Source organism: Mustela putorius, unplaced genomic scaffold (assembly GCF_011764305.1).
Source record: "Mustela putorius furo isolate JIRA1106 unplaced genomic scaffold, ASM1176430v1.1 tig00003869_pilon_pilon_pilon, whole genome shotgun sequence".
Classification (NCBI taxonomy): domain Eukaryota; kingdom Metazoa; phylum Chordata; class Mammalia; order Carnivora; family Mustelidae; genus Mustela; species Mustela putorius.
In genome coordinates this window covers 1,530,533-1,602,621 of record NW_025422021.1, presented here as the reverse complement: position 1 = coordinate 1,602,621, position 72,089 = coordinate 1,530,533, and the positions used below count along the sequence as shown (strand labels likewise).

General features: G+C 37.4%; 1 long non-coding RNA gene across 2 annotated transcripts; it reads left to right on the top strand.

The window, feature by feature from the left end:
• Positions 1-15,341: 15,341 nt before the first annotated feature.
• LOC101683227 lies at positions 15,342-63,167 on the top strand. Of its 2 annotated transcripts, XR_006602513.1 has the most exons (4): positions 15,342-15,639; positions 18,594-18,755; positions 61,361-61,491; positions 63,110-63,167. It is a non-coding gene; the product is annotated as an uncharacterized LOC101683227 (long non-coding RNA). The 2 variants fall into 2 exon arrangements; XR_200672.3 differs by lacking the exon at positions 18,594-18,755 and having other exon boundaries at positions 15,419-15,639.
• The last annotated feature ends 8,922 nt before the right edge of the window (positions 63,168-72,089 follow it).

The window sequence follows — 72,089 nt, the reverse complement described above, 5'->3', positions numbered from 1 at the left end:
TCTTTTCTTTTCTTTCTTTCTTTCTTTTTTTTTTTCCTGTTTCTTTTATTTTTTAGTCACTGGCTTCCAGTGAAGTGGTTGGTCTTTCCTTCAAGGAAAGACCATATCATCTGGATACAAGCCATTTGTCCCTTATAAACCTTACCTTTGAGTCCATGATGGAAAATGATAAGCCATTTTTTCAAGTTCTTTCGAACAACTTTGAACTCTGTGAAACTCAGCAGTTTCATACTCGTAAGGGGAGAGGTAACGTTATTACTGGGCCTTTAACTCTTGCTTAGTGGAAAACTCCCAACAGTGTCAGAAGCCTCTTTATGAATGAGTCAGTTTCAGGTTCTGAGTAAGTTGGAGAAACCATTCCTCGGGGTTAAAGTTAGGGCAAGGCTGGGCCCAGAGCATAAGATAGGCTTTAGCTGCTATTAAGAGCCATAAGGAAACTACGAAAGTTTTCTGTTTACCGCAGAGAAGGAACAGTTCAGGAGAAGTATGGTTGATCGGTTTCATGCATAAATGTTGTCAAACAAATGACCAGGGACAAACAAGGACTAACACAAGACCAACAAGTCTTGTATTAGGGAGATTTTTGGGCCTGGTCTCAGCAGGAGGGTCGGATTTCCCTGGAATGGTCCTGCTCAGGATCTGGTTGAGGCTCTTTGAAGAACTTAGCAGAGGAGTTAAGTATGATGTCATATGCAAAATAATTGTGATATGTGAAATGCCTTTTTAAAATCCACTTCTAAATTTCCTCTCACTTTTATGGGTTCTTGACTATACCTCTGATACTAGATCTTAGAAAAAAATCACTCTGAAATTTCCAGGGGGTGGCAGTCATTTCTGTGGACTTTGTACCATGTTGTGGAAGCTGCCTTAGTTGGAGCTTTCCAGGTAGGCTGCTTTTGATAAAAGCAGTAGGCATATGTGAGAATGAGGTTAAGTAAGTGTTTATTTGAGGATTTAATATCGCATACACTCTAGGAGTAAAGCAATTATCATGCTGTTAATTTCATATTCATGTATGGCTTATTTATTTGTTGTTTACCTCTCTGCATAATGAAAATGCCATAGAAATCTGCTTCTTCTGGCGCTCTAATTTTAAATGAAGCTAAATGTCATGTATAATTTTAAGTTACAGATTTCTAATTCCATTCTATTTTAAATACTCTATGAGAAGCTCCTTTGTTCTTCCAGAATCCTTTTTAAGAAGAATTAAAGCATAATTATCTAAGTAATTATAGAATAGGTAATTAATAGATTAAAGGATGAATCTGAGGCAGTATAGGCAAATTGTGAGTCATATAGCTGTCTGCGCCTTTAAGTGCATGCGTGCATGTATGTGTATTTCCAAGATTCAAGACCTTAATTACTTTTCTGACAAATATAATGTAGTCAGAAAATAATAATACACTGCCTCAACTGAGAAGCTCTTTGTGTCTGGCCTACTTGTAATCTGGTGGCAGTCAATGTTTGGTGAAATGCTTTGGAAACCTCCAGGGTAAGGCTGTTGTCATCTGTTTACCTGACATGATATTTTTAAGATCCAGTCACTGGAAGAATTCTAAGTTCATCTTCTGGGAATGTAAATAAAAAAGGAAAGGGAAGGGGAAGGAAGGGGAAAGGAAAGGGGGAAGGAAAGAAAGCAAAGAAATCCACGTCAAGTGCATTTGAAGTCCCTCTTGAGTCTGTGAATCCACTGAAGTTACATGCCTCAGATTCAGCTCCCTGAGCTGTCCTGCTCTTCTCCGCCTTATACGAGATGCATATGGGGAAACAGAGTGGTGTGCCATCCAAGTTCTTCTAAGTATTTTATTAATTGGGCAAGCATCATCATGGGCCACCATATGCATAGATAAGGTCCCTCCCTACCCCTGGGTGGCTGTAGCTGTAGGCTGATTGAGAAGAGAACGTACAGATGTGAAATATTGAATAAATAATACTGCAAGTCAGTATACATTTAAATACTCCAAAGGCAGAAATTGTTGAGGAGATTCATTTCTGAAAACCCTTAACACAGTCTGCAAAGCTTGGTATGTGCCAGTTGTTCAATTTCCATTGTTATTTACAAAAGTGAAGCTTTGAATTAAGAAAAAAAATGCACCATCTGCCTACCCATGTAATAATGCTTGGTTTTATTCCCAAGCATATCAACCACTGGCTTGGCATTTTAACTAACTGAAGCACTTTTCTCATTAGAGTGTGTCTGTGTCTACAAAGGGCCTTTTCTCCTGGTTGCTCATTTCTGTATTTTTGCCCCCTTACTCTGCGTTTTGCTGGACTCGAAGCCTTCTCTGTATTATATAGCAAGCTTGTCAAATGACCTCTGCATTCCAGGGTCCTCATGTGCAGGCTACACCTGATGCCTCTCTTTGGCCAGTTACTTATTCCATCAATTTCTTTTTATCAACTGACTGTATAATCTGTATTATACTGAGTGCCTGTTTTCTGTGGACACACAGGGCATATACAGCCCTTGAAGGACACAAAGAAGTACCCTGTGATACCACCCCTTGACTAAATTTCAGCTGAAGGAAAAATATATATAAAAATATTCCATTTTAAGCAGAATTTTCTGAGTGCCAGAGTGAATGTTACACACTTATTCATTTAGTCAATCATTGACTCAACAAATATTTATTGAGTGTTGTGATGTGTCAAGTACAGTGTGATTCACTGGAGAAATAAACATGAATAAATCATACATGGTGCCTGTCTGCTCTTCTTAGAGGAAGTAGATACCCTCGTAGGAAAGAATTTTTTTACTCAAAGCATAGCCACAGATCCTCAGCTCAGGCATCCCCCAGCGGCTGGTGAGAAATGCAAGATCTCAGGCCCAGTCCAGATCTATTGAATCCAGATCTGCATTTTAACCAGATGCCCAAGTGGCTTGAAATTAAGTTTTAAAAGCACTGGCTACAAGGAGTGTAGAATGCTCTGTACAGGAGTTGAAATAAAAAGGCATCACCAAGTCTTACTAAAAGAGGAAGGAAGGCAAATTGAGGCAGGTTAGGTCCTTTTCTCACTCTTGTATCAGAATATCAGACCGGTGACTTTGTAATATAATATATATTAAATACATAATAAACAACAGAAGTTTATTTTACACAGTTCTGGAAGCTGGGATTCCAAGATCAAGACACCGGGAGGTATGGTGACTGATGTGGGCTTGATCCTGGTTCATAGACCTCTGTTGTCTCTGTAACCTCACAGGGCAAAAGGAGCAATGGGACTCTCTGGGGTCTCTTTATAAGGGCACTAATCCCATTCATGAGGGGTCTTCTTGCATGACCTCATCACCTCTCGAAGACCCTCTCTTCTAATACCATCACACTAGGGAATAGGTTTCAATATCAATTTTGAGGGGACATAAACATTCTGTGATGCCAGAGGGGAATAGATATAATCTGAATACGATTAAAGAAGTGAAGTTTTGGAAGCTAGCTCTTTCATGATCCTGCAATTTGTGATGATCCACAGAGAATAGAGATTGATTACATGATAATAGGAAATTCAAAACTGGGAGGGAGGAGAATGGTTTAGATTCTAGACACCAGAAGTAGGGATGGGTTGCCAATGGTGATGCAGTCCCTGGTAGTAGGAGTTTCTTATCCAGATCCTGTGGCGGTAACTGTTAATACTCTAAAAGGTGACTTTTAAATTAATTTTTTTGGCCTGATGTTTTTGAATCCCATAATTATAGTGTTAGTTAATAAGTGGATACAAATCAAGGTATAGCATTTTATTTTTTTATTTTTTTAAAGATTTTATTTATTTATTTGACAGACAGGATCACAAGTAGGCAGAGAGGCAGGAAGAGAGAGAGAAGGGAAGCAGGCTTCCCACTGAGCAGAGAGACTGATGTGGGGCTCCATCCCAGGACCCTGGGATCATGACCTGAGCCGAAGGCAGAGACTGAACCCACTGAGCCACTGAGGCGCCCCGGTATAGTATTTTATATATACCAATTTTTCTAAAACACATCTAATTTAGTTGACCTTAGGTATGGGAGAAAAAGGAGGTATTGGGATCAGTAGTCTTTCTTCTAAATTAATGGAAGGTGTTATTCAGGGGGAAAAGACTGTTTACATTTTTACATAGAGGTCTATCTTTATAATCAAGCGAGGTCTTCCACAAGAGAATGAGAAAATGAATTTTATCTGTAATGCCTTTATCTACTTCAGTCATCCTTCCTTTTACGTGCCCCACCCACCCACCCAAACTCTCTCGTCTTTAACACATGAGAAAATGAAGATAGCATTATGGCAAAGGCCAATAAGGGTAATACAGGGAGGGACTGATGACCAAACCAAGTACACCTTTTTGAACTACACTGTGCCACATGGTTTCTGCCCTCATGTACGGTCTGTCCTCTACACAGGGACCCTTCCATTATCAGTTTTGTAAGAATTTGAGGGGCTGACTCCAGTCAACCCTGTGACAGTCAAAAAACTTTACATTTGCTTATCGGATTCTTAAGACCACCTCAGCAGATCATTTTGTTTCTGAGATGTTTGAAAATGACATCCATATCTCATGTTTTATGGACATCTGTTAGTGTGGCATTCCATGTGCTTTACACACATGACTTTTCTGCACACAAACCTGATCTGACAGGGAGAAGCCTGCAGCTCTCCAATAAATGGCTGACTCAATCAGTGAGACGTAGAGCCTAGAGCAGCATGCCGGACAGAGTTGACCTTACAAAAAGCTCAGAGAACGCTGTCTGAGAATTTTCAGGGCTGTTGTTTGAAATGTATCAGCAGAATGGTGAGAAGATATTCTTTACTCTGAGTAGAATGTCTCAAAACAACTTTAGCCACAAACACAGGAAGCTGGAGAAGTAAATGTGACTATGTAGGGGTTTGGAAGAAGAGTTTTTAAATGGAGGTAAGGTCCATAGGTGACAGTTTTGTAGCAAATTGCAAGATTAATTGATCTAATAATTTGTAATAGTATCTTCAAAGTGGAATTATTTTATTGTAATTTATAAAGATTTATTTATTTATTTATTTATCAGAGAGAGAGGGGGGCAGAGAGCAAGCACAGGCAGACAGAGAGGCAGGCAGAGGCAGAGGGAGAAGCCGGTTCCCTGCCGAGCAAGGAGCCCGATGTGGGACTCGATCCCAGGACGCTGGGATCATGACCTGAGCCGAAGGCAGCCGCTCAACCAACTGAGCCACCCAGGCGTCCCATATTTTATTGTAATTTAGATAGACTCTGTTTTGGGGTGAACACTCTCTACATAGCCATAGAAATGTCCCCTCATCAAATGAATTAGTAGCTATATTGAACATTAGTAAATAGTTAGTGTTTAAAGGCCAATAATACGTGTCATAATCTTGAGTTCCATAGAAGGCATGTTGCACTACAAATATGAGCTATGTGGTGGGTGAGTATTTTGCTGGTGGCTGTTCTTTGATATTTAAGGTAGATTAAGATGGTTATTTTACTTACGAAGATCATCTGGAGCCATATATGAAAATTACTTAGGTTGTCAATTTCTAACAAACTGTCTTAAGTCAAAAGAAAGATAGAAGGAAGGGTGAATGAAAGGAAGGAAAGAGAAGGGAAGGAAAAAAGATAATGTAACTATGAAGAACAATTTTATACTTATGTATGAAAATTCTCGCTCATTTCCAAATGGTAGTGGCATTGGCCTCACAATTCATTCCAAAGAGACTGTGATGGCAGCAAACAGTTGAATATACCTCTTTCAGTGCATTTGTCGAAAATAGGTTTCATTGTTTATCAGTCAGATTTAATGAATATGAATTACTTAATTTTAGCAAGCATTCAATTATAATTTTTATAATGACAGCCAACTAAATATACACGTGAACTATATCTATCATTACTGATAACAGAAGTTCTAAGGTAGATTTTTTTATGTATGAGAACAAGAATTTACAACACTTTGTGTAATTGGAAAGTACAGAGCAAGTGAGAATATTTTTTTTAATTCCTCAAAGAATCACTGCATTTTATGAAGTAATTCATTTAAATCAACAAATATAATATCATCTCTGAAAATATGAAGGTAGGGTCCATTCTTTGCTAACAGAAACTCTGAGGCCATATTTTTTCCCTGTCTATACTGGACATCCTTTGGCTGAGTCTGTCAGCTCTGTATTTTATCTGTCTTAATGCTAATATTTGGTGTCAAGCTTCTTTCCCACCATGTCAAAGTCCCACCAGTGAGAATGACTCAAAATAGCTTTCCCAGTCAAGGAGAATCAAAACACAACAGAACAAAAAACTGGGTGCTGATAGAAAGGCTGCATTGCGACTGGCTGTTGGAGTTCAGCCAGTGAAAGAGAAAAATGTGGTAGCAAAAGTGGCACCATGTGAATGATTATTGGTGGAAAAAATGTCACACATCATGTGGCCTCTGTCTGTTAATTTAATGTGATGCACTTGAGTGTAAAAATAATGGGCTCTGTCAGCCTTATTAATTATCTATGCTTGTTCTGGAAGTCGGGATTGTGAAATGCCTCCGAACCACCTGATGTAATGGGCCATTTTTGACCTTTCCATGCAAGCCTCTGCATCATGAGCAGTTGCAATCCCAATGGCTACCTCATCTGCAGTTAGGGATGTGGTACTGAGCGGGACTCACATAATAGCAATATTGGTCACAAGGTGATGGAATAATCAATCTTTCTATAGTGGATTTCTTTAGCCTGGTGTGACAAATTTCCTACTTAATGATACCATTCTGATGCTGGGGGCACTTCTTGAGCTCAGGCCGCCTCTGTTTGTCCATTATAGTTTAAATATACGGCATTTATTTTAATGGTAGAAGCAAATTAGTCTGTTATAATTCCTCGTGCACTTCTTTGGTGTATTCTTTAATATGGCCCTCAGAAAGCTGGGAGACAAGCTAGCCAGACAGCGCTCTCACCCTGGGAACTACTAATACTTTCATGTCTGAGAATTTACTAATGGGACATTTTAGGAGGGAAATGTGTGTGGATGAGAAGCTGTGAAGAAAGAGCTGGCCGCAGAGGGCCATTGTTTCTTTCATTCTTCAAGCAAGCTGATCTATTTTGGTGTGTGTGTGTGTGTGTGTGTGTGTGTGTGTGTATATATATATATATATATATATATATATACACATTTACACTATGAACTGCTGAAGGATAAAGAACATGTCTCTTCTTTTCTGTCCTGGATCTTGATACCATGTTAAGTACCCAATGGCTTTGTAATATGTGTTTGTGAGGGGATCGGTGTTCTAGTGAAAATATGTGAAGTTTGAGATGATGATGATGTTGATGATTTATTAAATAGACTTTAGGATCTGATCTAGCCCTATAGATTTTAATGTTATGTTGACCTTTCTTACAAAGTTTAGGGGAACATTTTATTGCTAATCTTTTCTGCAGCTATCATGTATCTTGTACTTAAGCAATAGAGTCTTAGATCATTCAGGAAGGAAAAGATCATTATGAAGGGATAAATTTGGAAACTTGATATCAAATATTCAGGTCTGCATGCTATATAAGAATTGTGAAACATTCTAATTAGTGAAAACAATTATTTATATGGTTTCTTCTCATAACTAGATTGATAAACAGATTTGGTTATGCCACCTAAATGTATGTCTCACTAACATGGAATAATTAGACAATGTACACCAACAAAACTTTTCCCTTTACTCTTTAACTGTGAAAGCTAATTGTTCAGCTTAAGTCATGGGATATTGAGGGAGTCATTTAACACACCTGAATTTTGATTTTTATTGTATAGAATAAGGGAGTTATGTTTTATGATCTCTAAGGCCATTTTTAGCTCTGAAAGGATTTGGCTCTGTGATTTTGTGTGTTTCTGAGTATGCCGTAAGTGAATGATACTACACTATTTACACCAGGGAAAGAATCATCTTCAGCTATCTGAAATGGCTCTTTTTAGTCAGTTATTCTAGATTATATAACCTATTCATTTTCTTTATAGCTTTTACCACAGCCTATAATTATCTTGTTTATTTGTTTATTCTCCTGTTTGGGGTTTGCCTCTCCATGAGGCTGGAAACTCTCTTGTTCACATATTGATACCCATTGCTTAGAAAAACTAGTGCCTGCCACATGAGGAGTTCAAGAAATATTTGCTGAATGAATGAATGAGTACATGAATTCAGCCCTGTCCCCATAGTACAGCCTCTTTACCCTTTAAAACAACTTTGCTTGAAGTTCAGTGGAATAAAGATGTGGTTGAAACTACCATTTATGTAAAATAATTACTTGAGGATATGATTGAATGTTTTGCTATACACACACACACACACATACATACCATCTACATTTTATTTATTTATGGCTTATCACTTTAGCTATTCAAAAGTGGGATTTTCATCGGTAAGTTGTTTGTGTGTTTTGTGTTTTTAGCAAATAACTTTAATTAGTCATTTTGTTCCTAAAATTTATGATTAATTAGCTGTCATACCTGAATACATGATAATGTCTAGGTACATTTTTGGATGATGTAAATAAATTTGCCTGTTGGGGGCATGCATTTTCATGTGCAAGAGGAATTTTTAGCACCACGAAATGTGAATGGTAGATTTTAGAATTCATCGTGGAAAGTAGTACATCTTGTAATCTACTAACAAGCTATTAGAACATCACCTGTTCTTCCATACTTCAATTATGTAATCTCTCATAACGTGAAAACGTTGGAAAACCTTACCATTTATCCTCATGAACTGGCTGAATTACTCCTTGCTTCAACATATGTTCAAGTTAAGGTCAATGTGGGTGCTGTTTTCTGAGCTGTGAATTTGTGGCAAAGGTAGACCTTTCTTTGTGATACATTATGGGCCTTACCTCCTAGGGCAGTGAATCCTTTCAAATGAGAAAAAAAAATGTCAATTATGTTAGGATACAGGATTCTAACAACAATGACAATAGAGTTTATTACTACCCTTATAGGACTCTATAATCACTCTCTTTTGAACAGTTAAATGGAGCATTATCTTTCATTGTCCTTGTTTATACACAACATGAAATAGTTTTTCTCACAATGTTCATTTAATCTATGAACTAACATTTTTTCCTTATGGAAGATCTGTCAGATTTTGATAAAAATGTATTTATGACAGTTTATTGGAGACAAACATTTGCAGCCTCTGATTATGATTCGCCCCCTCAGTAGATCTGGGAACCATTCCCCACAAGTAGAGCTAAACCCATGTGGGTTTCATAAGCACACTTGAGATTAGAAATTCTTCAGGAGGTAAGAACAAACCCAGCTGACATTCTAAGGAACACAGATTTTGGTGGTATGGTCGGGAAAAAAGAGGGAAAATTATTTGCACTTTTTTTTGCCTGTAAGACCTTTGCTGTGCCTCAGCCACTGTGGGCAAACATGCTCATCAGTACATCCTTGCTGTGTAGCAGGAGTCAAACAAGAGACTTTCATCACAAACTTCAGCCAGTATCACACATGAGTGTATATGTATTCCCATGGACTTGGATTTTGACAATTCTGGAACGGCAACTCATTGCATATTAATTAAGTACAACTGGTTCTGAATTGTCTTTAGAAAGGTGCAAATTATGGCTTCAAAGTGACCCGATAGAGTGCAAATGAACGTTAGCACAACATTTCTAAAATAGAATCGTTTTAAATATACATATATAGATGTGAATTCCGAGTCCGTCTACTTCATTTTTTGGTCGGGAGTTTACTGCCTTAAAATGGGAAATAAATGTGTGAATGCTATCAAGGGTGTGAAATCCTCCATTTGTATAGACTGGAAACTTGGTAATAATTATGAATCTAGAAATAGCAGAAATTATACAAAAGTTTAGCAACATTTTAATTTTAAATGCAAGTATTTCAGAGGAAGAGTTTAAATCTGCTTGGAGAGCTTTTCTTGCAGTCTTTGATACTAAAAAGTTAGGGATTTCCAACCAGCTTTTATAAATGCTAATTTTCTTGTAATTTTTAAACAGAAAATTGCCTTGACTAATCTCTTTTCTTTCAAAAGCTGCTTATTCTAAGTGTGTCTGAATCTGATAAACTCAGGAGCCCCGACTTAACCTAACCTAAATGAAACTTAACCTTTTCTCCCTTCTCACATGAGTGGACAATGGGTCTCAGCTGCACAGAGCATTAGAGAAGCTTGCCCAGTCTCTAGGCCAGCTGGAAGGCCAGGCTTCCCTGCTTTTCAGCCAAATAGATGCTGGCGCTGAGTTACCCTAGGGCAGAGGTTTAACACAGTTTGAATGAAGCTTGGATTTCGAAGTATCCATCCCTTTAGGTTGATGTCACTGGGAGTCCAAGACTCCTCTTTCATTAACTGGCCTCTCACATCGATGGCAATAGTGACACAAAACAGCCAACCACTAAAACAGTTGGTTCTCTTTTATTATTTGTAATTTTGTCTATTTGCATGAGAGCCTGGCAGCATATGGCCTGATGAATTAAAAAAAACAAAACCCTGTAAAGTCTCATCTACGGGCCAGAGCCTCCAGCTCATGGCACTAGCAGGGGCCAGTGGTGCTCCACCTGCCACTTGTCTGGAGGGTGAGGGCATAAACTGATGACCTACTAGGTTTCCGCCGCCAAATAGCACTCGGCTGATGCCATGATTTAATTCCTAACAGTACTGTCACAAATGGCTAGAAGTGGCAACACCCACTGTTTCCGTGGTAAATCCGATTGGCAAGCTACCTGCTCTTTGCCCTACCTAGTATTCTATGCTAATTATGTCCTATCAGGTTAACAGCAATAGAGGAGCAGAAATGTTTCTAACCCAATGCACACAAGTCAGTTTTGAGGAAGAGAACGTAGGGATGTAGGGATGCATGTTTACATTTTCATACCCTGCTAAAGGGATGAGCAGCAAACCAGGGGAAAAGAAATCTTTGCAATGCATCTGTTTACTCTTTTTTACACACTTGGTCATTTCAAAGTCAAAAATTTATATAGATCTTACATGTTGGTTTTTCTGAATTAGCCATTTTCTTCAGCTGTCAAGTTGCATCAAAGGAATATATTTTATGGTTTCTTCTGAGAACTGAACATTTCTTTGTCTGAAACAAGGAAATTAAAATTATTTGGATTCCTACTTCAGAGTTAAAACAAATTGCAAACCTTATTGTTTCCTTAATATTGTATGTATGTGATCCTATAATGTCAAACAAACCATATACACATAGAAACAATGTACAGACTTTCACTAATTTGTTATGAAGGTCAAAAAAAGTCATCTTGAAAGCCAAAGTCCATTTGCTAACCCATTTTGATGTAGTTTAGAAATCCTTTATTTCTCCTGCATTTTAAGATTACTAAATACATGCGTACTAAAGATGTGTGAGTCAGAATTGCCAGCGATCAAAGAAAGGAAGAGGTAATTTGGGGGGAAAAGCTTCTATGATCTTTCGGGTCAGGTCATAATCCCAGGGTCCTGGGATGGAGCCCTGCGTCGGGCTCTCTGCTTGGTGGGGAGACTGCTTCTTCCTCTCTCTCTGCCTGCCTCTCTGCCTACTTGTGATTTCTGTCTGTCGAATACATAAATAAAATCTTTAAAAGAAAAATTGGAAAGAGATGAGATATTAAGCTTGGTCCCTTCTTTATGGACCCAATTAAGGAAAGACTAGAGATACACTCAAATGTTCAGCCATATTCTATTTAGAAAAACAAGTTCAAGAACATTGATTTTACTGGATAAAATATAGCTGGGAACATTCTCTAATATATGAACAGACTGTTCCAAATGTTTATTTGTAATTTGGTATTCAAATTTCCATATATAAAATTCAAATGGTAGTAGTTTTGTCCTCAGTCTAAATAGTAAAATTTATTTTACCTATAATTTACCTATTTCTTATTTTACCTACAATGTTTTAGGCTCTACTTTCTATATATTGTTAATTAGAGAGGAAAAACATCCCGAGTACCAAGGTAATTTCCTGGAGCATACTTGCACCTGGACCTCCAATCTTGACATAAAGCAAGCAAACAAACCAAAACCCGAAATAGTTTAGACCACATCCTCCCATATTTTCTAAGGAGTAAGACAGAGGTTCAGCAAGGAAAGGGCTGAAGGATGAGGTTATTTGCTTAGATTTGCAGTGGAGCATGGCAGTGGGAGATGGGGATGTCTGAGTGGTAGAGTGTATTAAGCCCACACTCTTAGTTTCAGCTCAGGTTGTGACCTCAGGCTCTTGAGATTGAGTGCTGGTTGGGCTCAGGGAGGAATCTGCTTGGGACTCTTTCTCCCTCTCCTTTTGTCTCTTCCCCTACATACATACCTACCACACCACTCCTCCTATACCACTCCTCAGCCCCGAGTGCATGCAAGCTCTCTGTCTCTAAAAGAAATCTTTTTTTTTTTTTTGTTAAAGATTTGCAGTGTAATTCTGGGAAAACACTTTGAAGACTGCTATAAATGTAAGCATTCCAAATTCCAGCGATTGGGATAGATTGGAGTACTTAAGAGTTTAAGAGCTGGGTAGGATTTCCAAGATCACCAAGTTAGGCATATCCTTCTAATTTGAATAAACTGAACGAAGCTCTTTTTCCTCCCTCTTTCTTTAATTCACAAACACAGGTTAGGTCTAAAGAATCTTTACAGCTTTGCCTGGCCCATTTATCTTCTTGGTATGATCCAAGCTAGTTATATAGCAAGATTTACAGAATATTTGAAGCCTACATGCTAAGAAATATTTATTTTTTGTTGCAACCTTCTTTCATTAAAGCATCCATTCTGTGAGTGGAGTCTACTCATTGTGCAAATATTTCTCAGGTTTCTGTCCTGTGCACTGTATAGTCTTAGCTAATGGGTAAATACAGAAGTAAATAAAATGGGGCTTCTTCTTTCAAGACAATTATTTTCTGGGGGTGCATGGGTGGCTCAGTTGGTTAAGCATCTGCCTCTTGATTTTGGCTCAGGTCGTGATCTCAGGGTTATGAGATCAAGCCCCATGTCAGCTCCCCACTGGGTATAGAACCTGCTTGGTATTCTCCCTCTTCCCTCCCTCTGCCTCTTTCCTCCCTAAAAAAAGATTATTTTCTAGGTTAGAACAAAAGATAAGAGTAAGTCAAATAGCAATTCAAGAGCTTAGTCAGGAAAGTAAATGAATGCTTCCAAAATGAATTTTAGATGAGCAGGGCTGGAGTTCAGAGGAGGGAAGGAGTGCTGTAGCAGCATTGAGATAGACTGACCCATGACAGGGCAGGGTAACTGAGGCTGGCATGTAAAGTATTTGAGTGAGGAAAGTAGAACAGAAGCACAGAGCATGGGCAATAAAAGGACTCAGTACCAATGGATGATTTATTGGAAAGAGCAGGTTTAGTGTATGATACCTACATTAAAGCCATAGTCATCCACTAATAAGCTGATAGGAGCAGTAATAACCTCTAATGGTGGAATGGCCCTGAATTTGTTGGGGGGAGGAGGGGAGGTAGTCAGGGTTCATCTCTCCTACACTTCAGAAATAACGGTTTTGGAGGAGAAGTTAGACTTTTCCTGTCTTCATATGTCTTTTCCATTCTTCAGATGTGAAATAAGGGATTTGCGTTGGGTGGTTTCCAAAATCCCATCCATCTCATTGTTTCTAAGGGATCAATTTTGATGAAAGGAGGATAGTGGGGTAGTTGCCGAACAAAGGGATGGGAGGAGTCTAAGGAAAGGGGGTTCTAAAGAGGATAGGAAGGGAGGGGGAGTGATTGGCAGCACACCAAGAAGTGGTGAACTAAGGAGAGGCAGGTGTGTCTAGAGAGGCATTTCTGGAGTTTGAAATGGCATCTGGGTCTGGCCTCAGCATTGGCACCACTCTGTCAGACTGCCTTCTGTTACAGTACCCTGTTCCCTAACACTTCTTCTCTCTCCCACACTTCCTTCAGGGTCCTTTCTCTGCCCTCTCCTTTCCCTCCCCAACAATGTAGTACCAGACAGTAAAGATCAGAGCACAGAAGAAATGGTTTATCTGCTTCCCGAGACCGTGCTTTTCCCTTTTAGATTTGCATAGTTTGAATTGCTGTTGGTGGTGGTAACTGCAACTCTGCTCCTTCGGTTTGCATGTCCAAGGCCCATAGCTTGAGCACTGTTTCCTTCAAAGCTTCCCAGTCGAACCTAGCAACTACATTTTCAAGTATCTCCAGCTCTGTGTGGGACAGAGGGAACGTTAGTTAGGAGCAGTGACCAAAAAGAGACCTAGTGAAGGTGCCTCTAGGGATCCCAGGGGAAAAAGACTGCTTATCAAAGGAGCAGTAGTAGCTATGGCCTGGGAGCTGGCCTCAGTACGCAAAGCAAAGCGTTTCTTTGTTTGCTAATTGCAGCCATATGTGGTAGTTCCATTAACATCTATTTGTTGAGATCTACCATGTGCCAGATACTATTAAAGCTGCTGTAATTCTCTCTTAGGTCTAAGTCATTATGTTAAATGAAAATGGAGTGGATATACTTTCTTCAAAAGGGATTAGTATTTTAAAATCTCTTTCTATTTCATGAGTTAGCATTTAGAAAATTCACCATTGTGAAACTGTTAATATCTTTTTTTTCTCCTTGGGCATGAGCTATATATGTTATAGAAAGCACCTTGATAGATTTTGTTAACACTTCTCTTTTAAGTGATCAATCTTTAAAATATTTCTGAAGAAGTATTACATGGATATGCTTGCCATTTATTTTTATTGTGAAAGAAATGGCTCCTGAAGTTAAAAATCATCTTGTTAATGTCTCAATCTCATCCCTGGTCAGGATCCTCTGTATTCCATCAATATGAACTAGCTGCTGTTCTCAGAACATACTATATGATATTGTGCCTCTGGATCTTTGCATATGCTGGACTTCTAGTGGGGAATGCATTTCCTTGCATGGAAAATGCCCATGTGATGTTCTTACAGTTCAAAAATCTCCTTTGACCAATTCTTTCACCCCCAGTTAGATTGCCCATCTCCCCACTGGGGCCCAATATAGTCTATATTAACTTTTATTATCCTCTCACATGCTGGACACAGTTACTGGCTCAGTTTTCTTAACCCAGCCAGATTTTACAACCTCCAGGGCAGGGACTGTGTCTTATTTGTGGTTGTATTCTCAGGGCATGAAGAAGAGAAGCTTAATATACAGACATCTAATAATTTAGATGAGTGAATAAATGGATGAGTGGATGATCAAATAAACGACATAGGCGTGCATATCTTCACCCCCTAGGAACACACTGTGCTAGTATTGGGAGGAATGCAAAGAAATATGAGATGGATCCTGTCCTGAAGGTGCTTACAAGACACAGTAGTGATGTAGTCTAAGACATGCATGGAGTGGTTCCTGGATAATAGGTCTTAAAGGAAGAAGCCTTCTTTTCTCAAAAATACAGTCTATTACAAAAAGTTTTGGTAAGGTGGAAGAAATATTTTAAAAAAGCATAACTCTGAGGTTAAAATTATGGTCAGAATGCTTCACTACTCCATGTGTGAAGGTAGTGGGAACACTAAGCCGACTAGTGTTAAACACTACCGTTGACTTCTCAGTTTTACTAATTGGTGGCTGACCTGAACTTAGCACATTCTGTGTTAGATTGCTCAACCTGTCTGCTCCGCAGAAAGCCGCCGCCTTAACCACTACTTGCTTTCTTTTTTCGAGTTAGTCTACACCCAAAGCCACTGTCAGATGTCACAGGGATGAGACTTCACAAGGTAAGTTAAAACAAAACAAAACAAAACAGGAACAAATGCTTTTCAAAACAGAATCTGGTGAAAGCACTGGCTCAAGAATGATAAGCACCACTTTGCAGGGGTCCCTAGTTTTGGGGTGTGGAAGGGACATATAGCTACCTGGGTTTGGTGGAATTAAAGATGGTGTGAGTGAAGTGAGACAGAGCCTGGGGTCCCAAGTGGCGTGTCTGAGAAGGAAGCAGGTTATGTTGTCTAGACAAGAGGAAATGCATTATTTTTTTTGATGGAAGATGATTGGAATTTTAAAAGTCAAATGATAGGACTAGAAAATATAACTGATGTTTTATTTCTTCTTTTTGTTTCATTCTGAAAGTCTGTCTTTAAGTCCAAAGTGGAAATTTAAACTTATAAAGTGATCCACAGAGATAAAGGCCTGTTGCTCAGCAGGGATCCTCTTTTTCTTCCCACATCAAGAGTTGTAAATTTGGGATGGATTCAAGACCATGTCTAAGAGTATGTAGCTATTTTAAATGGGGTTTGATACTCATTTAAAATGCTGTGTATGTTTCAATGTTTGAAATCATTTCTTTTTTCCATATCGTCGGTATTAGATTACTAAGGCATCCTTAAACCTTCTTTTTCATGAAAAAGGAACACAGACTTGGCAGGTTATTTGCGGTTTGTGTTCTTCAAGACCCTGTCTCCCATTGAGCTTCAGGGCTTTTGTGCTTTTTCCAGGCTGCTTCCACTTTTCCCCTTTCATCCCTCATACAATGTAAGGTAGATCAAGTGAGAAAGAAATCCTGAGGTTCTGTGTAAAGACTGGACAATGATAATTACAAAGGGTCCTTTCAGTGTTGATATTTACACATCTTACACATTTTTATTGCTATAAACTAGTTTATTATCATTACACTTGAAAGTCCGCATTTTGGCATATTTCAAAGACTATTTCCTACCAACCTAGACAATTATATCTTGTGTTGATACGTGTTGGGCCTTGTAGCAAGCTCTCCTGGCCAGGAGCTGTGTTATATTTGTGCTAATTTAAAGTCTCCAGTTCTGGCTCTGGTATCTATTACTACAGAGGCCAATGGATCTGAGATGGCACCAGAATTTCATTTTTATTCTCAACCTGAGATGATACTGTTGTTCACATAGTGAAACTATCCTATTTCTCACCAGTGGCTCTAATATCCGCACCTCTCTTTGGATTTGACGGACATGATAAGCTAAGGAGAAAAGTCTGCATGTGTATAGCTTTTCTGTACATATTTTCTCTTCTTCTAATACTCTTTCAGGTTATCAGCAGATTTTATAGAATAGCAAACTCAAATGCCTGGCAAAAGCTGTGTGGACTCTCTAGAGCCAGGCTGCCTGCATTTTAAATTCCTAACCCACTACTACCCAGTTATGAGATCTTACGCAAGTTACTTAATGGCCTTCTGCCTTAGTTTCCTCATCTGTAAACTAATGGTTTCTATTACACTGGGTTGTTAAGTGAGAAAATTTATGTGAAGTGTTAACAACAGCGTATGTCACATAGTAAGGACTCTTTACCTTCTTATCAAACAGAGATAAATAAGTGTTTAATTCAAACAGAAATTAGCAAGTGTTCAACTTCCCTAACAGATGGGGAAATGAAAATTAAAGTAACAAAAGATACCACTTTACACACATCAAATTATTAAAAGAAAATTGCACTTGGTATCAGGGAACCATTATACTTATAAACAGCTTGTAGAAATGTCAATTGTGACAACCTGTTCGGAAACCAATCTAGCAAGATCTGTGATGTTTATTGTGGCATTTTCTAAAGTGCCTACCATAGCCTACCACGCCCTACAGCATCCGGGCCCTGGGCGTGATATCTTGCTGATGCCTTTGCCTCTGTCCTAGTGCTCATTGCGCAGCAGTCACAAGGGCATTGCCGCGTTGCCCTTTGTCTTCAGTCACTCTGCACACGCTCTCCTTTCAGACCCTCCGTGCTGTTCTACTCTCAGTCACTCACTCTGTGCTTGTGCTCTCCTTTCAGAGACCTGGTGCTGTTCAGTCTACTTGATCGCTCTTCTCCTAACACTCCTTCTTGTTTACGCTCTCAAACCTTTCAGGTTGTCTGAGAGCAGTTCTCCCTACCTCTGCATTTAAAGTAATAAGTAATTTCCTGTAACCTTCTATTTCCCTATTTAGCTTTAGAAAAATATCACATTATGTTACATAATAAAGCGTTGTCCATCCCCTCTTCTAGAATGGATGTTCTGTGAGGGCAGGGACTTTGGTCACTGCTGTTCCTGGAGTCAAACCAGATGGTACTAGAGGGCCATCTGATAAAGACATGTTGCCTGAATGAATTTTTTGTAGTAGCAAATGAACATATAAACAAAAGGTAAGAGAATGGTGATGAATTGTGACATATCAATAACATGAAGTATTACCAACTCCTGAGAAGAATGAATTAGAGCTATATCGCGGAGGGGTTTCTAAAATGTATTACGGAAGAAGTACAGGAACAGGAATGTGTATATAATACGGCCCCAAGCAGTGATCAAACCTTACACCTATACATGATTTCATGGGAATGGGTATAGAAACACACTCACCAGGTTGTAAATGTTGATTATCTAGGGAAGAGTGTACAGGATGATTGTTGAGCAGGATGTAGAAAGGGAGCCAGAAGGCTACAAGTTGGAGGAAAGGCAAATAAAATGATTGCCAATATGGGATCCAGCTTCACACCAGCTTCAGTCACATCCTTCTCCACTGCCACTCCCACCGAGGCTTAGTGTCAGGCTCTGACACCAGGCGGCTGATTCACCCCAGTTCAGTAGTCTCCTTTGGGAGTCAGTGTTGATGTTCTGGTAGAGGTTCCAGGAAGTGTACACAAGTCTTGCCCTTGCCTATCACTTGAAATCTTGCATTCTCTGAGAAAGCTATTTGTCTTTTACTGAGTACTTTACTTTTGTTTTTTATGCAAGGAGTCCTTGATGCTCTGTGGTTGTTACTTCTCACCTTTCGGGGGTTCTGAAGAAACACTGTGAAGTTGATTCCTGACTGCTTGGGCCTTTTCTGTTCACTAGGGCCCATAAGGCTCCTGAGCCAGGGAAGTGTACCTGGGAGGATGACAGCATTGATTAATGGTAATGTGCTTTGCATACCTTTGCATACATGTAGGGAACTCTGTGGAGCTCTCAGAAATTTTGGGAAAAAATAACAAATAGAAATGATAAACATTATTTATTTATTTATTTAAATATTTTATTTATTTGACAGAGAGAAATCACAACTAGGCAGAGAGGCAGGCAGAGAGAGAGGAGGAAGCAGGCTTCGCGCTGAGCAGAGAGCCGGATGTGGGGCTTGATTCCAGGACCCTGGGATCAAGACCCGAGCTGAAGGCAGAGGCTTTAACCCACTGAGCCACCCAGGCACCCCAGAAATGATAAACATTTTGAAAATAAAGCAGCATTACCTTAGAAATACAAGAAAGCAGAGGTAAAATATATGGTTAAAATCACTAACAGTACAATTGATGACCAGGAAAAAAACCCCATATTTTCAGGTAAGAATATATCCCCTTTATCATACAGCTCAGTTCTCTGAGCTTTATATTTATTAGTCTGATTGTATTTTCTACCAGCTCTAAGGATGGGATTGTGTCCCGTTTTTACTGACATTGGATGGCAGTTTACATTCATCCATTTGTCTTCACTTTAAATATAATAATTTAGGGATGCTAATTCTAAACTTAGACTCCCTGAAGGCAAGATAACATTTCATAGTGACTGATTTTAGAAGACAAAATTGTTTTGCTACAATATAAGTGTACCATTACTTCTATCTTTACAGAGTTTCTAGCTTATTACTGTCTTAAAGATGAACATCAATAGTATAACTTGAAAAAGACATAAAAAATTGTCCTAGTGCAAAAAGAAACCGGGCCAAAACGTGCCACAAGCCATTTTGGACATTTTTAAGCTAGTTCAAAAATTATTTTCCTGAGAGGAGAAAAAGATGTTTAAATTCTGAATTTGAGAAAAATCCTAAGAATATTTATCTGAAACTTAGGTTTTCTTGAGCAGTTTCTTCCATCAACATATTTATAAAACACAATTCTTTCTTTTTCTAAAAAAAAAAAAATACATAATATGAAGAAGAGACATGGGGGTGATAGACTAACATCATGTAAAAATTCTGAATTTCAAACATGCATGCTTAATAATCATCAACCAACAACAAATTGCAGTTATTAGTAATTGTTTTCTTTTACTACAAATGCTGGGACTTGATAGTACCTTGCTTAGGACAGAAGTCTCTTGATTGTGTGAACTAGCATAACTCAAAAGAAATATATTAATAAATCAAAAAATGGAAATACCCTTTTCACTTTTTTTTTTTTAAGTTATGTTGGAGGAAATCAGTAGTATATAAAGGGCAGTAGGTCGAACTGCTGCTCTTTCTGTGGTCTCATGATTGATCTTTCACCTTTTGTTGCTTTAAGTAAACTCCTCTGAAAAGCTCTTTGTATAGGGGCAAGGAAGAAAGGGTTGGGGGGTTTTGTAGTGTCCTTTTCAAGATTCATGAGCTAGACTTGAATAAGAAAGCCATGCTGAAAACCCATGCTATTAGAATTATGGGGGAAGTTTACATGTGTTGATTAGCTGAGAAGCTCACTTTCAGTATTATCATGCTACAGTCATTCCACTTGTGTTCTGATAAAAGTTAGTATAGATATTAGACATCAGCTCGATGACTCCTGACAAGACCTGTTTCTATAGAGCGAACCCTCTAGCACCCTAGGGTTTTGTTTCATTGTAAAGTCTAACATCTTTACCCTTTTTAAGATCTTGGAACCTAAAACAATTAAATAATGTACTTCAATCTTATTAGTAGAGAAAATAGAAGAGAAAATTAGTAGCAGAAAATGTATTGACTAACTACAATGGCCTTTCATCCTGAACACCTAGCGTCACCCTGGAGAATCTTCACAGTAATTGAAATAAAAGCCTTAGCGAGCTCTTCCCTGTATTATAAATGTGTCTGCCAAGCACATATGCCAGGCAATATGCTCAGAAGCATATTAATGGACAGCTGTTTAAGATAATATTCTTTATAAATGTCATTGACCTATCTACTCCATATTTCTAGTCTCTTCTAAGAGTTATAATTTTATGTTCTCATGTTAAAACTACATGAATATAATTCATTTTCAATAAAATGTCACCAAAGAATAATAAACAGAATGTCTTTCTTTTAACTATACAAATGTACTGATGTTATCTGCTACTCTAGAAACAATAGGAAGTGCTAAAAAATAAGTTGAGAAATAATTTCACTTGGAGAGCTCGTTAAATGTTTTAACATGATTCAGATATGAAAATCATGAAACTAAAAAAATAAAAATAGGCAGGTTACCAGGAACATAATGAGCAATATGTAAGTATTTTCACCTGTGAATATGGAGATCTTGAAAATAAGCATTTAAAAAATTTATAACTGGGGCGCCTGGGTGGCTCAGTGGTTTAAGCCGCTGCCTTCGGCTCAGGTCATGATCTCAGGGTGCTGGGATCGAGTCTCGCATCGGGCTCTCTGCTCAGCAGGGAGCCTGCTTCCCTCTGTCTCTCTCTGCCTGCCTCTCCATCTACTTGTGATTTCTCTCTGTCAAATAAATAAATAAATAAATAATCTTAAAAAAAATTCATAACTAAAATTTACTGAGTGGAGTAAACTTTTAATATTTTATTTTATGATCCACACATTATTTTTTTATAAAATTAATTTGCATAAATGCTTAATTTCTGTACCATCTCTTAATTCCATTCTCTTATATTTTCTTTCTGTATACCGACACATACACATACACACTTTTCTCTTTACTAAATACAAACATGGAATATTCTGGTGAAAATTGAAAGATTGAGGTCAGTATATAATTTCAGATAATGGCAGCTATAAACACTAGAATTTTATTTAGAAAATACAAAGGAAGTATTCCTAAGAAGTGAAAAAATAATTACTTTGTGCAGGCTAATTTTACATGATTATGGAACATATGGATAAAATTATATACACCAAAATTATTCATAAACTGTGACTTTGATGACGAATTTCTTCAGTGAATAACTTTATATAAAAATGAAGAGCAATTTGCTTTTGTGACAGTGAGACACATTCTTCCATTAGTGGCATCTATGTGAATAAAGACTTTGCAGATCCTCTGGGTTCCCTAACCAATAAAGTGGATCTCATTGTAGATCTATCTGAGCCTTGTCCCGGGCAGATGATGCTGCAAGAGTCAGCATGTTAAGTAGGCTTCATCTAGGACAGTGACGAGTCCCTAATGTGAGGAATAGAGCTTCTCTGGGCTTCAGCATAATGCTCTAACTTCTGGTTGCAGATTATACCTTCATTTACTTTTGTTTACTTTCAACTAGACAGGATGTCTGTAAGATTCATGAAGAATGAGCCCTGGCTCTTGGCCACGAGAAAGTTCAAATCCTTTCTTGTATGTTACTTTCTAGAGCTTTCCCCCACAATTTTTATGTATTGCTCTGTAACCAACAACCACAAGTTTATATTTGCTTTTTTTTTTCTTTTTCTGAAACCCCCCCAAGTAAATGTGTTAGAAATTGGAACAGATTGTCTGATTGTCACTTGCCCTGTGATTATTAGATAGTTTATTATATTTATTATTTTGAACGGTCTGTTTGTGCTGCTTTCCTTTTACTTAAGATATACATTGGTATCACTTTCCACTGAGAGAAATCCAAAAGGAATTTTTGCTTTTACAAAAAAAAGAAAAAAGGCAAGAAACAAAAATAGCATTCAGCATTTTTTTTTTTTTTTTTTTTTTTTTTTTTTGCAGTGAGTGAGGCAGGATAGATAGAGGCGGTGTTTACCCCAGCTGCGAGAGAGACCCCACCAGCTTCTTCAGGAACCACACCCAACATCTCGGTGTCTGCCATAGCTTTGAACTGTGTCTGAGAGTATCTGGCTTTATCTAGATTTGTTTTGTGGTTCCATCAGTAAGATGTGCCCTAAGAGAGGTTTTTGGGGGGGGTCTTGGAATGCTCAAAATCTGTTACCTATAAATTAGTAGTAATTGCATCTTTGCCTTTTCTCCATTCTGGCTTATAAAATTTCATGGGCACACTCTACTTTCAGGTAGTGGGGGAAGCTGTACTTAGTGAAGTTTATCCTTTGCTAACAGACTTATTATTGAGTGGACATGACTTCTAAGCCATTAAAAATAATATACTGTCTTGATCTGCATCTTCCAGATCCAATATGAATTAGCCAAGCAGCTGGGCTGGGCAAGGGTGTTTCTGGCTCCAAGAGAGAGAACAGTCTTTCTTTCGTGGAAATGCACATAACTTATGAAGTTGGAGGCAGAAACATGGACGGGGATAAGATTGTCCAGGAAGAGGGAAGATAAAGAAAAGAGTACAAAATAGCAGCCTGCTGATTCAAAATTTAAGCTGAGAAGGAAAGACTCAGAAACTGAAAAGGAATAGCCTGCACAGAGAGGACGAAGGGAGTCGTGAGAAGATTGGAGCCATCTGTAGTGTCAAGTGTTGCAACAAGCTTAGGAACGGGAGAGCAGGGAGAACAGACAAGCAAGCTCAGGGAAGCTGGTGCCTGAGACTTCACGGGGGCTTCCAGAGAGCAGTTTCAGAAGAGCTGAGAGGACTGGGAAGTGAAGCCACGGGCCACAAGCAACACCTGCAGAAATATCTGGTGATGGGGAGGAAGAAGTAGCGTGGATACGCTGAGATAGAAGCCTGAGGGAAGAGGTGCATTGGATTTTTTTGTTCCTGGCAATAAAATTCCAATTCTGATAAAAATATGAGGATTTCATCTAGAAGGTCTCAGGGCTTTTGCTTTAATATAACAAAATAGAAGTGAACAAAATAGAAAAAGTTAATTTAAGTCTCTTGACATAAATTATATTAAGCTTAAACACAAAATTTATTTATTTATGAACTCTAATGAGCTTAATTTAGGATACACTGACACATGAATATTAGTTAAAATGACAATGTTCACACTTTCTGTTTCTGTGAATACTTTGTATCAGTACTCTGTTGATGATACATGACAAATACAACGCTCTTAGTTCAACATTACATTAAAATGCATTTTGTCTTCAAAATATGCTAGCATGTTTCAGGGGCGCCTGGATGGCACAGTTGGTTACAGCACTGACTCATGTTTGCAGCTCAGGTCATGATCTCAGGGTCATGATTATAGAGCCCCAAGCTGAACTCTGTGCTCAGTGTGGAGTCTGCTTAATATTCTCTCTCCTTCTCCCTCTGCCACTCCACCCTTGTGTGCGTGCACTCTCTCTTTCTCTCTCTCTCAAAATAAAGAAATAATTCCTTTAAAAAATATGCTAGCATGTGTCCTAGAAATATAAGAAAATATTTTCTCTATAATGGAGAGTTTCGAGTGCAACTTCTGAAAATAACATTGGCGGGGAGGGGGGGACAAAAAAGGCAGCTTCTGTAAATTAAGATAAAAAATAGTCGTGTTAAATAAATATTAGGGACTAACAAAAAGGAACACATGTAAAAAGACACAAGAATGGTTAAGTTTTACATTCCCTTAAATAAATCTGTATTCCTACTGGTTCAGCCTGTATGGTGATGAGATGCTTCAAACTTGATATTGGCTGGATTTAAGCAACTTAAAAAAACAAAGTGTTTGTTGGGAGCTTCTTCCTCTTAAACATCAACTTTTGGTTTTTCTTAAGGCAGTATCCTAGGTCCCCATCTCTCTTGGGAGTACTCCTTCCCTGTGTGGCTTCATTTGTTCCCAAGGTTTGGAGTATTGTCTGCACACTAATGACTACCACGTCTGTATCTGCAGCAAACACTGCTGTGCCAAACTCATTGTCTGCTTTTTTTCCTCCTTGTCCTCCTGCATCTCCTCCTTTTTCTTCTCACAGCTTAATCAAGGAATAATAATTGGCAAGCAATAAATGGCTCATATTTAAAATGTATAATTTGGTAAGTTTTGACATATGTATTTGCCCATGAAACCAGCACCACAAATAAAATGGTGGCTATAATGATCCCTCCCAAAACTTCCTCATGCCTTTCCCCCACCCCCTCACTAGTCCTCAGGTGACCAAATACCTGTTTTGTCACTGTGTATTGGTTTATGTATTCTAGAATCTTACACAAATGCAGTGATTTGGTATAAACAGTAGAATGATCCTTTAGCATTTAAAAGGTTTCAGGGCTATAGCTTTAAAATGACAAAGCACAAATAAGCAAGGTTACTTTAAAGAGCTATTTGAAATAAATTTTTCAATATTTTTTTTAATCTGGCATTTTTTTTTCACTCATATTGATTACTCTGATTCATCCATGTTGCTGCATTTACCAGTAGTTCATTGCTTTTTATTGCTCAACGGTAGTATTCCATTGTACTGGTTTTCCATTGTATGAATATCCATTTACCTACTGATGGGTATTTGAGTTGTTCTAAATTTTGCCTGTTACAAATAAAACTGCTATACATATTTGCATACGTTTTAACTGATCTTGGGTAAATACTGAGGGTTGGAATAGCTGGATCACATGGTAGATGTATGTTAAAAATTGGGGGAAGCGGCTGAACTGATTTCTAATGCAGTCATACCATTTTTTTTTTTTAAAGATTTTACTTATTTATTTGACAGACAGAGATCACAAGTAGGCAGAGGCAGGCAGAGAGAGAGGAAGGGAAGCAGGCTCCCTGCTGAGCAGAGATGCTGAGAGAGATGGCGCAGGGCTCAACCCCAGGACCCTGGGATCATGGCCTGAGCTGAAGGCAGAGGCTTTAATCCACTGAGCCACCCAGGTGCCCTGCAGTTGTGCCATTTTTAATCCCACCACCAGGGTATGAGAGCTCTAGTTATTCCTTATACTTGTCAACACTTGGTATGGTCAGTATTTTTATTTTAAATCTAATATGTGTGTACTGTTACCTCATTGTAGTTTTAATTTGTATATTCCTAGTAACATGATGTTGAGTGTCTTTTCTGTGTTTATTTCCTACATGTATATCACTTTTGGTGAAGTATCTGTTTACATCTTTTGCCTATTTTTTAATTGGGTTGTATCTTACTGAGATACAAGTCCGTTACTAGATATTTGATTTGCAAATACTTTTTCCCAGTCTGTGGCTTGTGTTTTCATTCTCAACGGGGTCTTTCAAAGAGCCGTTGCCTTTTATTTTGATACTTTTGGTGTCATATTTTTAAAATATTTGCCTAAACCAGAGTCACAACAATTTTCTCCTATATTTGCTTCCAGAAGTTTTATAATGGTATGTTCTACATTTAAGTGTAGGGTCTGTTTTGATTTTTTTTTTTCCTTTTTGGTATAAGGTATTGATCAAAGTTCATTTTTCTGCATATGGATATCTAGTTTCTAGATATGCATGGGACCACTTTTTGAAAGACCATCCTTTCTCAATGAAGATACCTTTTCACCTTTGTATAAACAAAACAAAACAAAAAAACAAAACAAAACCCCAAAAACACTGTCTGTCCATGTGTAGTTCTATTTCTGTACTCTATTCTGTTTCATTGACCTATTTATTTTCATGCCAATATGACACTACTTTCATTAAGTAGTTTATACCCATATTGAAATCAGGTAGTGTTACTTGTATAACATTTTACCCCCAAAGTTGTTTTGGCTCTTCTAGGTCTTTTCATTTCCATATGAATTTTAGAATGACCTCAGTGAAACTCTGTTTATTTTGTGATTCTCTTTTTTTCTCATTCCTTCATTTTGATAATTCTTATTAGTTGCCGTATCTTTCAGTCCACTGTGCCTTTTCTTTTGCAAAGACTAACTTCCTTTTCATACAATTCAGTGTATTTTTCATCACAGACATTGCAGTTTTCATCTCCAGAAGTTTTGTCTTTTATTATATCTTCCATATCTCTCCTTGAGTTTTTGAAAATATGGGGAAAAAATTCTATAATAATCATTTTAATATTCTTGACTGCTAATTCTATCATCTGTGTCATTTTTAGGTTAGTTTCATTGATTGGTTTCATTGATTGGTTTATTTATTTATTTATTTTCCTTATGATGGATGAGACTTTCCTGATGCTTTGCATGCCTGGTAATTTTTGAATTGATGCCAGGCAGTGTAAATTTTATCTTGTTTATGTGAGATATTTTTTTATTCCTATAAATAATTTTGAGCTTTATTTGGAAAATATTTGATTCCTTTAAATCTTTAAAGATTTATTAGATGGGATCAGAGCACTGTTGAGGGCAATGACCATTACTATAGCAAGATACTTCTGAGTGCTTACCTAATGCCCCATAAATCATTATTTTCCAGTCTGGCTGTTGTGTACAGGACTATTCCCAGCCCATGTAAACTGTAAGTTAAATTACCTCTCAACCTTTAGGTGGTTCTTTCTCAGTGCTCAGGTAGTTTCTTCAAACGCATGTGATGGTCAGTGCTCTACTGAATAAAGGAATTCTCTGTAGATTTCCAGGATTCTCTCTCAGTGCTGCTGTCTTCAGTTTTTTGTCCTGTGAACTCTAGCCTTCTTGATTTTTCGGGACTCTTAACTTCATTTGCTCTACTCAGGGCATCTACCAGAGTTCCCTTCCCTGTGCCACCTTGTGGGAACTCTCTTGGGGATTTAAGTAAAATCATCTTAAGACTTACCTCATATATTTCCTGTATCCTAGGGATTACTCTCCTGTTGCCTGATATCAAGGGTCTTGACAACAGTTCTTTTATGTATTTGTTAGGTTATTTTATTCTATTTTGGTTGTATGTGGAGGCCTTCTCTAGCTAGCTTTTGGATCTCTCTCTTTGGTTGATTCACATTAAGTTTCATATTACACTTAATATATCCAAATGAGAACTCTACCTTCTATGAAAACTCTTCTTTTCCCATCTCAGTATATATCACCAACCACAAATTGCTCAAACTTAATACCTAGAAGTCATTTCTGATTTCTCCTTCTTCATGACCAACACCCAGTCCTTCAGCAAGACATAGATTACACCTCCATATTATACCTTCAATCCATTCATTTCTCATCATTTCTACTCTGTGATCTCATTGCGGGTACAGTCATCTTTCATTGAGATTCTTGTAATAGTCTTCTAACTGATCTCCATGTTTCCTCTTTGCTTCTTCCTTTATCCCACCATAATTATTCATTATATGGCATTGTTGTGAACTTTAAAAACTGTAAACTAAGTCAAATCACACTTTTAAAAATTCTTAAGTCCTCATTATACATAAAATAAAAATCCAAGCTCCTTATAATGTCTTACATGATACAAAAGATTGACCAACTTTACCTTGAACTATTCACATCCTTCTTAACTATGATCCAGCTACACTAACATTTTTACTTTCTAGAAAACTCCAAACTCTTTTCCTACCTTAGAGCCTTGTCACCACGTGGAATGTTTTTTCCTTAGTTCTGTGGTATGACGGATGCTGTCTCATTTTTCATGTCTCAACTTAACTAATAATAACTCTGCAGACAAGCTTCCACTAACTTTTCTATTTAAGTACTTTGTTTTCTATCATACCCCACCTGTTATCTTCATGGAACTCGATCACCTTGCACTTATATTCTGTAATTATATAGCTATTAATATATTTATGTCTGTTTCTACTAGATTGTAAACTTTGGGAGGTCTGAACCATGTCTCTTTGCTCACTGCTGTATACCCACTACTTAACACTGCCTGTCACATAGCAGGTATTCAATATATTGCTGATCAATTAAAGGAAATGATTGAGTTGAAATAACATTTGTTGTGGTTTCCTGATGCTAGAAAAATTATTGTTGCTACTTTTTACAAATTGCTAAATTCCCCCAATTAGAGAATAATCTCTTTAAGAGTTAGTACTTTGGGAAAAAATTATACTTTTTAGATTTTCATTTAGGAGATCATTTCCTTAGGATTGAAATCAGATGGTAGAGTAAATATGTGAATACTGTAAATATGTGAAAATGAGGAGGATATTCAGGGGAGAAAGAATGGGAGAGTGGAAGAAAGAGGAAAAAAGATTTTGGGACATAATACAAACATAAATTTTGTTATATTTACTCACTTAGGTGAATCCTAATCATTGTATTATTTTTTAAAAGATTTTATTGATTTGTTTTAGAGGGAGAGCAAGCATGAGTAGTGGAAGGGACACAGGAAGCAAGAGAGAGAGAGAATCTCAAGCAGACTCTGCTGAGCATGGAGCCCATCACGGAGCTTGCTTTCATGATCCTGAAATCATGACCTGAGCTGAAATAAGAGTTGGGTGCTTAACCTCCTGAGACATCCAGGTGCCCCATTCTATTATTTCTATATATTTATATGTTCCAATGGCTGTAGTATAGTTAATGTTTATATAATAGCTACTATATCTCATTTAATTTTCATAACCCAGTGAAAAAGTTAGCTTTATTATTTCCATATTATAGATGGGAAATGAAGTTCAGAAGATTATACTCTTCCCTCAAAGTCATGAAACTAATACTTGCCTTCATAGTATGAGCTTTTCCTTGCTCAGTCCTAGTGCCAGACAGCCTGGAGTTCTTGAAGTCTTTTTCCAGATGTCTACAAAGAATCTTCAAAATATAGGTACTATGACAGACAAGAGACACAGCTTAGAGATCAGGCTGTTGTTTGTGTATGTTCAAGAGCACTGCTCTCGTTCCAAGACAGCTCTCATATTATAAGTGCTATTCTTATGTGTAAAAATTGTCAAGATTCTGTTACTTGCCAAATCTTCAGTAGCTAACATTAGCTAATTACAAGTCCCACACTCCTGTGATATTTAGAATTGCTAAAAGCACAATTATTAAGCTAACATCAGCCTTTGTGCTGAGTATTATTAACTTTTAATATCTGAAATTCTGTGTGGACCTTGGTTTGTCAAAGTTTTTTATCTAAGTTTTTGGCCCTTTTTTCCTTTTCGTACACAATAGATCATACTGACTAGATTAGAAGTAACCAGGGTTTAATCTTTATTCACTCTGAGATACTTTGATGCCCAAGAAGCTTTCAAACAGCTACAGTTGGGTGGGCTGATCTTATTGCCAAGTTGAGGTTGGTATCTCTGTTGCATAAAATTGTAATTTCTATTTTCTCTCTTTCCTACCTTACTACATTGTCCATCAAGTTCTAGCTGCAGGGTGACCTACTTTATTTTCTTGTTTTCCCATGAAGTTTGATCCATTCATAAATATCTATGGAGTGAGTACCATGTACCAGGTTTTTAGTGCTAGATACATGGGTAGTAAGCTAAAAGATAAAAATATGTGTTTGTGGTTTATATTCTAGCAGAGAGATAAACATGAAACAAGACAAATAAGGAAGTGATGTAGCATGTTAGAGAGTGTTAATGTTAGAAAATATAGGAGGAAGTGGGAATTCAAGAGCCTGGAGTCGTTTGAGATGGGAAGAGCTGCAATTCTAAATAGGATAATCAGGGAAGGCATCACAGAAAAGATGACGAGAGGTAAGGGAAGGCGCCATGTAGGTGTCTGGGCAAGAGCTTTCCTGTTAGAGGAAACAGCATGTGCTCTGAGGTCAGTGCATGCCAGGAATATGCCAGATGCAGCAAGGAGGTCAGAGGGGAGAGTAGAGTGAGCAAGTAGAAGGAACTGTAAGGTGAAGTTAAGAAAACACACACACACACACACACACACAGAATAATAGATGGTGTAGGCTTTATGCAGCATTGTAAGTACTTTAGCTTTTACTCTTGAAATAAGAGGCCATTGGGTTTTCACCAGAGCAGTGATATAATGTGAATTTTAAAGGATTACTTTGGCCTCTGTGTTGAAAATAGACTCTAGGGGCCAAGGTTGAAGTAGTGAGACCACTTAAGAGGCTATTTTAGTGTTACAGACAAGATGAAGATGGCTGGAGCCTGGAAGGTGACAGAGAAAGTCATCAAACGCAGTGAGCTTCTGGGTATATTTTGAAGGTAGAGCTGACAGGATTTGCACTAGATTTGATATGGATATGAAAGAAAGGGCAAGGCAAGAATGACTCCAAGATTTTTTGTTTTGATCCACTAGCAAGGTGGATTTGCCATTAACAGAGGTGGGAAGACAGAAGAGCAGCTCTCAGAGGGGAGGCTCAGGAGTCCAGACATGTCAATGTGGAAATAACCCACCTGGATTTTTTTGTTGTTGTTGTCTTATTGTTTTGTTTTGTTTTTAAGGTTTTATTTATTTATTTGACACAGAGAGAGAGTGAGAGAGGGAGCACAAACAGGGAGTGGGAGACGGAGAAACAGGCTTCCTAATGAGCAGGGAGCCTGATGTGGGGCTCGATCTCTGGACCCTGAGATCAGTGTCTCAGCCAAAGGCAGATGCTTAAAGACTGACTCACCCAGGTGCACCTCACCTGGTTGTTTAATAGGTCTTAAGTCAGCAGTTTCTCAGTTAGAATTTGGAACCAAGCGAGGGGTCCAGCCTGAATAGATTGTATTGAGAGCTGTGAGACTGAATGAGATCACATAAAAAAAAAAAATACATACATAGATAAGGTGTCTAAGGTCTGAGCTCTGGGGTGTTCCAAGTTTGCAAAGTCATCTAAATAGATGAAGGGGAAGATTAGTGTTGACTTGAAAGCAAGGTGAAGAAAGGAAGAAGAGGTGATCACCCTTGTAAAATTTTGCTCATAGAGTCAATGAGAAGAAGCTGAACACTAACCAGTGCATGAGGCAATATGGGGGTCCTTCGTGGTCTTGGAAATAGTGGTTTGGGTAAAATGGTCAAGGCCAAAGCTTGAGTGAAGTCAGATGAAGAGAAAATGACAAGAATATGCATATGGGCCCTTTGACTTTTATTTTGATTTTTTAAAGATTTTATTTATTTATTTGAGAGAGAGAGGAAGAGAGAGAGTAAGCCAGTGCAAGTGCATGAGTAGGGGGAGGAGCGTCAGGGAGAGGGAGAAGCAGGCTCCTGACTTGGGGCTCAATCCCGGAATTCTGGAATCAAGACCTGATGTTTAACCTACCAAGCTACCCAGGTGTCTCTGGGTCCTTTGATTTTTAAGCATTAGGGTCATTTAGAAGATTCTTATTCCTGACAACAATAGAATCCACACAGATAGCTCTTTTCTGGAGTATTTTAGCTTATCCATCACTGCAAAGCAAATTTTGGGCTCTCTTTCTGTCTGATCATTGTGCATGACCTCTGCGCTGAATTAGCTGTTTTTCCCTTGAGGAAATTCCTCTTTCCCCCAAACTGTGGAGCTTTCTCTCAGTTTTCAGTGGCCACTCTTCCTTGCCCAAACAGAAGAAATAACTATTTGTGCCTTATAGAAAAGTATATGCCAAATAAAAGAATAAGAATATCCATGTATTTCTGTATTAGTGGTATTTGTCTGGCCTTCTTTTGTGGATAGAACTTTTCTTCAGAATGGATAATGTCATTAGCAAATGACAGAAATTAATGCAAAAATGGTTTCTACTCTAAGCTGGTATTCGTATATGTCCACAAGTTTCGGTGAGAAAAAGTAATACATTTTTTCCAATGTTAAGTGCACAGATTTGCGAGAGAAAAAAAAAAGACTAGTCAAAAACTGACTCTCAAGTATTACCTGTGTGTGTGTAGGTGTATCTACATATATACACAAATAAATATGTGTATGTGTGTAAGTTTATTTTGAAATAATATGGAATTTACTGAAAAGTTATAAGTCCAGTACAAAGAATTTTTCTGAGAGTAAGTTGACACCATGTTGCAGCATCACCCCCAAACACCTTAGTGTGTAATTCAGATAAACAAGAATATTCTCCTGTATTACCATAGTACAACCATCAAAGTCAAGAAATTAACACTGATATGTTACTACCATTTAGTCCACAGAACTTATTCAAGTCTCACCAGTCGTCTCAGAGAATTCGATGTAGGGTCATGAGATATATTTAGAGGTAATACTTCCTAAAGTTCCTATCTGGAAGAGTTCTTTAGTGATTCCTTGATATTTGTAACGTAGACACTGGTCACCTATTTTGTAGACTGTTTTCCGGTTGAGTATGTTTGATGTTTCCTCAATATTAGATTTAGATTGTGCAGTTTTTTAAAAAAATATTATTTTAGAGATAGAATGAGTGGGGCAGCGGGGAGGGTATGGAGAGAAGGAGTCTCAAGCAGACTCCCCACTGAGCTATGCCCAGCAGGGGCTTAATTCCAGGACCCTGTGATCAGAACCTGAGCTGAAGTCAAGAGTTGGATGCTTAACCGACTGAGCCACCCAGGTGCCCCAGCTTATGCAATTTTGGTGTGAATATCACAGAAGGGATGCTCTGTTTTTGTACAGGATATTGCATAGCCCAATGCTTCACATTATTTTTCTCAGTACTGGTGATGTAACTTTGGTCTGTTAGTTAAGGTTGTGTTTGTTAGTTTTCTCTGGTGTGAAGTTATTCATTTCCTTTCATAATTTAATCACTATTTTTATGGAGATAATTAGAAACTATGCAAATGTCTCATTCTTTACTGAACTCTCTCTTTCCCTAGCTTTAGCATGCATTCATGTTTGTTTTTTTAAGATTTTATTTATTTAGGCGTGCCTGGGTCCCTCAATCATTAAGCATCTTCCTTTGGCTCAGGTCCTGGGATCAAGCCCCACATTGGGCTCCCCACTCAGTGGGAAGCCTGCATCTCCCTCTCCCACTCCCCCTGCTTATATTCCCTCTCACTGTGTCTCTCTCTGTCAAATAAATAAATAAAATCTTCTAAAAAAAAAGATTTTATTAATTTATTTGACAGAGCGAACAAGCACAAGCAGTGGGAGAGGTGGGGAGAGGGAGAACCAGACCACCTGCACAGCAGGGAGCCAGAAGAGGGGCTTGATCCCAGGACCCTGGGATCATGACCTGAGCTGAAGGCAGTTGTTTAAACCACTGAGCCCCCAAATGCCCCTTGTTCATGTTTCTTTACTGAATTATTATAATGATGGTTGACAAATGGTGCTTTTCTAATTCTACCATTTATTCTGCCTTTATTAGCTGTAGTCTACCATAAGAAAAATCTTTGTTTTTCCTCATTTAATCATTTATCTGTTTTTATTACTATGAATTCATGGGTTCTTATTTTATTCAATGATTTATCATTTACTAATATGATTACTTATTTTGATGATTATTTTTTCCCAGATTTGGCCAGTGGGAGTCTAATCTGGTTTCTATGTATTTTTAGCATATTCATTTAATTCACTGAGGACTTTCCTACTTTCTGGCACAAGGAGGCACATCTTGTACTTTCTCTGTCCTGGCCCTGGAGTTAGCTTTTCTCTAAGCAGCTCTGCTTCCTTTTATAAAAGGTGGTATTTAGAAACAAACATCTGGGTGTTAGATGTGTTTATTCTTGCTGGAGTGTCGATTCTCCCAGGTTCTCCTAGTCAAGAGTATTAGGGAATATATGCATATATGTATTTATTATAATTATATATAATAAATTATATTTACACTTATTTTGTATTTTCACATCTGTCAGTGACTGTTGAAAACCTTGAGTTTGCACTGATACTCTAATTCTAGTCCAATAACATGAAGCTCATTTCAGTGTTCTCCCTTTCCATACAGAAATTGTACATATAGTGAGAAACATGGCTCACCATACTAATATGATCTCCCCTGTATGTAAAATCTCCTACCTCCATAATCTCACTACCACTACCCCCTAAACAGTAACTTCCTTAACTTCTCCTCAGCCTCCAAATATGCTCCAGGTTGGTGACCACCATCTCCCCTTCCTCCTAGTCAACCTCCTAGTCCCTTCTGGGCTCCAACACCACAGTACCATGCACTGGACTGGGCCAATACGGTCCTATCACTCTCCTATCAACTCCTACCTCGCTAAGAAGGAAGGAAGGAGGCAAGGAGAGAAAGATTATATTCCATGACCTTTTAATGAACTGTTAACATTCATAATTCTGAGTGTTCTTCTTGAATCTACAAGGATGACAAATTTAAGAAGCTGATGCAGTTTTAACTCACATCGGTCTTATGATTACATTTTCCATAGTAAATTGTGTAAATGTAATCTCAGATACATTTATTCCTTCTCAGCTTCAAAGTCTTTTTTCAACTATTTTTATGAAATACTTGTATTTTCATCTTTGTGAGAAAATAAACATTTTGTCTTTTTATCCCATGTAGTCTAATACTTTTGAGTGGAGGCACTTTTGGGAAGCCTTAGCAATTTCTGTATGAAGTTTATTATCTGAGAAGACAGTGACATATTCCTCAATTTTAGTAATTGTGGAAAAAATGCCACCGTTTCCTCTGGCCCCAGTCGAGTCAAAAAAAGATTAATGTCTCTGTCCCTTGATAGATCAAAAGGAAAACCTGGGGATCAGTGTCATTTTGACTATGAACACTTACTTATTATAAGTAAATAATACTTATTTGACTATAAACACTTTGTATTTATTTATTCTTTGTAATTCCCTTTTTACTATTATTTCCAAGTGTAGGTAATCTGTTTGCTCTTTAAAAAATCAACAAATATTAATTCCATATATAATACAAAGATGAATCCTATAACTTAGCAGAAAAATTTTTAAAGACAGGTATATAATTTTAAACATTTTAACTAAATTTATAATTTTTTATTAATGTCATATACAGTTAATATACTACATTATATATTTTTTTAAAGATTTTATTTGTCAGAGAGAGAGGGAAAGAGAGAGAGAGAGTATGTGTGTGCATATGCTGGGGGAGCAGCAGGCAGAGGGAGAAGCAGGCTCCCTGCTGAGCAGGGAGCCCAATACAGCACTCAATCCCAGGACTTTGGGATCACGACTTGAGCCAAAGGCAGACCTTAAACAGACTGAGCCATCCAGATGTCCCTACATTATATGTTCTACATGCAAACATATATTAACATTATCTGTGCTATAGAAAATCAACATAAAGAGGTGAGGGAATAGTTTAAATAATGAATTTTAAAAGGAGGAGAGTTCAGGAGAGCCTAGCTTCTATTTGTAAATTAGGTGATGGTAGGAGTCCAATGAGAATGCCAGTTCAGTTGAACAGAATGGATAAAAGCCACATTCTGGGAGATGGGTCAAAGTGGAAGAAATAAAGATCGAAGCTGGTCCAGATACTACTTAAGTTTCAGGTGACAGTTCGAACACCACTTTTTACAGGAAGCCTCACCCGAGCCCCCTGCTGGCCATTGCTTCCTTAGCAGCCTACACTCTTTCTACTGGATCACTCACTAGATCTTTTGTTCTGTTTTTTCCTGTAAGTATAGAACAAAGACCGTATCTTCACTCATAAATCTCGTAACACAGTGCTTGACCTGTAACAGGTGTTCGGTAAATTAATTTTAGCTTGAAAACAATAGAAGAAGAGTTTGAGAGAGCAACATGGTCCTATATTCAACTACAATGAAATAACCCAGAAAAATGCTTGGTTAATTTCCTCCATTAAGATCTTCTAGATACAATGGAAGGAGAATGGATTAAAAAAAAACTAAAGTTTCCTAATCAAGCAATGAAATTAAGCAAAACTTGAGACCCTGTCGGTGGTATTGTAATAGTGTTGTATGGTGACAGATGGTAGCTACACTTGTGGTCAGCATGGTATAATATCCAGACCTGTGGAATCACTATGTTGTACACCTGAAACTCATGTAACATTGTCTGTCAACTATACTTAAGAAAGAACAGCTGAGACACGAATGCTAAATGTTGAGGTTATCATAAATGTTAAAAATGAAGCGGTATAGAGAAATGAATGAGAGAGCACTGGGGAATCAGATCATGTTGGTTTGAATTCATACTGTACTTATTAGACCTGTGATCTTGTGTTATAACTTGTGTACCCCACAGTTTCCTCATCTTTAAAATGGAGATCATAACAATCCAATGACAAGATTGTCATTAGGTGTGGGTATGTGCGTAACTTGTATATACAGTAAAATCTCAACAAACACAAGGTGTTCTTATGCCTACCTCAGTTTTACAATCTTGGTTCTTCATTTGGTTTAAAATGATTGAATTTAGTACAAGAAAAAAAAATCCTCCAAATGCTATTGATAACTAGTACACAGAAACTTTCATATTTTGGACTTCTTAGTAAAAGAGGCACGAGGTCCTAGAGGAAAAGAACGCTGTCTTGTCCTCCAGGTTATCTCATGTCTGGCACACACTCTATTACATATGGAATTTTGGCACCAAATAGATAATAAATATAAAAGAATTCACCTTTAAAAAAAAATCTTCTGGTCTCTTTTTCTGTAACTGTGCTTTCATATGTAGAAAAATTAAGCCTGAATGCGAGAGAGCAGTTCCTGATGAAAAACCAAGATTAGAGTGGAGTTAAAAGTTTGAAAGACTTAAAATTGAAGTACTGAAATAAACTAGGTATCTGGTGGTTGGTAGGTCTGCATCAACATTGTTTGCCAACTCCAGGTTTGATCTGTTAGATAATCGTAGTGCAATTACCCTATCTACCATCTAACCTCACAATCTCACTTGAGTATTAGAGATAGCTCAGGTGGCACTTAAAAATTGGAAAACAAATTGATTTTGTATGTCTGCCCTGCCACCACCAAAAAGCAGTCCCACATGCCTTTCATTAGTAGAACTGTGTATATAATTTACACATAAAGCTATCATAGAGTTATCATCCTAGACAGTGTGCCTGGGGATAATGTGGGAATTACGCTCTTTTGTGTAACTGGGAAGGTCTCCAAGATGAGTGCCATTTCTTGGAACAGCAAAATTCTTTTCTCACATGAGCTACATGACAGAGGAGTGTTAAACAGCTCACCCATGGATGCTGGCAGCCAAGTGATACCCAAACAGAGTTCTGATTCTGCATTATGTAATTGGAAATCCCTGCAGTGCAATAACTTTTCAATGTGCACAATGATCTAAATTAATGTATCACTTCTACTCAGGGAGAACTAGGCTGCCAGTGATTTCATTTTTTTCCCCCTCTTAGTTGAGAGATACAGTTTGTCTTAGAGAAAATTGTAATGGATGTTCCTGCATGTCTGTTTTGCAGAATGAAGATATGTTTTGGGCTGTCCTTTTTGTTTTTCTGCTTAATCCTTTGATATGTGTGAGCTTCATTCATTTCAGTGCTATTTGTGTGCTGGGGTGTGTGTGTGTGTGTGTCTGTGTGTCTGTGTGTGGGGGGGATGTGTGTATTTCTGCATTAATTCAGTGGGTGTGAGATACTATGAAGGTGCCATGGCTATTGTATATGTTACTTTTATGTCTTAGGTATGGTTGCTTAGTGGCCAGACTGTGGGAGATATTTTTCCTATGGCAGTAGATAGAATTCTGGCAAATTCTCAAAATGATGCCATTGGCTATTTTAGAATTATTACTCCTGGATCTGTTTCCTACGATCCTTTCCCTTTCCTGAATGTGTTTGTCTTTCTTTCAGCTTCAGTTCAAAGGTATTACTGCTCCTTGATCTCATTTTTCATAAGCAATTGTTTACCCATGGTGTTTTGTGCTAAAAAGAGTATTTCAATGGAAATTACTTCCTTTGGTTCATTTTCAGTACGTGTTTTACAGTAATACTTTGGCTTTCACCAAAGGGAGATGGTACTGATTATTTAGAAATGGGCATTTTGATAGTTCCCTTGTTGAACTCAAATGTCTGTAAAAATCCTTTACCTACCATTAGCCTTTACTTGGATTCTCTGGAGGAATTCAAAAGAAAAATGTCTTTATATGAAAAATGTGACTTTGCAATTGGAGAAGAACGTATGTTTTCTGGGAAACCAAACTCTTCCTTTATCACTTATAAACACATCGAGCTCAGCTGCCCTAATCTAAGCTTTCACATTCTCTTTCTTGAACCCCAGCAACAGTCATGTAAATGGTTCTCCACATCTGCTCTGACCCCCTCTAAACTGTTCACACACATAATTCATATTGGATCCTATCAACCTCCTCCTCTCCTCAAAACCAACCACGTACCCAGGCTTAAAATTCCTCAGTGGTTTTCCTTTGTTTCTTATCATGGCTTTCAGGGCCCGGCTCAGCCCTCAGCTTCGTGCCATCCACCCCATGCTTCTCCTACTCCGAAGTCAAGTCTCCCCCATCTCCCTTCGGGCCCACAAAGGCGCAAGGTCCCTCCTACCCATACCCAGATCCTTAAACCTGCAGTGCAGTAGTTTATACTTCTCCTGTTAACTCTACTTTCTTTTGATATTAACTCAATTTTCATTTCCTCAGGGAAGCTTTCCCATGGATGTAATTTGTTCCTTTTCCTTTAATGTCAGACTCCCACAATCACTAGATTTTTCTCCTCTACGGTACATTTTACAGTTGTAATTTTATATTCATTTTGTGGAGTGATTTGGATTAATATCAATCTTTCTTAAGACAGGAAGGCAGAAATTATTTTTGTGTGACTTTATATCCCAACACCAAATACGGTGCTTGGAATGTGGGACTCCAGAATTTTTTTTTTTTTTTTTTTTTTTTTTTTTTTTTTACTGAATGAAGAAATGAAGCCACATGGCAAGAATTTGGAATAAACATTTACTAAGTCTGTTGTGATGGTTTAAGACTAGAAAATATGACTGCTAAGCTATTAAAGTGTGTTAGAGCTTTTCTCAGTGAGTTGATCTTGGTTATCAAGTTCACTGGCTACATTGGAAAGCAGGATCGCTTAGATTTTATCTGAAAAGACTTTACAGGGCAAGTGCCCCGACTCATGAAAGAAAATGAATCTGGGGTACATCTTAGCTCCTTGGTGTTTACAAATAGAGTTTGAAAAGCGGTCAGCATGTCTGAAATGCCTATGGGAGGAAATATATAATCATATTGTAACCAAAAAATGTTTATTGAGATATTACTAGGTGTCAGACAGTGTACTAAACTTTAAACCTTTGATAACTTATTTATATTCATAAGTCTTCCGAGGCTTTGGTACTATTATTATCTGCTTTTCACAAGTGAAGAAACTGAAACATCTAAGGAACGTACCCACAGTCACAGAATTAGGAGGATTCGAGAGGTTCGTAAGAGTCAAAGACCCAACTTCTATGCTGCCTTATTAAAAATAACATTACTAGTATCTGTTTTGTTGAGCAAGTAGAAGATGAACATTTTGTGTTTTGCCTAAGAAGTAGGAGTAGGAGATGAAAGCTTACCTTTGAAAATAAGTGCAGTGCCTGGGATGAAAACTTATCTTTAGGAATAAGTAGGGTGACTCAGTTAAGCATTCAACTCTTGGTTTTAGCTCAGGTCATGATCTTGGGGCCGAGAGATCCAGCTTGCTGAACAGTCTGCCTGACATTCTCTCTCTCCCTCTGCCCCTCCCCACTGCACTCTCTTTCTCAATCAATCAATAAGTCAGTCTTTTAAAAACAGTGAGTGCAGATGTTTTGCTCCTCTCTCAGTATGAAAATCATCTGTATTACATTTTTAAAAAAATGAATAAAAAGGAAAATAGTAGCCTATTTTATTCTGTCTACTCATTTTTAACATTTTTTGTATTGTTTGAATCTGTACAATACAATCCCAATATGGCTTTAAAATTCAGGTAATATTAATAATATTATTAATAGTATTAATAATATGATGCCTTCCATTTATGTGCCATTTTACAGTTTATTACGTATTTTCACTTACATGCTGAATTTAATTCTTCCCAATACTGCCTAAAATAAGAATTATGATATCCATTTTAAAGATGTGAAGGTGAGGATTCAGCTCTCAAGCATAGAGTGGATGGCTAGATCAGGGCTGCACTCCCCATCTTCTGACCCCAAGATCAGCACACAGGCTCGTTATCACAGGGCCTCTCGGTTTCCCCCAGATCACAGGATAATCTGCTTCTCTGACAAGGTTTCAACGACAGGACCTGTGTGCTAGTCAACATATGCTGAAACACTTGGTTGCATTGTGTTCTGTTTTGTTTCATTTCTCAGTAGAATTTAAAATTCATTAGACATGGTTTCTTTTACGAAAAAGAGAAAAACTGAAATGTTTTGTTTTTTATCAAAAAAGTTGACCCATCAAGTTAAACACATATGCACATTTAGTTTATGTATAATTTATATGTAAGTGTTAACCCACTGAGCCACCCAGGTGCCCCAACTTTGTATGTGTTAGTCATTACTTTATAAGACTGCAATGGAAGTATGATTAGTGACATTTTCAATACAGCTCATTAGTATGATTTCTAGTAAAAAATGGTCTCAGACCGAGCTTGACACTATTTTCTTATTGTTAGCTGCTGGGAATCTGTGAATACAAAATGTTTAAATATATGGTAAAACAATTAAAATGGCATTTTTATGATAGGTTATATTGTCAAGGCACAAATGCTGACATTTTTAATGTCATGTTTATTGTCTTTCCTTTTCTGAAAGTCTGTTTTTGAAAAGCTTCCTTTTTAATCTTGCTCTGTTTACACCAAACGATTCAAAATACCTTCAGTGTAGTATTAGCACAGGAAATTAGTGACAACAGGGTAGCCTGCCTGACCTGAAGACCTCCAAAATTTTACTTTGAAGGCCTTGGAGGGTGCAGTGAAATTCTTCCAGCATATACCAAAGTGCAGGACAGATAAACTGAGAACAGACTTCTTCGAGGTTGTATTTTTTTCTTATTTGAATTGCCAAGACTATAATATGATTTAGATTTCCCCTCAAGTTTTGATTCTTTTCTATAGTGTATTTTATGGATAAGCCTCCACATCATCTCCCATGGTGGCTAGGAAGATGGGAATTTTATGAGCCTGCAGAAATAGAATAAAGAAACATTTCAGTATTTTTTCATTAAAGCATCCCTAGATGTAAAATGACAAGGTCAGCCAGGAGTTCTATCAGTAGTTACAGCTGGTTATCTAAAATCAAAATTACAGGACACAGTGTTCTTAAGTTCTGAGTTGAAAGTACAAATGTTGCAATCAATGTGTGTTTCATTTTGCAAAATACTGCAGTTCCTTCTTAACCGTTTTGACCTTTACAAAGAAATTTCAGGAGAGACCAACCAACCAACCAACAAAAATGCTTTTGGACTCCTTCCTCAGCAGAACAATAAACTTTATTATATATCTTACTTTCCACAACCGTGGAAAGCCTTTGCTGTGTGAAGAAGGAGAAAACTCAGAGGCTGAGAAGACAGGAGGTGTACCAGAGCAGTGAACAAGAGCTCAGAAGACCTGGCAAGGCATCTTACCAGGCCTCCCTTAGTAGTGAGTAGGCCTGCCACTTAAACAGCCTTGAAACCAGCACTTCACCGGCTGCATAGTTCACGATCCCCAGCCTCTCGAATTTCTCGAGTTATGACAGGGCCATGAGGTTTTCTAAGTGAGAGTTCTGTGAAGCCTTATTCCAGTGTCAGATGGTATCTTCATCATTTTTACCCTTTACACAAACTAACAGTTCTTTTTTTGCGTGTCCTAACATCAGAGTTGATGAGTTCTCAGTTGCAAAGTGAATGTCTCAGGAAGTACACATCTGGAAAAACCAGATAACTGCACTTAAGTTTGGCCAAATCAGCAATGTTGTTATGGTGTATGTTCTTCATTGCCATCTTTGTTTTTACTTCCAGCCCTTTTTGGTGCTTTAGGTAGCAGAGTTTTTAAGAATGGATATCCATATTACCTTGCTGAGGGTCAAGGTTAAGCTTTTATATAGGATGGTGGTGATTACTTGTTGGTCGTGGCTGGTTTCCTCCTTATGTCTCTTAGAAATTGTCAGTAGTATTTATGATTTTGCTGAGCATCAAACATGGACACCCAAATGCCTTGTAGTGGTCTGATTTGGCTATGTTGTTATCATTATTAACATAAAATGTGAGGGTACCTGTGTGGCTCTGTCTGTTAAGTGTCTGCTTTCAGCTCAGGTCATGATCTCAGAGTCCTAGGATCGAGTCCTGTGTCTTTGATCAGTGAGTGGGAGTCTGCTTCTCCTTCCCCCTCTGCCGCTCCTCTGCTTGTGCTCTCTCTCTCTCTATCAAGTAAATAAATAAAATCAAACATAGAACGTGGTGTGTTTTCTAACTTCTGGGAGTTAAGAACCCTAGAACCCAGTGTCATCGAGGGCTGGCAGTGGTGGTGGAATAACCCAGTAAGAAGAGGCATCTGATTTTGCTATCTTTTTGCTCTTAAAACTCAGTTGGCATCACAGCAAAGAACACACTTGGTCTACATTTCTTACCTACTCCACACATGGATCAAGAAGATCTTTTCTTCTTTTTTCTTTTTCTTTTTTTTTTAAAGGTTAACATGCTTTTTTAGTACATAATACATTCAAATGATTCAAAAATCAGAAGGTATACAAAAACTCATGAAAAGTCATTTTGGCTTCCTGCCTGCATGCTTAATTCACACTCATCTTTTTCTGCCGTGGACACGAACAAGGTAACCCTGTCACAGGTTTCTTGTGCATATGTACAGTGATAATAATATATATTGTTTTTCTTAAACATACAGTTGTCAACATAATACCCATGGTTTGGCACCCTTACTTTAATAGCTTACTTTTTCGGCAATACTCTCTCCTGTGTTTGGGTGTGTGAAACTTTGCCCTTGAAGGGTTAGGTTTCAGGATATACTCTGTAATTTTTGTCATTTTCCTCAGTGAAATCGGGGAAAGCAAGGTAACTGGTTCTTCCAGAAATTGATCAAAAAAGTAAAAGGAGGCATTCTGTTTTAAGAATGGGTCTTCCCAGTTTATGATGTTTGAATCTCTTGGGTGCCCACTGAACATCTTTCCTGTTTCCCAAGAAAATGGTAACGGATATGTTTGTATCTCCTCTAACTCATCACAATGTAGGTGTAATGATCTGACATTCAAAAAAAAAAAAAAATCAGAAAGATCTAGTCAAATGTTCCTGTAAGATATATGTAAGTCAGGTCCTGGGCAAAATTTGATGTTCCCCATAGAGTTTGAATAACTAGGCATTGCCTGCCTTTCTCTGTTTTCTATAGGTATGAGATCTGTGAAGAGAAAGCATAAGGTTTTTCTGTCTAGGTCCTAATGTATCCAGCACATGAGCACATGTTTTCAGCAAAGCTTGGCATAACTTCCTTTCATAGAGGACAGAAAATGAAAGTTTAAACACAATTCATGAAATTCAGAATTGATAATCCTAACTAATATTAAAAGTATATTCTAATTAAGTTAATATTTTTACAATATTTAATCTGCTGGAAAAAAATCACATACTGGTAATGAATACTGTTTCAGATGGTTTTTTAGTTATGTAAATTATTTCTCTCCTGACTGTGTAATTACATGATGGACTGGTTTCTAGGGTATCATATACTTAATGTGAGTTTCTAAAAATGCTTTAATCATATAATTGCTAGTTTATCAAGTAGAAAATATAGGTCTGAGAACACTATCATTATGTCATTATTCTCCACAAAAAGACTGTGAAACATGCTGAAGAGGCCATTATGAGGCAAATAACAGTTTTCTGTGGTGTCTAAATTTGCAAGGATTAAAAAAAAAAGAAGAAGAAGAAAAGGAATAGCAAAGAAAATGCCTCAAGGTAAAGAGTTTAAAACCTAACCAGGCAATTTATCTTGTGTCTCTATCTGAAAAATCAGTGTGGACAAAGGAAGTGAATAGGTAATACTTAGAACAGTGAAGCTAGTAGATTATCTCACTCCAGCAGGGACACTAATATTTAATAATTGATTCACTAAATTCCATGTAGATGTCTAAAGGAAATAAACCCAAGGCTTATTGTTTGCATTAGAATCTGGTTGTATGAATGCAATAGAAAATGATTTATATTCACTTGGTTTATACCCAGTAGGAACCCAGAAATGTAATCTGGAATGGCTAAGTGGTTAAATTCATATCTAATTGTATATAACTTGAAGATTAAAAAAAGAAAAATCTTTTTTTGACTCAATGGGTGTCATGGGCCAGAAAATCTATTTTCGGCAAAGACTAGTGAGGTCCAAGGTAAAACTGTTCCATTTTTGGGTTTGGTACAAGAAGACAAGGCCTGTAAAAAGTCCCTCTCTTTCTGTCAATGTGTATTTGTTAAACACACACCCACCGCTATACCTTTCCCTGCTCTCCCATTTAAAATGGTGACAGCTACAGCCCTGAGAGAGAAGAAAACCAAAGCCTGGATGTTAGCTCTATAGGTAGATGGGAAGGGATGAAGTGGCTCCTATGTTGTAACCTCAGAATCCGGTAATGATTCTGTTATTGTTGATTCTGCTATTGAATCTGGTTCATGATTAATATAGCCAGCTGATTTGTATTTTCATGCAATAAAATCAGTTTTTCTCCATAAAGGTCAGGGTTTCAAGGTTTGTTGAAGTACATACATTTTGCTGTTGAATCCTTTGCTTTCCCCTCACCTGTTAAAAAGCAACTAAAAGTTGCTTTTAAAAAACGTGATTTTTTAAAATAATAAGTTTTAAAAGATTGTAGTTTGATGAACTGATTGAAAATGGGTTAATTCCTAACCACTCAGGTGTCTCAAGGAAACCTGACACTTGATGAGTTCTGTTGGTGACTGGTGTGCTTATGCTGGCAACAGGCTAGAAAAGCACTTTAGTCAGAATCTGCCCACCCAGAATGTGTCAGAACGTGTGGGTTTGAATCCCCTCTCTGCCACTTGCCTCTCTGTGACTTTGACCCTCTTACTTGGCCTCTTTGTGCTTCAGTTTCCCCATTCGTAGAATGGAGATGGTAATATTAAGTATGTCATAGAAGATTAAAGGCCAGTCTCTCTCCGGCCCTTATAATACAGTGGGGCACGTAGTCCACACTCAGTCAGTGTTCTTGGTTTTTTCCCTGATAACTCCTCCTGTTATGACCTTCTTCGTAAGTCATCGCCCCTTTCAACAAAATAGTCAGTACTCAAAATACAACCAGAATTTGTTTAAAAAGTGTCCCTGTCATTCCGGGGTGCCTGGGTGGCTCAGTGACTTAAGGATCTGACTCTTGGTTTCAGCTCAGGTCATGACCTCAGGGTCATGAAGCCCTGTGTTGGGCTCTGCACTGAGCTGGGTGCGTAGCTTGCTTGGGATTCTCTCTCAAAAATAAATAAATAAAATTAAAATTGTCCCTGCCACTTAACATCTGGGCAATCTTAATATATTTCTCTTTATTTCTGAGGCTAACTTTTCTCATTTGTTGGATTCTCTTTACTTGAGAGGATCAAAAGACATATTAAATGAGAAAATGCTTTAAAAGCTACAAATCAGTAGAGCTTATAGTTAGATGTATGAACTACAGAAAGGTAAAAATATTATCCTTATTCATTTCTTTTTTTGAGCGGAAGTCATTTTTTCTATTTGAATAGAACTCTATTTTGGAAAACTGGAAAATCCAGAAAATCAGGAAGAAGAAAAAAAGCCTTTATTTCTTTTCTTTTCTTTTCTTTTCTTTTTGAAAAAGCCCTTATTTCTTACACTCAAAGAGACATTAACATCTTAGTGTAATGCATTTTATTATATTATTAAGTTATACCATAGAAATATGATTTGGTATTATCACATCTTACTTTGATTTTTGCATATTGCTAGTGTACCATTAAAATGTAATTGAGGCCCTATTTCTCTTAAGTCACTACTGTCAATTTCTTTTTATAACATATATATGTAGTGTGTATGTACAATGCAAGTTTTTTTCCTTTCTATATGCCTTGTAGAGTAATATATGTATGGCTTTTATATTGCACTTTGGGAGATGAAGAATTTTAGATGCTAAAAACTTTCATAAGAAGCCATATTTGGTTTTAATTTAATCACCAGATCAAGTACCTTTCTGCTCCACTGCATTATAAACAATCCAAATGTTCTGCCCTTCGGTATATTTGTCTATACGCCTTAATTGCTGCAAAATTTGTTATGAAAATTTGAGGTCGAGGAAGGGAAGTTGATGCAATCCTGAGCTTTAAGAGTGCAGAAATTTGAAATCTCCACGGACTAACAACCTGAAACCAATAATCAATAAAACTGATTTGTAAACTGATGTCGATTTTAAATCTATAGGTGGTCAAAATGGGTGTGGATGCACATGCTTTGAAATTTTAAGTTGGTTAAATCACAGTTATCAAAACCGCATAGCATTTACAGCTATTTAAGGACAATTGTTAAAAAAACATATGTTGTATATTTTTTGCCAACCATTCTACTCTATTACCAACTAACTACATAATATCCTATGAGAACTTAGAGAAAAAAAAATGAGGGGGAAAAAAAAAAAACCAACCCAAACAATGTTTGGTAAGGTACAAAAACAAAATACAGAAGGAAAAAAAAAAACCAAAAACAAAAAACCCCACCCCCAAACCCTCAAAGAAGCAGAACAGTAGACAATTAAAAACAAAAAAACAAACCACACAGCTTAAAAGAGATGCTCAGTAGAAAGGAAAGCTGTAAAACCAGATTTGAGGCGGCAGCATCCACAGACATGCATATTAGCAGAGTTGAGTTAAATCTGTATGGTTCAGATGAGCTTACTCTGAATACATTTACTTTTTTTCATTGGCAAAATATCAGTTGCTCTGTGCCAGAACATCTAAGACTCCAGGCCAATAGAACCTTCCTGTACAATGGATGTCGGCTTTCAGTTTGGGAGTCAGAATGAATTGTATTTGAGCAAGTTACTCAAACTAAATTAGAATCTTCTTTTTCTTAAAGTGAAAATAATGAATAGTGCCTACACAATAGGGTGAAGATTTAATAATATATGTAAAGCTGAGGTTAATGGCTTGTATTTACCACTTAAATATAAACTTAGCACAGAACAAGTACTTTATAGAATGGTAGCTGCTGTAATTATTACTACATCATCCTTATGTAACAGCCCCCTGTGCAAAAGTGAGACAGGTACCTGAACTAAATGGGCCACTGATTTGGTTTAATAAACCATTTCTTAGGTATACTCTTGTATGAGTCTGCTCAGACTAATTGCGCTAATAAATGACTACCCAGATCTGAGTGGCTTCACACAGCAAAAGTTTATTGCTCAAGTTCCAGCGCAGTGTGGATGGCATGGTCTGAGTAGAGCAGAAGATAATTCATGTGGCTATTTAAGGACATAATTCTTTTTGTCTAGTTCTGCGCCCCACCCCACCCTGCCCCCCTCAAGGGCTTTGGAATCCTTTCCTGGATCTCTGGCATTGGAACAGCTGCTAAGGGAAAAAAGAAAAATGGAAGGTGTTGTGGGCCAGCCCTGAAGGCTCTGTGCATTAGTTCTGCCCACAGTTCATCATCTGGAACTTTAAATACATTGCCCACTATAACTGATCTGGATGCTGGGAAACATAGTCTGACTGTTGGCCCAAAAGGGAAGGAAATAACTGTCACAGATTTCTTCCTGAGCTTTCCTTTACATGTCAACCAGGATAGAAAGTGGAAAGAAAAAATGGCTACTGTGCATTACCACATCATGCTTTCAATATGAAGGAAAGGGTTCTTTGATTATATTTGGTGATAATTCTAATCACTAACCCTTGTATTCAATTATAACATTTAATAAAGTTCTTTAATTTACAAAATGCTGCCATATCCTTTAGGTAAGGTGGCGTAGTGAAAAGAGCATAGTCTTTGCAATAAAATAGGTTTGGGTTTAATTTGTGGCTCCCACACCCACCACATGTGTGAGCTGTGGCTGATTAGTTGTCTCTTTATGCCTTCATTTCTCATCAGAAAAGTGAAATCTGAAGAACCCTTACCCTGGGAATTTTGAGGTTTAAAAGAATTACAAGAGTAAAACACCAAGTCTAGTGCCATTCTTTTCTTTCTTTTTTTTTTTTTCTTTTTCTTTAGTAGTAATTATTGGAGCACCTGGGTGGCTCAGTGGGTAAGCGGCTGACTCTTGATTTTGGTTAGGGTCATGATCTAGGGTCCTGGGATCTAGCCCCTCTGTGCTTATAGGGAAATCTGCTTCAGGATTTTCTTTCTCCCTCTGCTTGCATGTGTACTCTCTTTCTCTCTCTCTCTCAAATAAAAAAATCTTTTAGAAAATATGTTAAGAAATTTTTTTTAATTAAATTGTGATTATCATCTGTCTGACTTATTCAACAATTTTGAGAAATTTTATTAGCTCCAAGAAACTTAGATTCACATAAAATAAATGATTTGTTAGAGTTTGGCCAGAACTAAACCCACTTTTCCTGATTTCAAATCCCATGATCTTTATTTTACCAAGAACATATATCAGAAATGTTTCAATTAACATGGTAGAAAAGAACCTCAAAAGCAAGCACCTAAAATCTTTATGGAAATTTATTTAACTGTAGCTTTAAAAATTAAAGCAAATCTAAAGAAAAGAACTAAAAATTTCAAATATTTACCCATCATTTAAAATTCTGTGTTCCACACTCCTTCCAGATTATAAATTAAGTTGTGTCTTCCCACTTAGACATACTTTCTGTCTCTTGGGAATGAAATGCATAGTGTGATTCTTTGTGGTTCAACTGTAAGTCAAACACAGCAGAGTTCTGGGATATCAAAATGGCCCAGCTGGAAGGTCCAGGCAGCTCTTAGTCAGTAACCCAATGTGGATGTGTATAGTCTTTCAAAGACTACTATTACTGGTATCACTATGGAAATTACATTATTTCTGAGTAGGCAGTATTTTTAAGGCCCAATGATTCTTAGTGAGGTTGGCAAGAGTTTTTGTTGTTGTTGTTGTTTTAGGAATCACAGCTGTAAACATGCATTTAATTTATTTTACACCCTGTTTTACACTTTTTTCTGCAAGCATTTTAAGTTATATTCACACCTATTAGTAAACAAATGCCTGCAAATCTTCTCATGCTTGTCCTTGTATTTATTTTGTATACATTTTTCTCATCCACTTCTAACTTAGCTTCACACTTTTTTTTTTTTTTTTTTTAAATACTAGAGCTTATTAGTTTTACTTCCTTTATACTCTGCCTGGATCACTTCTTTCATGTCTAGTGAAATAGCCTGCTCTACAAAAAAGCCAAGTGAAAAACAACATTTCCATTGGAAATCATTGCTATATATTCTATACTATTAAGAAATGGTAAAGATAAGAAAAAAGAGCCCATTTCTGGCAAATTAATATCTCAGCTTAAAAAATTCAAAACCATCTTGTCAGGAGGGAGACAAACCATAAAAGACTCTTAATCTCAAAAAACAAACTGAGGGTTGGTGGGGGAAGAGGGTTTGGGAGAGGGTGATTGGGTTATGGACATTGGGGAGGGTATGTGCTATGGTGAGTGCTGTGAAGTTTGTAAGCCTGATGCTTCACAGACCTGTACCCCTGGGGCTAATAATACATTATATCTTAATAAAAATAAATAAATAAATAATACAAAAACAAAAAACAAGCATCAGCTTATCCAATAAAAGATTCAAATTGTCAAATTTACATTTTAAGTCTTCTTTGCTGTCAGAGAAAATGGAAACCTATTTGTCAAAACAGGTATTTGGATATCCAAGCTGGTGCATGCCTCTTAAAAATCAAAGGATCTTTTAAAAGCTGATCTCAGTCCTTTGAAATAAAAAGTTCTTGAATAAAAATAGCCTTCAAAAAAAAAAAATAGCCTTCAGTCTCCCTTATTTAAATATACTATGTTCCATTAGACTGTGTACTTTTTTATCTGGGCAGAAACAAGTTTATCCAGCCCAAATATTAAATTAACCTGATGTAGATTAAAAATGAATTAAAGGTGCCACAAAGAGAAAATATGCTATTATTTCTAAACCAAATGTTTAAAATAAGTGTGTTAGGGCCATTTATAAAACTTTATCTCTACCACACAAGCACAGGAAATTCGAGCTGTATATATTATGCAAAAGGGTTACTAGTAAAAATACTTACCAACCAGTATAGCACAGGAAACAACTAATCATAGCGGATACATATTATTTGCTGTATACTCTTCTGGGTGATACTGTTAGATCTCCATCAACATAAAAAAAATTAGCAATACATTTGCCAGCAAGTTATCATATTTCTGTGTTACCAAACCATAACTTAACATTGTTTTCAGTAAAATGACTAGTCTTATAAGTAAAATTTTAGTCTATTTTTTCATTGTAATTAATACATTTTTCTTTAACAAAAACTATTGCCACATCTACTATTGGCGGATATAGTCGTAGTTCTTCTAGGGTGGCATAATTAACTGGACCATTATTAGTCAGACAGACTTGGGGGAGAAGCAATCATAATGTGAGGTGCTGGTTTAAGGATGTTTTCAAAGTATGAGATAGGACTAAAATGTACTGACTCCCATTCAGTTATATCTACAGAACACCTTGATTCTCAAGACTTCACACTTTCAGATTTATAAATTTCTTAGACATCAGATGCTGTAATTACATAAGCATTGCATATATAATGTATGTATTGGATTAAATTTATGTAATTTCTAATGTTAAATGTTAATTTCTAATGTTAAATTTCTAAATGTTAAATTTCTAATGTTATATAATTTCTAATTTAATCTTATATAATTTCTAACATTTATCTAATGTGATTCACAGTATAACATACATATTATATATGTTATAGGAGTATATTATACACACAATTATATGCTTCTAATGTATGATTATAATGTATATTATAATTGCGTAAACATACATAGTTTACACAGACATATATACATAGGATTTGAATATTCTATATTACCTCTTTCTATTAAAGGAGAGACAATAGGGGAACAGTGTAGTGTAAGTAATGGAATGTTTCAGATCTTAGGTTTACTCTTACTAGCTATGCAACCTAAGAGCTTTATTTCTCTAAGTCTTTGTTTTTTAAACTTTAAATGGGGAACAATAGGGGAACAGTGTAGTGTAAGTAATGGAATGTTTCAGATCTTAGGTTTACTCTTACTAGCTATGCAACCTTAGAGCTTTATTTCTCTAAGTCTTCATTTTTTAAACTTTAAATGGGAAAAATCATACCATGTTAGAATTGTGAGTCTGAGGTATATGGAAGACTTACTGGGGTAGCTGCTATTGGATAAGCATAAAACACATTGTCTGGTGAAGCAGAAGAGGAGGGAGGCTATAGATGAGAGCAGCAAGAAGCAGCTTTTTTTTTTTTTTTAAGATTTTATTTATTTATTTGACAGAGAGAAATCACAAGTAGATGGAGAGGCAGGCAGAGAGAGGGAAGCAGGCTCCCTGCTGAGCAGAGAGCCCGATGCGGGACTCGATCCCAGGACCCTGAGATCATGACCTGAGCCGAAGGCAGCGGCTTAACTCACTGAGCCACCCAGGCGCCCAAGAAGCAGCTTTTAAGTGCTACTGTGTTTACTTACATTGTTTCAATTCCAGCGATCACACTGAACCATTTTATAATATATAACTGGAGTTTCAAAAACAGAGCTGGATTTAAAAATTTTAAAATAAGAAAAAATAATTTGATGATCTCAAACGAGTAGTGAGGGGCTGTTTCTTGAATCACTCAGGGCAGTGAGACTTAAGAGGATGAAAATGACCAACGTGAGAGAAGCTTTGCAAACACATCAATTGTAGTGTGTGTATCGCTTCTCAGCCTTTTGGTTAAGATCAAGTGCAATTGTAGTGTGTGGGTTGTGATTACAGAATGCTTACATGGTGGGAAAATGCTGATTTCAAATGACTCTTCAATTTTACAGAGTTCACGACAGGGTTAAGACTAATAAACGTAACATGAGAAGGTTGATGTAGAAAGCCAAGCCACAAAGTCGAAGCTCCCCAAACATTATTTGGCTGAGCCCTTTGCAGTTAACAGAATTCTCCACAGGGCCTTCTCAGTCCCGCAGTCAGAACTCCCACCAGAAATGCTAGTGGAGATTCCCGGAAACAGAAACAAGCATCATTGTGAAAAGATTTCTGCTAACTTTGCTTCTCAAACTTGGAAGTGGGTTAGCATTTCTGGTTTGACCACCAGATGTTTAAGAAAGGAAAATAGTCTTCAAGAGTCTTAGCAAATATTCCAAGCATAAGCGACACTTAGTATTTTTGTTTCATAAAGGATTAATATTTGTGCCAAGAGAAAACAAAAATATCTCTGTATCAGATTTCTCAAAAAAAAATGTTAATTTGGTAGACTTGGGAAAGGGAAAGAAAAAATGGATATAGCAATGTTTATATTGATTTTTATCATCATATTGAACGTGTCTAGAACATGTGGATTATTTAGGGTATCATTTTATCTAAATATGCTATATTTGCATGATTATTTTGTCAAAGAAATTCAGAACACTTGATATAAATTTAAAGCTCTATGTTTATATCAGAGTGCCAAACAGTTTAATTTTTTTAACATTGCTGTAAACAACATTCTGATGTCATTCTGCATAAGGTTCTCAAGATATTGAAGAAATCCCAAGCCCTTTCTTTTCTTGCCTTACTCTTTAAGAGAAAGTATCGTCTTCTTTCTTGCTGGTGGGATATTAGAACACTGCTGAGGGCGGTGACGTGTGTCACGTTCATAAAGGCAATGGCATAATCATGGCAAGTATTTAAAAGATATAAAAGGTGGATCCCCAATCCCATAAGGTCTATAAACATGTTGACATAATGGATAAACCAGCAGGTAAACCTTATGATACTGAGTGGAGGATGGAGAATGCTTTATATAAACAGTTATAAATCGACAGTTTTTGAGGCAAGTTCAGAAACAGATTTTCTGTGGGAATCAAGCTGAGGTAAAGTAGCAAGGAATTTTGTACTTACATGGCATTCATTGGCATGCACCCCCCTGTATATATCTTGCCGTCATTCTTTTTTTTTTCCTTGAGATTTTATTTATTTATTTATTTGACAGAAAAAACGAGAGAGCACAAGCAGGGCAAAAAGAGCAGAGGGAGAGAGAGAGGGAGAATCAGGCTCCCCACTGAGCAGGGAGCCCTACACATGGGGCTTGATCCCAGGACCCCGGGATCATGACCCAAGTGGAAGGCAGAGGCTTTAACCCACTGAGCCACACAGGCACCCCTTGTCTTCATTCTTTTTTTTTTTTTTAAAGATTTTATTTATTTATTTGACAGACAGAGATCACAAGTAGGCAGAGAGGCAGGCAGAGAGAGAGAGAGAGAGAGAGGAGGAAGCAGGCTCCCTGCAGAGCAGAGAGCCTGATGTGGGGCTCGATCCCAGGACCCTGGGATCATGACCCGAGCCGAAGGCAGAGGCCCTAACCCACCGAGCCACCCAGGCGCCCCATCTTTGTCTTCATTCTTTAAAGATATTTTTACTAGATTTAGAATTCCAGTGTCACCAATTATTTTCCCTTCAACTCATAAAGGAGGAAGGATGTCAGTATTCCTAGCCCTAGTGTCTCTGCTAAGATGTAGGCTGTCATTTGAATTGCAGGTTCCCCCACATGAAGTGAGGGCTTTCTCTCTTAATCCATCCCCACTTTCCAGCAGTTGTAGTTGTCCTAAAGTTTGTCCAGTGGTCTAAGTCTTCAGACCATGCCTTTCTATCTAAGTTCTAGCCGTCCCATATATTATGCCCCTCATAGCAGCAGCCTGCATTTGGGTTAAAAACAAGCAAACAAACAAAACAAAACCAAAAAACCTGTTTAAAAAAAATAGGAAACATATCATGACATTTCCTTCATCTAAGTATCGAATTCTCTTCACTAACCATCTTATTTTTGTTCACTCTCCAGAGCCTTCAAGTAGTTTTATTTTTTATTTTTTTGTTTTATGCAGATTTTTGTAGTTTTATCTATGGAAGGGTTTACCTGAGAGGAGCTTATTTAGTCATGACAGGAAATAGAATGTACACAGTTATGTGCATGCTGTATTTCTCAGACTAGACTAGATAAATGATTAAAATACAGTCATGGCAATACTTTTAAAGTAATTTCTAGCCACACCATTACCTACTCAGGGGGAATTTTAGCCCTCAATTTTCTCCCAAATAATTTGGAAATCCTCAGTAGATGTTTCATTTACTCTCAGTAAATGGTATTTCATTTGCTTTTCTCTTTCTCTGGTTTGCTTAACTCTTATCCTTTGTGAGAATTTTGGTCCAATGTAAGTTAGAGGAAACAGTTCCCACATGATGCTACCCTCACTTCCAGCACAAACTATAAACTTAAACTTAGGGGTTTCCTTCAGGTTTGATAACTTACCAAGAACTTACTGAAAACTATTATGGTTATATCTTATGTAAGAGAGGGAAAAGATACAGTTAAAATCAGCCAAATGAAGAAGCCCACAGGACAGAATCTAGAAGAAGCACCAAACACAGAGCTCCCCAGTGTTGGGGAGATGCTGCTCCTAGTGTTCGCACAGAACACGTGGCTTGCTTCTAACCCCCACAAAAAGTATGATGATATGACATATTGTAACCTTCCCAATATTCTGGACTGTGAACTTCTTAGGGCAGAAATGGCTCCTATTTACCTTTGCATGTCTGGCATCTTTCATAACATCTGATACAAAATAAGGGATCAGTAAATGATTGTTGAATGAATGCTATACTTTGAAACTTTGCTCCTCTAGAACTGACATACTGTTCTTAAAACATAGCTGTGCTGTCTTTTCTCTTTGTTTACTGAGAAGATTCTTAGTCCCTTGGCTAGGAGGGAGGGTTCCTACAAATCCCTAATATGCCCACTCAAGCTTGAATCCTGGACTGATCAGAGTTAATATCAGTCTGGGACATGTTAATTGACCAGAATTTATGCCACCACTGTACATTAAAAGATAAGAAAAAAAAAAAAAAAGAAAGAAAACTGAAGCTGGACCTTCACAGAGAAACTTCATTTTCCTCTCAGAAGTAACAGGGCCACTCTAGTTCAAACATTGCAGAAGAGGTTCTCAGAATATAGTGCTTTACATCTCATGATGATATTATGTTCAAAATTACCGTGACATGAACATCCCTGTGTAAATCATATTTATTTTTGGCAAGTAAAGAAATATAAAATAATCCCAATATTCATTGGAATTCTTTATTTTTTCAAGTTCTTTGCCTATTTTTAATTTTTAAAAGCTTTTATTTTTTTATTTTTTAAAGATTTTATTTATTTATTTGATAGAGATACAGTGAGAGAGGGAACACAAACAGGGGGAGTGGGAAAGGGAGAAGCAAGCTTCCTGCTGAGCAGGGAGCCGGATGCAGGGCTCTATCCCAGAACCCTGGGATCATGACCTGAGCCAAAGGCAGACGCTTAACAACTGAGCCATTAAAAGTTTTTATTTAAATTCCAGTTAGCTAACAGTGTAATATGAGTTTCAAGGTTACAATGTAGTGATTCAGTACTTCCGTACATCACCCTGTGCTCATCACTGGTACATTCCTTTTCTCTATCACCTATTTAACCCATCCCCCCATCCACCTCCCTTCTGGTAACCACCAGTTTGTTCTCTATAATTAAGAGTCTGTTTCTTGGTCTGCCTCTCTCTCTTTTCTCCCTTTGCTTATTTGGTTTGTTACTTAAATTCAACATATGAGTGAAATCTATGGTATTTGTCTTTCCGTGAATGACTTATTTCCTTTAGCACTATACCCTCTAGCTCCATCCATGTAATTGCAAATAGCACAATTTCATTCTTTTTTTTATGGCTGAATAATATTCGTGTGTGTGTGTGTGTGTGTGTGTGTGTGTGTGTGTGTACCACATCTTCTTTATCCATTAATTGATGGACTTAATGGGCTGTTTCTATAATTTAGCTATTGTAGATAATGCTATGATAAACATTAGGGTGCATGTATCCATTTTGAATTAGTGTATTACTAATACCTAATAGTGCGATTGCTGGATCATAGGCTAGTTCTATTTTTAACTTTTCAGGGAAACACCATACTATTTTTCAGAGTGGCTGTACCAGTTTGCATTCCCAGCAGTAGTGCAAGAAGGTTTCTCTTTTTCCACATACTCACTGACTGACACCTATTTCTTCTTGTGTTGTTGATTTTCACACACAGACAGGTGTGAGGTGATATCTCATTTTGATTTACATTTTTCTGATGGTAAGTGATGTTGAACATCTTTTCATGTGTCTCTTGACCATATGTAAGTATTCATTGTAAAAATATCTATTCATATCTTCTGCTTATTTTTTTTAAAGATTTTATTTATTTATTTAACAGACATAGATCACAAGTAGACAGAGAGGCAGGCGGGGGTGGGGGCGGGGAAGCAGGCTCCCTGCTGAGCAGAGAGCCTGATGTGGGGCTTGATCTCAGAACCCTGGGATCATGACCAGAGCCAAAGGCAGAGGCTTTAAACTGCTGAGCCACCCAGGTGCCCCTCTTCTGCATATTTTTTAATTGGATTATTTGTTTTGGGGGATGTTATTTTAGAAATTCCTTATGTTTGAATACTAACCCTTTATCATAGGTTGTCTTTAGTTTTGTTGATTGTTTTCCCTTCGCTTGCAAAAGCTTTTTATTTTGATATAGTCCCAACAGTTTATTTTTTCATTTTGTTTCCCTTGCCTTAGGAGATGTATCTAGAACGTAGTTGCTATAGCTGATGTCAAAGAAGTCACTGCCTATATTCTCTTCCAGAATTATTATTGTTTCAGGTCTCATATTTAAGTCTTTAATCTATTTTGAATTCATTTTTGTGTATCGTGGTCCATTTCATTCTTTTGTATGTTGCTCCCCAGTTTTCCCAACACCATTTGTTGAGGAGACTTTTTCCCATTGGATATTCTTTCCTGCTTTGTCGAAGATTAATTGACCATGTAATTGGGGGTTCATTTCTGGGTTTTCAATTCTGTTCTGTTGTTCTATGTATCTATTTTTGTGCCAGTACTGTACTGTTTTGGTGATTACAGCTTTGTAAAATAACTTGAAGTCTGGAATCATGATGTCTCCAGCTTTGTCTTTCTCTTTTCAAGATTGCTTTGGCTCTTCAGGGTCTTTTGTGATTCTATACAAATTTTAGAATGGTTTGTTCTAGATCTGTGAAAAATGCTATTGGTATTTTGAGAGACAAAATTAAGTTTCTTTGGGTGTAGGTTCTTTGGGTGGTATAGATATTTTAAAAATATTTATTCTTCCAATCCATGAGCATGGAAGGTCTTTCCATTTCTTAGTGTTGTCTTTAATCTCTTTCCCCGGTATTTTATAGTTTTCAGAGTATAGGTATTTCACCTCTTTGGTTAGATTTATTGTATCTTATTTGTTTTGGTGCAATTGTAAGTGGGACTGATTCCTTAATTTTCCTTTCTGCTGCTTCATTGTTGGTGTATAGAAATGCAACAGATTTCTGCATGTTGATTTTGTATCCTGCGACTTTACTGAATTTGCTTGTGAGTTCTAGTGGTTTTCTGGTGGAGTTTTTTTTGGATTTCTATGTAGAGTGTCATGTCATTTGTGAATAGTGAAAATTTGACTTCTTCCTTTCCAAATAGGATGCCTTTTATTTCCTTTTGTTGTCTGATTGCTGCGGCTGGGACTTCCAGTACTGTGTGGAATAAAAATAGAGTGGACATCTGTCTTATTCCTGACTTCAGGGGAAAAGCTCTCAGTTTCTCCTGATTGAGGATGATAGTAACTGTGGGTTTTTTGTATGTGACCTTTTTTTTTTTTAAGATTTTATTTATTCATTTGACAGACAGAGATTACAGGCAGGCAGAGAGGCAGGCAGAGAGAGTAAGGGAAGCAGGCTCCCTGCTGAGCAGATAGCCCAAGGCGGGGCGGGATCCCAGGACCCTGGGATCATGACCTGAGCCGAAGGCAGGGGCCTTAACTCACTGAGCCACCCAGGCGCCCCTTGTATATGACCTTTATTACATTGAGGTATCTTCCCTCTAAACCTACTTTGTTGAGAATTTTTATCATTGAATGGATGTTGTATTTTGTTCAGTGTTTTTTCTGCATCTATTGAAATGATCATATGGTTATCCTTTCTTTCATTAATGTAATGTATCTTGTTGATTGATTTGTGAATATTGAAACAACCTTGCAACCCAGGAATAAATCCCATTTGATTATGGCGAATGATATTTTTAATGTATTGTTGGATGTGGTTTACTATTTTGTTGGGAATTTTTGATATCTGTTTTCATCAGGGATATTGGGTCTTTCTGTTTTCTAGTGGTGTCTTTATCTGGTTTTGGTATTAGGGTAATGCTGGCCTCATAGAATTACTTTGGAAAATTTCCTTTCTTTTTTATTTTTTGGAAAAGTTTGAGGAGAATAGTTCTTCTTTAAATGTTCTGTAGAATTTGCCTGTGGAGCCTTCTGATCCTGGAGTTTTGTTTGTTAGGAGATTTTTGATTACTGATTCAATTCCTTTGCTGGTTATTGGTATGTTCAAGTTTTGTATTTCTTCCTGTTTCAGTTTTGGTAACTTATACATTTCTTCTAGGTTGTCCAATTTGTTGACATACAGTTTTTCATATGATTCTTGCAATTAATTGCTTATATTTCTGTGATGTTGGTTGGGTTATTATTCTCTTATTTGTGACTATTTGGATCATTTCTCCTTTCTTTTTGGTATGTCTGGCTAGAGGTTAACCAACTTTACTAATTTTTTCAAAGAATCAGCTCCTGGTTTCATTGATCTGTTCTATTGTGTTTTGTTTTGTTTTGTTAGTTTCTGTATCATTTATTTCTGCTCTAATCTTTATTATTTCCTTCCTTCTGCTGACTGTAGGCTTTACTTACTATTCTTTTTCCAGCTCCTTAAGTATAAGGTTAGGTTGTATATTTGAGATTTTTCTTGTTTCTTGAGTTAGGCCTGTATTGCTATATCCTTCCCTCTTAGGATGGCTTTTGCTACATCCTAAAGGTTTTGGACTGTTGTGTTTCATTTTCATTCATTTCCATGCTTTTTTAAAAAAATTTCTTCTGTGATTTCCCAGTTGACTCATTCATTGTTTAGTAGCATATTGTTTAGCCCCCATGTACTTGTGGGTTTTCCAGGTTTTTTCTTGTGGTTAACTTTGAATTTCTTAGCATTGTGGTCAGAAAAGGTGCATGGTATGACTTTAATCCTTTTTTACTTGCTGAGGCCTGTTTTGTGTCCTAATATGTGATTTATTCTGGAGAATGTTCAATGTGAAAAGAATGTGTATTCTAGTGTATTAGGATGAAATGTTCTGAATATATCTGTTAAATCCATCTGGTCCAGTGTGTCACTCAAGACCACTGTTACCTCATATATATTCTCTTTAGGTGATTTGTCCATTGATGTTAATGTCATCTATGATTATCATGTTAGTATCAGATAGTTCTTTTATGTTTGTTAGTAATTGTTTTATGTATTTGGGTACTCCTCTATTGCATGTTTGGGTACATAATAATAGAGCTGTTCTTTTTTTGTAGCATTAATTAGTTCATATTCTTGTTCTATAATCGCTGCCCATTTCACAGAGAAATGTTGGATCAAACTCTTGATGAGAAGTTATGTACATTTTGTCACATCCATGCTTTTAGTAGTGTTTTGGAAAGGAAATTTATTATTTATTCATTTATCATGTATTTTTAGCTAGATTCTAGAGTATAAATGAGGGGCAATGAGAAATGAAGACAAAGTGATAAGAGTAAATTATGATGGACCCTTCAGTGACATGCTAATGAAAGTAGATTTTATTTGTAAGACATGGGGAATAATTGAAGGATTAAAAGAAACATTGAGAGCAAAGATGAAACAGTAGAGGTCTGTTAGCTTTATATATAGCCTTCATGTTATGCCTGGATAGTGTTTTAAAACATAATGTCCAGAAAGAGTGATGCTGGGTTGAATACAAGGTAGTTTTGCTTTGTTTTTTTAAGATTTTATTTATTTATTTGATATATATAGAGAGATCACAGGTAGGCAAAGAGGCAGGCAGAGAGAGAGAGCAGGGGAAGCAGGCTCCCCTCTGAGCAGAGAGCCCAATGTGGGGCTTCATCCCAGGACCCTGAGATCATGAGCTGAGCCGAAGGCAGAGACTCAACCCACTGAGCCCCCCAGGCACCCCACAAGGTGTTTTGTACCTATTGTGTCATACCTGGTACACTACCCACATTTATGTTTATTGCACAGCTCCTGTAGATGTTAGTGTTTGCAATTCTTGATCTAGAAGTATGACCTCAAACACTGTATAGAAACACTGTATTTTTACCTTATAGAAATATTACCTGGTCTGACCAACCTGTAAGTTCATATAAAGTCTCATTAACATTAAGGCTAAATAATTATGGTTCTTCCAAATGAAGGGCTGATGGAGGGAGGCAAGTGGGGTCTGGCCTACATGGGTGATGGGTATTAAGAAGGGCACTTGTTATGATGAACACTGGGTGTTTTATGTAAGTGATGAATCACTGATTTCTACTCCTGAAACCGGTGTTGTACTGTATGTTAACTAACTAGAATTTAAATAAAAATTTGACAAGAAAAAAATATTTAAGGCTCTTCTCTATGCATGGCTCTCCATCATCAGCACCACTTATTTCTGAAAAAAATCTCCACGATGTCTCTTATGTCCAAGAAGGAAAAAAAAAAGAAAGCCCACTCATTTCTTTAACCATCCTGTCAGCAAATCACTTGAGGTAGGGATTGCCTTGTAACCTCTGCAGTTGAAGCCTTTCTGGGAAAGCAGCTTTTGGGCTCTCTACTGGCCTCAAGGGTGTCTACCACTGCTTGGCCAGTGCTCTGCAGGCTTCACCAGATGTGGCCACTCTCATTTAGACCAGTGATGGAGTGGCTTCTTTTTTCATATTAATTTCAAATTTTTATTTAGATGCCAGAGCCTATAATCTCAGAGTTTTACTGGAAAATACCAGCGTTATCTCTGAATGTAATTTTTCATCCATATGCGTTTCAAGACCTATCCTTAAGACTGTCTAGCAGCATGACACCAAGGCACTATATTATTTATCATTTTTTTCTCTGATTTTCCCTAGGTTCTTACAATCCCCAGCTCCCACATACTTCATATTTCCTGCTTCTGGTGAAAAAATACAAAAGCTCTAATGCATTTCAACTTGTCCAAATGGGCCCTCAGTGTGGAAGATGACTTTAGTTTCTCAAACAGGTAAGGGAAATCACTTTTGAAGTAGCAAGACACAGTACTAGATTAATATGACTTAGGGTAAGTAACAAACTGCATTTATTTTCATGTTTTTATAGTTTGAACATGTACCCATAATCACATCAATATAAATATATCCATAAGCACAATCTTTGTTGAACCTCTGTTTTAGAGATTCTACTATTCCTCACCTCCTCTAGTAAGTTCTACCTAAACACTCCTTTCTTGCTAGCTTTGGTTTACTGATACCACAATGGTCAAGCTAACCTCTATTCCACTCTTTGTACCTCTACTGTGTGAGAGTTAAAGAACCCATGACAGTCTTGCCTTCCATCTTCTCCAAACATGTCGAAACTCAATTCAGTACTTCTGTATGTGAATCTTTTCTTGCTTAATTATGTTTTGTTTTAATCACTGCCATTATATTGGTTCATCACTTTCTGAAAGGTTTTTTTTTTTTTTTTTTTTTATGGAGAACTGTTTTCTTGAAAGATTTTTAAAAAGTATTCCTTTGGAGGAATAGGGAAAGAAATTTGTGGTCAACTAAATTTGGGTAGTTCTGCTCATTCGTCCACATTTTTCAGTGCATTTGAGTGTATTAAATGTTCTAAGACATTTTCCAGTAAAGAAACTAATTTTGTATCCGGTGTTATTCATAAATGCTCCAATACTCATGTTACATTTGTTACATATTGCAGCTTTGTTAAAGTGCAAATTTCTTAATAAATAAATCTCCTTAATTTCTGTCATAACTCTCCTTAGTACCTGATTCAATACTGTGTATAATTTAGTTAAACTCACATATTATAAACTAGACACCATGTTAGGTCCTAAAGTTCAAAGATGGATAATTTTTGTAAAGATTTATGGAATAACAAGTAGCTTTCAATGAATAGTATTTTGCTGATATTTAGCATTTATTTTATTATGGTAGACTTGGAGTTTGATTTTCAGTTCTAACTGCAACAGTTTACACTTTATTTCTCTGTCCCCATTTAAGGATCTGTTAATCTTTTTCTCCCATTGTTATGTATGAAAAGACTTTTAAAGATTTGAAAACCAAGGTGCAGTTATCAAATGTTACACAGGGATTTATAATTTTGAATAAGTAAAGTAAGTTTACTTTGGAATCTAATATTAAGTTAGAAATAGAAAATTTCTAACAAGAGGAATTAAGGGATGGTGAAATAGTCAAACAAAGATTAAAATAACATTCCTGGGGGCGTCTGGGTGGCTCAGTGGGTTAGGCCGCTGCCTTCGGCTCAGGTCATGATCTCGGGGTCCTGGGATTGAGTCCCACATCTGGCTCTCTGCTCAGCAGGGAGCCTGCTTCCTCCTCTCTCTCTCTGCCTCTCTGCCTACTTGTGATCTCTGTCTGTCAAATAAATAAATAAAATCTTTAAAAAAAAAAAAATAACATTCCTGAAACTCTGACTTCCTCAAAGCAGGAAGCAATAAGAGCTATAGGTAATGTCAGGAAGAGGTGAATGAAATATTTTGTTTCATTACTGGTAAGCATGTCAGGGTGCTGTTGTGGTTATTGAAGGAGTTTGGGCTCAGTGGATGGTGCACATCAGTGCTAATTTCTTTCTTTGTTTCTTTTCTTTTCTTTTTTTTCTAGAGAGAAAGGATGGGGCAGTGGGAGAGAATCTTCCAGACAGACTCCCGGCTGAGTGAAGAGCCCAGTTGCTGGGCTCAGTCCCACAACCCATGATATCATGACCTGAGCCAAACCAAGAGTTGGACGCTCAACCGACTGAGCCACCCAGGTGCTAATTTTTAACAACTTCTGGACTCAGGAGGTAGACAGTTAGATTTCAAAAGGAGCCCTTATTACCTAGGAATTTGCAGTAGTGTTTGGAGTGTTTAACCTCTTTGGAGCTAAAAGAATTATGGCCACAAAATAAATAGTTCTTGGTTGTTTTCTAATTCAGTGAACACCTGTTGGCTCTCAATTTGATGTCACCAATGTGTTAGGCTCCGTAGAGGTGTTGGTTGTATTCTCTGAAGAGAATATAATCTTTTGGGAGAGGTGGGAAGCTTTATGATATATGGAAAGCTTAAAATATATGATATGATAAAGTATATAAAAATGTTAGCATTATGTGATTGAGGAAAACACAACAAAATGTTCAAAAACATCTTGAGGAGTGAATTGGGTTTGCTCTAATTCATTTAAGGGGATGATGAGCTCCTAGATAAAATGCTAAGACACCAAAAAACCCAAAAACAAAATAAATAATAGTTTGAGGAGGTGAATGAAAACAAATATTAAGGTTAAAATCTTGGCAAGTGAATGCACATGTTATGTCAAAGAGAAAAAGTTGAAGTAGAAACCACTTCTGGAGTCAGCTGAGGGTCTTGTCATAAAATATGAACTCTGACATTTTCATGAAGCAGAACCTTCCCACATTCTACAAAATGACAGCAGTCTTTGACATTATTTAGGGAAAAAAATTGTTGTCGCCATGGCAAATCACAAGATATGTTAAGATTCTTACAACTCACCAACTTCTACATGCTTCTGCTAATACACCAAGAAGAAAATGATACTACTGAGAAAAATATGTAGAATGTATTTTTTGTAAATTTTAGTTTAAACAGAAACGGAACAGTTTGGGTTTACAGACAGAATTGAAAAAAAAAAAATGTCTTCCTGCTTTTGAAAGTCAGGAGTTTGGAGTAAAAAGATGAATAAGGGAAGTGAAACACTGACTTCACAGATAATGTTGAAGAACATAAACTTTTTGATACCATTCTTTGTGATGAAAAACACGTGGTTCCGTCAAGAGAAGGAAACATCTCATTGCAGCATGCGGGGCTGTCAAGATGATCTCGGATTGGAGAAGAGAATTTAAACTAAAATTTGAGAGCATTTTGGCATAAGAAGAGCAAAAGGAGGAAAGGTGCCAAATGCTTCTTGGGAGAAACTATTATCAGAGGGTCATATATCTATGCTCCAATTCCCAAAATAGAATCACTTACCAAAATAAGAAAAATATTTTAGAAGAATGCTACCACCTGGCTGTCCTCAAGGACTGGCCTGCTTGCAACTCTTGCTTGCTTTCTACTATGGTTTTAGTCCCACTGCTTATGGATGCTAACATGGGCCTCTCGTGCCCTTCTTGGAGTCTCACTTAGACTTCTGCCCTTGTTCTCTGGAACCATGATGAAATTAGTTTCATTTCTTTGTCCTAGATCTGCCTTGTTCCAGCATCTTCCTTTCTCAAACAGTTTAAGTTTAGGCAGGTCCATGCCAGATTGTTCTTATACTTCTTAACCAAACATATTACATAGATTTGTATTCTAATATCAGAGAGGTTCTTAACTACAAAGACCATATTTGTGATTTTGTGTTCTTGGTAGAGAACGTGGGTATGATTAATTTAAAACGGAGACCACTGGATATTTCTGTCTTTAAGGATAGTCCCTAATAATCTGCCAGTAGCTCATTACTGGGAACAGTGTAAAGAAGGTGTTTTCTGGCCTTTCCTAGGCAGTAAGGGGAGTCCTTTGATCTGTGAAGGAAAGAGTATGGGGGATAGTAGAGGAGGAATAGGGGAGGAGAGAAGGAAAAGGAGGGATGGTTGTCTCCCTTTATTTTCCCCACTTTCCCTCATAAAGTTGACCACATGCCCAATATTTAGATCTGCCCTTTGTCCACTACTACCCATCCAGGCTTTCCTCTGGTCTGCTACTTAATCTCATTTCCACTCCAAATTGAAGTTTTCAAAAGGAACTATTAGTTTGCTGAGATCAGGTGTGTGTGTGTGTGTGTGTGTGTGTGTGTGTGTGTTTTAATAAAAGTGGCAAATTGGGAAAGATTTGTAAAATATTCTGTGTATTCATAAAGATATTTGTGGCACTGTATTTTAACCTAAATATAAGAACAAAGCTAAATTGTGTATTTGTATTAAAATTGTTTCTTAAAACAAAAGATATGTAGGAATATTGAAGTAAAATAATATTTCATTAATATTTTCAATAATTTTAAAAGCCAGAGTTTACCAAAAGGCCCAGTATAATAAAATGGGAAGTACTTTTGCCTTCTCATATTTCTCCAGTTAAAAGTAATTTGCAGATACTGAGAAAACAAAAGCTTTTAAAGATTAAATTCATGTCGTATCTATAAGAATGGGTATGAAAGATGCCGTAAGGGCGCCTGGGTGGCACAGTTGGTTGAGCAAATGCCTTCGACTCAGGTCATGATTCTGGACTTCCAGGATCGAGTCCCACATCAGGCTCCCAGCTCCTTGGGGAGTTTGCTTCTTCCTCTGACCTTCTCCTCTCTCACTCATTCTCTCTCAAATAAATAAATAAAAATCTTTAAAAAAAAAAAAAAAGAAAGATGCCATGAAATTATGTGTGTGTATGTTTTTATAATGTCTTGGTTTAGATTATGCTCAGGGCAATATTTCTGTTTATTCAATCTAACATTTGGTTTTGATATTTACTCTTCACTTCCTGAGACAGAGCAGTGTGGATGAATCTGTTGATTGTTACATGTGAAATAATTTTCTTTTGGAACTGAGAGTTGTGATTTCTAGAAATCAAAGGTCTTAACACTATGTATTAACTTCAAAAGGGCACAGGAAAAGGGCTAGTCTTTAATCCCAAGATTTATGTACAAAATATTACTAAATCAAATGTATCCATGAGCTTATAGATCATTCAAAAAAGGTAAGTGAAACCTGATTGTCCAATCAAGCAAGACCATGTTATCAGATATATGGCAAAATAACACATTTGTTAATTGTGTTGTGATGTCATAATCACAGCCTAGAGATAAAAGAAAGTTTAAGACATTGCTTCTCAAACTTTAAGGGCATATCAATCAGCTGGGGATCTTACTGAAATGCAAATTCTGCTTTAGCAGAATTCAGTGGGCCTTCTTCAATTCTGCATTTCTATAGGCTTTCAGGAAATGCCTGTGCTCTTGGTCTTCGGGTCACACCTCATAATGTGGATGAGAAGTCGGGATAAGTTTCATGATTCCACTTCTTTTTTCTATTCCTCCCTTTTCTCCAACAGTGGGCCAACCTGCTCATGTGCACAAGTCAGAGTGAATTATGGTACTAAAGGATAACGTGAGGCAGTTTCTGTAACACTTCACTGTAGATAAGTCAACTAGAAAGGAGTTATGTGTTCTTTCACATATTAGCTTACTAAGATCACTCCTGGGCCATAACAGAAATGGTGGGATTATTGGTAACATATGTACTCCATGAGATTTGCTTTAGCTTTATGTGGTTTTGTTGATAGTTAAAGGTAGGAAAGTTGGGATTTTCTACTGAACTCTGTATTTAGCACTAATATGTCACTTAATAATTTGAAAAGAAAGAAAAGTATTACCTGGATTGAAAAAAATAGAACGCATAGGTTATACATAAATGATTCGACAGCATTGTAATTAAATGAATGCTTCCATTTCTTTTGGTAATTGGATAGTTTATCATTTCTTACAAATCAATGTGTGACTTCCTCAATGGCAAAGACTGAACCTTGTAAGCTGTGTGTTCTGGAGGGTGCGGGGCAGTTCTGGGTGCCCCTGAGCCTTCATCACATGCAGCTTTTTCTGCTCCTCACTCTGTATTCTCATGTTTTGTTTTGCAAACAAGATGCCTGAGTAGAAAGACTGTCATGCCCTGAAAGCTATAGTTCAGGGTGCACATGTGGTTCCGGTTTTCACTTCCTGAGGATCATTTGTTTTGAGGTGACTCTCATTCTGTTTACTTTTGTAGAGAGCCTTGTCTAGCATTTGAAAAGAATTTTGACTAGAACTGTTGTGTGATCCTCTGGGAACAAATTACGTCACTTTTCAGATTGTCAACATCTGCCAAATTATTGTTAAAATTTGGGGATGAGTTGATTATACTCTTCTGTCTTGTGTATGTTTGAAAATCTGCATAAGCAAAATCTGAAAGAAATAGGAATGCAGACAAGGGAAAATAATCTTTTCAAGGTCAAAGTTGTGTAAGAATAGAGAACCTAAAATGAACACAAAGACATGCATATATGTATGTCTTTAGAATTGTAAATTCAAAGTTTTACCAAAAGATTTGGTAGAACTGTAAATTCAAAATTTTACCGGGGCACCTGGGTGGCTTAGTGGGTTAAAGCCTCTGCCTTCAGCTCAGGTCATGATCCCAGGACCCTGTGATTGAGCCCTGCATCAGGCTCTTTGCTCAGAGGGGAGCCTGCTTCCTCCTCTTTCTGCCTGCCTCTCTGCCTACTTGTGATCTCTGTCTGTCAAATAAATAAAAAAATAAATCTTTAAAAATTTTCTTTTTACCAAAAGATTTGTTAGTTTCCTAGAGACTAAAAAGGGTCAAGTTTTTAGAAGCTTATTACTATCTTGATCTACTCAACGAGGTTACAAAAGATCCAAGGTAAGAGGATATTTTAAAATACTATAGTTGGGGGATGTGTAGGTGGCGCAGTAGGTTGAGCCTCGGACTCTTGGTTTTTGGCTTAGGTCCTGATCTCAGGCTTATAAGATCGAACCCCGCATGGGTCTCTACACTGAATGGGGGAGTCTGCTAAAGTTTCTCTCTCCTCGCCTTCTGCCCTTACCATTACCACCTCCAACCCTTGCCCCAGTCTCTTCCATTCTCTCTCTGAAATAAATAAATAAATAAATCTTAAAAAAAAAAAAGGCTACAGTGCCTAATGAAAGTTCCCTGCTGATGATTAGGATAGAGAATAAGGCTTCAAGTTTGGTGGTTACATGGGTCTGTACTGTACATCAGTGCTCATGTACTGAACTTGATTTGTCATGTCAAATATTAGTTACTGAGAAAGACTACGTGAGAGCCTAGACTGATCCGTATAAAACCAATACTACAGTTAGTGAAACAACTTGAAGGAAATCAGATCGGGCATTCATGCATTTGTTTGAGTAACAAACATTAACTGCAGGCATATTTTGTATAAGACATTATTCTAATAACTACAGGAAAAACAATTCATACTAGTTTTTCTTTTCCTGCAGTACCTTGCACTTTAGTTGAGAAGATTTGATTTATGTATTTGACTGTAACACAGAGAGTCTGTAGTAAGTTCTACTGGAAACACAAGTGAAGGTCTAATCAAGTTAGCAGGTAGGCAAGTTACTTTTGCCTAGGAAGGAATCCCTGTAGTTGATGAGTTAATAAAAGTCTTCATGTTAAAAAAAACTCTGGATAGGTCAGTGTGAAAATGTTATTTTCTGACTTGAAAATATCTTAGCCCTTTAGGCTTTACTTATTTAGATAGACATTAATAAGCATAAGGTCAAAACTGTGATTTAACATTTTAGTACCAGGTTATTTTTTTTTAAAGATTTTATTTATTTATTTGACAGAGATCACAAGTAGGCAGAGAGACAGGCAGAGAGCAAGAGACAGGGAAGCAGGGCTCTCCGCTGAACAAAGAGCCGGATGCAGGGCTTGATCCCAGGACCCTGGGATCATAATCTGAGCTGAAGACAAAGGCTTTAACCCACTGAGCCACCTAGGCTCCCCGTTACCAGGTTAGGTTATAACCTGTTGAATATACAAATAAAGTTATGACCAGATTGTAGTATGATACAGATTTTGTAACCATTTAGGTGTATATTCATGTACATCTATATACGTGTATCCAAATTTGGAAAATTTGGGGCAAGATGTACACCAAACTTTAAGAGTCATTAATTCTAGGGGATAGAGCTGGATGGGTAGAATAGGGAGAAAATTTTACTACATAGGTGAACTTTGGGAGATTTTTACTTTTTTTCCTCTTTGGTATTTTTCAAATTAAGAAGTTATAATTTCAGTTCTAATATAGAATCTTTAAAAAGGATCGAGTCCATGTCTCTGTCTTTAGGTAAAATAATAAAATCATGTGTTGTTCATACCACAGGAGAGGAGAGCTGGGCCTTTTTTTATTTTTGGTTTTAGATTTTCCTTTTATGTAAACAAAGCCACTGTGGTATGATTGCGTATTGTGGCTTATATCACAATATTAGGAGGAAAATATACCACAATTGAAACTGTGGTTGTGTGAGAGACTAGAAAGGTTATGGGTGATCTGTTATGGACAACCTGTTTTCTTTTCCTTATATTCCAAATTTTCTATAATACTTCTTGATGTTTTGATTGATATTAATTAGTTCAAAGAATAAAAAGTTATCTAAAATGCATTAGCTTATATAATGACATGTATGTGCATTTTAATACCATTAAAGGATTAAATTTCAATGCATTTTGAAACTGTCACAAGAATAAGATTAGAATTAGATATGTCTTCTTTCTAAAGTATAAATCAGTGAGATAATATCACTTATAAATTATACCATATGTGAGTCATTAACGAATTAACGATGGCCAGCTTCAAGAATGCTCTTGCTTTTGTAATACATGTTGCATTCATATTAAAACCATAACACACAAAGGAGGATATTTCACAAACATCTGCTCAAAGTGTCAGGATGTTTGGTTATTTTTTTCCCTAAAAGTCAATAGTCGAAGTAGGGTTGTAACATTTCAGATATCAAGATGTTTACAGGGAAATGTTCATCATGCATTTCCCCTCTTAGCTACATGGCAGCACCACATAGTGAAAAGGCTCCGGATGCTGGTTTTAGACCCCGGTCCACCACATGCAGACCGCGGGGAGTGTCGTTGTTGGGTGTCACTTAAGCTCTCTCACTATTAGTCTATTTGTTTGTTTAAAAAAAAAAAAAAAAGGAAGGAAGGAAGGAATAAAAAGGAAAGAAGAGATAAAAAATGATTCCTTTCTTCCCCTGATGGGTAGATATCTGCTATATTTTGTCTAAGAAACCCCATGCCTTCAATCAGGTGGGTGGGGTTCTTAGAGTGAGGAGATGGCTGGTGGTCAGCAGGGCTGGTTTCATGGGCACGTGACCAGTGAAGTCGTACAGAGCTCCACGTTCAGCAGGGTCTCCCACTTGATTTCAGGTTCTATTGTCACCATTCTAAAATTCTTAGTTATTTTATCTTGATTTTGTGATTTATAAGTGAAGTTGGCTATGATAATGGAGAAGGACTGGGGTCTCCCAGCTGACTCCCTGCCACCCCAAGGTGGATCTTAGCTGCTAGTTTCTTTCCCCCCTGGACTCTGACCTGCCTCCCAGGTCCTCTTCCTTCTGCAGGGTTCTAGGGACAGGTGAGGAGAGGCTCTTGACCATTCCATTGGTGAGAAGAGCTGGGCTTAGTGCATTGCATACAGGGGGGTGAGCCTATTATCCACTCCCTATCCAAGTAGCTAGTACAACCCATCTCTTTTGGGCTGGGGTGCTGAGCTTGTAAGAGTGAACGTCCCAGGTTCAGTACTCCTGTCTGCAACCGAGGCACCATGTCTGTGTTGGGTGGCTGGTAGAAGGTATACCTGGCAGCTGATGAGCTGTCCACATGTAGGTGTGTGCATGCTCCCTGTGGTGGGTGAGGCCCTGGCTCTAGCCAGATGTTTCCTCAGCCCGGAGGAGCTAACATTGAATAGCAAGTAAGCAAAAAAGAAGGATGAAGAAGGACAGAAGGGAGGGAGGGAGGGAAGGAAGGAAGGAAGGAAGCAAGGAAGGGGGGAGGGAGAGAGGGAAGAAAGTAAGGAGGGAGTAAAGGGGAGGGAGGGAGGCAGGAAAAAATAGGGAAAAAATTAAAAACAAAACCCGAGAGAGATCAGCCATGAATGGAAAGTAAAGTCTTTTCTCTTTTAGTGTCTATGATGACATTTTATACCTGCTTTTTGAACCATGGACCCCACATTTTCATTTTGTGCCAGGCCCCACAGATTATTTAGTCTGTTCTGTGTGTCAGGGTGTGTAAGAGGTTGCTGAAAAGATTGGGTGAGGTAAGATACAGTGGGCACCTCACAAAGGGTCTGGTACATAGTAGGCCTTCACTAAGTAGAACACTTAGGAAGTAAACTGTGTGTCTTCAAAATATAAAAAGATTAGTAAGGAAATGCTGGAAGGGACAATTAATCCACGAGTGAGGAATGGAATCCTTCCATTTTGCTTTCCCTCTTTCCCTATCTTCAGTATGGGTGGCTATTTCTAGAGTGTGGCTTGCTCCTTTGATAATAGAGATTTTGTTTTGAGAACTCATTCCACAAGTTTTTGATATCATTATTGGGAAAATGGTTTGCAATGCAAGAGGCCGTTTCTAGAGCCATGTGAGGCGGGATGATCAGCTAAACACATTTTGTGTGGTGCCCTTCCATCCAGTCACTGGGGCAGTACTTTGATATGGGTTAAAAGGTAGCCTGGGGGGATGTTAGGACAGGAAGCCCTTATAGAACTTTTACCTCAGCCCTTCTCTCCCAGGCTGACTTGTTCTTGTTCTCCATATGTGTGTTTAACTTCAAGATGGAGCATGGCAAGAGCAGCAGGCACCTGTTAAAGGTTGTAGACTCAGCCAGAGAAAAAAATCATCATAGCCTCTGGGACAGGAAAATGCCCTGTTTGTTTTTGTGTCTTAAGAATAGTAGTTTATTGAAAAGGAGTTTACACAGCTCGCTGAGAACCATTTTCCAGAGAATTAAGTCTCTGTTTTCTCTTATCTCATTTTTACCTTTGCCACTAACCCATGAGCAATAAAACTCCAGAACCTTTTAAAGTCTTA